Raw genomic sequence first — 72,089 nt, 5'->3', positions numbered from 1 at the left:
AATGGTCTGTTATAGCGCCACCATCTGGTCAATATGGCTAATTTTTTGTCTCTGAGTAGTGGGGCACATTTCCAACCTATGTGCAAAGTCTGGCTACTGTAGCCCTTACAGTTTTTGCCGTGCATACTGTTTTAGCGGAGAATATGAAAAATAATAATAAACGGAACAGATACAATAGGGATCCACGCACTTCGTGCTTGGACCCCTAATAATACAAATAAGTTTGAAATGTAAATACTGCGTTTTTTTCTTAACAAGGGTATTGGCACTTTGAGTTCCAATGATTGACCAGAGTGTCCAACATGGATCCATATGTCTATTGAATGACAATTAAGCTTCATGTGTCTCTCAAACTATGCCGTGTTGGGTCCTTTACTTTGAAGGAATTGGGCCTGGAAAGTCCTTGAAAAGTCCTTGAATGTGATGTTTAAGAAGGTGTGGGAACATTTCTCTGTCCGTGCTCCCAGACGGTCATCACGTGCATGGGGACCCTGAAGACAAGTCTCTGTGTGTGTGTGTGTGTATGTGTGTGTGTGTGTGTGTGTGTGTGAAGCCATGCCAGTGTGCAAGAGGACCGGCAGTCTGTCAGTCCAAGTTGTGATTGGTTGGAGGTGGCAGCAAAGAGGTGCAGTCACCATTGGTCATGGTCATGGCCTTGACCTCTTGACGGCGGCAAGCCTCAGCCGACAAGCCCCGGGGAAGGCCGGGCTTGTAGATGTCGAGGTGCCCGAATGTGCCTGATTTCCAGAGCGTGAGCAACCGCTGGTATCTCCTGTACTCTCTGGCCTCAGCCTCCTCCTGCCTTGCCTCGGCCCTGCTGAGGGTATGGTGATGATCCTTGGCGGGATGCGTCTCAGGCGTGACATTGTCCTTGTTGCTCCCTGCGTGGGCTGCCAGGGCTTTCACGGGCGTCTGGGGGGTGCAGGTGCGGATGGGGACCTCAACCGACGCTCTCTTCTCCTTCTCACTGTCCTCTGGGACAGCCTGCTGCTGCCTCGCCTCAGCCCTGCTGCTGCAAAGAGGCGGCAAAGAGGTGGAGTCACCATTGGTCATGGTCATGGCCTTGACCTCTTGACGGCGGCAAGCCTCAGCCGACAAGCCCCGGGGAAGGCCGGGCTTGTAGATGTCGAGGTGCCCAAATATGCCGGATTTCCAGAGCGTGAGCAACCGCTGGTATCTCCTGTAGTCTCTGGCCTCAGCCTCCTGCTGTCTTGCCTCAGCCCTGCTGAGGGTATGGTGATGATCCTTGGCGGGATGCGTCTCAGGCGTGACATCGTCCTTGTCGCTCCCTGCGTGGGCTGCCAGGGCTTTCACGGGCATCTGGGGGGTGCAGGTGCGGATGGGGACCTCACTCGGCGCTCCCTGCATCACTCCCTTGTCGATCGGACTCTCCTCCAGGACAGCATATTGGGCTTTAAGGCCCTGCGGCGTGCTGTCCAGCTGGCCCTGCACCTTGTCCCTCCCTTGCTTCTCCTTTTTCTTCAGTTTGTCTGAGATCTTCTTCTTGGTGCCTGCCCTCGCTGGTTTTTTGTCCAGCTGACTGGCCTCCTTCTTCCATGGTGTGCTGGTACATCCACCCATTTTCCACAAGCTAAGAAAAAAAACCTTCAAATGTTCAAATGAGCAACTTTGTAAAAAGTTCCAACTTGTTCCAACTGATGAGCTCTCTACTACTACTTGTTCTTCTTAGGACAGCTTAGGACAGAATGACATCTCAACTGGCACCATCTCTATTTATACTCTCATGCACTGTCACAGTGCATGAGATTGGTTCTGATTGGTCAGCCACAATTCGAAAGAAGAACGCACCAATCCGTGCTTAGTCTGCCGGAAATCAAACGAAGAAGAAGAAGAAACGGCCGTTAGCGCGGGGTCATCCCTATGTTCCCCGGGTCCTATGTTCCCCGTTTTTAACACTCTCCATTGGGGTGTCTATCCGCTATGCCGACCACCCGCAATGCCGACCTTAGGTTTAGGCGTGAGGGGTGGGAGAGGTTAGGTTTTGGGTTAGGGTCTGGGGAAGATGGTTAAAATGGTGTGCTTGTTGGGGTATCTACAACAGCGACTCGAGATATCCAGAACATAATCCTGGAGTATTTTTCATCCCATTTCCAAAACCCAGGGTAAAACAATATGAGAAATGGCTTCTTGGGGTTGGATTCATGTTCGCTACCTACAGACTGTTGCTAGCTCGCTATGCTAACCTGCAGGCCTGACCCGACCCTAGACTGTTTTTGACCATGGAACCGCCGTGGGTGAGTACGGTATTTTATTTTTTCCTGAAGCTGTGTGAAGTGTACGTGTCAGTGTAGACTAGAAGCAGTGTAGTGTAACGTTATGTATTGTGCTTGTGGCAGGCAGCGTTAGCGTTAGCTAACGTTCCCCTTCAAATAATAATAATAATAGCTTGGATTTATATAGCGCCTTTCAAGGAACCCAAGGCCGCTTCACAGAGCACAAAAGATGACGGACACACATAGATGACAACAAAGAACAGAAAGAGACTAGCTGCCGAAGGCTGTGTTGAACAGGTGAGTTTTGAGTAGAGTTTTTTTGAAGGTAGCCAGTGATGGGGCGTTGCGGATTTTGGCTGGGAGAGAGTTCCAAAGGGTGGGGGCCGCCACGCTGAATGTTGTGAAAAGAACGTTACATATTTGCGCTCAAATAGCATCAAATTAATTTTCCACGTCTTTATATCGGCGTCATGGTTGCATTAACCGCTAATGTTAATTGTGCCTGATTGCTTCCTAACATAGATACTAACGTTAAATAGCACTGCTGTAAACGGCTGTCACAAGATATGCTCACAAGTCATGTTTTCGCAAGTCCAACTCAACTCAAGTCTTTGAGCTAGAGTCCACAAGTCAAGTCCCAAGTCTTTGGTCATCTGCTGTCTGCCATCAGGTCTGCTTAGAACACTGCATAGCTAAAACGAAGGAATTCAAAGCATGTACTGTATCACTAGATCCTTTATAATACAGTATCAGCATTGATTAGTTGACATTATTATTATTAGACATTCCCTTAATGCACCAAATTAAAATAAATAAATAAAGATTGTTCCCAAGTCCCAAATCTCAAGTCCAAGTCAAGTCTCAAGTCTTTGAGGACAAGTCTCAAGTCAAATCTCAAATCAGTGAGTGCAAAGTGACTAAAGAAGTGTAGCTGCCTGCGTTCCGATCTGCTAGTAGTTCCCCTTCAAAGTGGACTGCAAAGGGTATTCATCCATGTTAAGTAATATGGCTGAATACCCTCCTGTGTAGTCCACTTCGCTGGGAACTACTAGCAGATCGGAAAATCTCAAGTCCAAGTCCTCATCTCTGGATGACACTGATATATGATATTATTTTTAATCTCAATAAACAAATAATGTTGGAATACCAGCAGTGTTAGCTTTACCCCGGCTAGCCATTGTTAGCAATAACAGTTGATAAGAATGCACACAGTATTTTGCGCATACAAAACACTGTAGCAACATGCCCACATATATATAAGTTAGATTAGATTTAATGAGATACAAATCAGGGTAGCCATTGCCTCAAAAAGCACAAGTCACTGGTCTGGACTCCTTGTTTGGGATAGGGTTCGAATCCCTGTGGTGACATTGCTTATTTTTGTGGCAACTATACAAATCCAAATCTCATATTATTTTCTCTTATCATAACACTGGCTGTGGTTTCAACATTTTAAATAAGGAAACATTTACTTATAATACCACGTGGCAGTGGCACCCGCTGAATATCGAACAAGATGTTTCTCTTCTTGTGAAATGCTTGCTCATGTGGAGAGAGAGACCCAGAAAGAGACAGACACACCATGACAGAGAGACACACACACACACACACACACCAGGAGACAGAGACTCACCAGGAGACAGAGACTCACCAGGAGAGAGAAAGACACACCAACAAGTGCGTGAGTTAGTGGGCACTGCATTTGCACATATGAACAACTAACTTGCTGGTAAGGTTAACGCCAGCTAATGTTGGTAATGGTACCATGAGTATATGGCATGCATAGGCTAGCTATTTTTGTAGTCTGTAACATTGCTGATGTAATGGAAGTCAGGTGCAAATAAATGAAACTTAAAAAACCTAAAACCTTTGAGAAAAATAAACACACTTGACAAAACGCACTTCGCTCTTCCTCTCTCTAGAGGACACTACATCCACGAGAAAAAGTTCAGCCCTCTTGAAATTTCTGATAACCGATATATTGGTTAGGGCTGCACGATAAATCGATTTTGAATCGTAATTCGAGTTAATTAGTTAGGACGATGTTAAAAAAATGAAAATCGTCAGATTGATTTTCACTTGAACTATGGTAATTATGGTATGGCGGCTCATGTACACGTGAGCTTCCTCGTCCCGTCTCCCCGCTGTAAAGTCTATCTGAAGCCTGTGACTAGTGGCTACTAAAGACAGCAGCACAACAAACTTATTTCAATACCTCCAAAAAAGCACAGGAATGTGAGCAGCGTGTTGCGGGCTGCACAAGATAACGAGAGCCACAACACACACGCACGCGCGCAGCGTCTGTCAGTCTGTCCTTACTATCAAATACTTTTGAACTTTACTTTATCTAGCTTACCAGGAGAGACACTCCCAATAGACAGAGACAGTCTTTGTCATAATAAACCACACATGCTGTGGAAATAACTTTACTTATATTGACATTCCTGAATCAAGTCTCTTTCTCTCTCTCTCTCTCTCTCTCTCTCTCTCTCTCTCTCTCTCTCTCTCTCTCTCTCTCTCTCTCTCTCTCCTTCTCTCTCTCTCTCTCTCTCTCTCTCTGGAAAGAACCTTTTAACAGTTTCCTGAATCAAATGCTTTTACAGCAAGGCAAGGCAAGTTGATATGTATAAGCACATTGCATACAAGCTTTACATAAAATAGACAAGACAGAATAGATAAAAGAAAGGAGCATACAGAGATAGAAAAAAAAAGATTAAGTGAAAAAGAGAAGGTTCATAAAACCTTTACATACAACATCTGTGCATTCATTGCAACATATCTTTAATGACCCTTTTTTCCATTTGCACTATTGTGAATTAATGCTGTAAGTGTGTTTTTACTTATTAAGTACTCTTTGTTTCCTAAATCGACATTCTCTTTCAATCTCTTGCAGCCTTGAATTTAGTTCAAGGCTGCAAGGAAGGAAGGAGAACTTCACACTATGGACCAATCACAATCTTGGACGGCTCACTAGAGTCACATGTTCATACCACATGGTTCACTTTGGCAGATTGCCCTCTTCACTTTCACTTTCATTCTCAACAGACGTGACGCAGATTATTCTCTCCATGAAAAGGTAATGCAAACTCACTTTTCTGACTATCGGCAGATCTCTTATCCGACTGTTAACTTAACAGTAGGTTACTAAACACAACTCAATGCACAATTTAGTCATAATAAGTCATTCAATGTGTGTGACCCGGATTAATTGTGAAACACTGCATGATAAATCTGCACACTATTAATCACTAAGCAAACATCAGGGATGTTTTGATTCACAATGTCTGAATAGACCCTTTTCATGGAGGCCATTTTGTGTCAAAAAGGCAGGGTAACCACAGGTGCAGGCAAAACACTAAGGCTACGTTCACACAGGGCACCCAAGCCTTGCCTACGCCTTGCCTTTACCCACGCTTTTAAATAGGTGTCCTTTTTAGTCAATGAGGCTGTGTGTACACAGGGCGCCTCAGCGTGAACCTTGCGTGTATCCACGCCTTGCCTGACCGGCGCCGATTTTATGGTTTAGGCGTGAGTTCTATTTTCAAGCCGACTAGGCGCGTGAAGGCACACTTCTTCTGTCAAGCCATGAAGGAAAAACGCGACAATATCCATGGGAAATGGCAAAGTCAACTGAATTTCAAAATAAAATGGTGTTACTACAACAATGTTGAGCAGAGAGAGAGAGAGAGAGAGAGTGATTGACGGGTGGCTATAACGTGGGGCTTTCTCCCCATCGGTAAACAAATCTTCAGGAGAGAATAGCGACCGAAGAAGCAAGATGGACAATGAAAAGTTAATCCACTTAGTACAACAGCATCCAGTTCTCTATGACAGCAGTCACCAAAGAAGGAGACCTGGTTATACATTATCCACCATCAATAGCACATTAAATATATCCGATTTATTTTACCTACCCATGATAATTCGGGACCACACGTGACCAAAAAAAACACTCTGGAGAGAGGAGAGGCGCTTGTGACTCGGCTCAGGTGAACGTGGAATAGGCGTGCAGTGTGATCACAAAAGCGTGTGATAGGTTCACGCGCAGCTCAAGGTCTGTAGGCGTAGGCGTGGGTTGAGGCAAGGCAAGGCGTAGGTGCCCTGTGTGTGAACGTAGCGTAATGAGGGTTTCCAACTTCTAATCATGGAAGTTGGAAACCCTCATTACTGTTTTGCTTGCAGTTGCACCTGTGGTTACCCTGCCTTTTCGACACAAAATGTTCTAAAGGGTCTATTGTCAGAAATAAATAGCAGTATTTAGCCTATAGAAAACACATGAAAGATAGAGGCACTTATTTAATCAACTTTACAGAAGTGAAATAAATACATACATACATACATACATACATACATAAATAGAAGTAGGCTAGTTCGTAGTGGTTAAAATAAGGTTTATCACATAAGTTCAAAATGTGTTATATTTCTTATTTCCATGCTGCTTTCATTGCAGCTTCAAGGCGGATTGCGTCAAGAAAGACGAAAGATAAAATAATACAGACGTTAAATAAAATACAATGTCGCATAAAATAAAGTGCAAGGTAAAACGATGTACTGACAAGACAGTAATTCATTTCATCTAAAATCTCAGTGTAGCAATCAAGCAGATTATAAGCAGTTTTGAAGTGAGGCAGAGTGGAGTGGCAGGTATGGGTCCTATGGGGGAGTGGAGGATCATGGGAAATTGAGTTCCTTAGGAGTAATCCTTTTCCACAATAATACTAGTTAATGTGTCTGTGTGTGCGTGTGTGTGTGTGTGTGTGTGTGTGTGTGTGTGGGGGGGGGGGGGGGGGCAATACAAATATATTATTCCCCTATACGTTTAGTTCACAGTATAGTGTATAGTTGGACGGTTTTGTTACTTTTATTAGTAGGCCTACTATCTATAATTTTGAGTCTTTCCAATATTTTATTTTACATTTTTCTGAACAGTACACAAACAAAACACACGAACAGGCTCGATAATTTTGAGAGTCTTAGTTAGGCCATGTTCACATTACAGGCAAATCCAATTTCCGATTTGGTTTCTGAAACATCAGTCGAAAGCACATTTGGAGCAGATTGGAAACTACTTCCATATGTGGTTTGGGACAAGTGACACAAATCAGACTTGAGCGTCCAGACTCATAAAACGAATCTCCATAAAGTCATTAATAGGTCACTAAAGTTCACAAATCGGATTTCGCCTCCTAGTCTAAACATGGCCTTAATGTAATCATTGTTTAAAGTCACATAGAAATCGAGTAAAGTTGGGGGCCCTCAGCAAGAATTCCAAGAAACTTTTCATTTTGTGTGATGTCAGACAGATTTTAGATCGACACTCATTCTCGCACTGTCATTGAATTTAACAGCGATATAAATGTTTGTTTCCTCCTCCATCAATACTCCATACCTCCATCTGTGTGTGCTGTGCTGGTCTGCTGTTTAGTTCAGATGATGTGGTTAATGTCTCCATCTAGTGGGCAGACAGCAGAACTAGCTTATATCACCTGATCTGTGGTTTATCTGCCTCAGACTGGTTTCTGCAGTGCTGACTGCTTTGGTGTCAGATGTTTCTAGACTTTGACAGTGAAGTTATGAGGAAGTGACAGCAGCAGCCTCAGATCAAATGAACCAGAGTCCCAGAACTGACAAAGGAGAATAAGCAGCATCTTGTGTTTCTTCCACAGATGAAGGCAGAAAGTCTCGGTGACTTGATCTGGATGTGAATTCACCGGGCAAACATCTTCCAAGGTTACAGTACTGTTTTGTGAATAGACTAGCTGACATTGTATGATGTGAATTTATCATCGATTTTGAGCAATATCTGAATATATATACATTATATGTATGCATGTATGTATGTTACACACATGTTTCATGAATACACTAGCTGACATTGTCTGATGTGACTTTATCTTTTGATTTTGAGCAATATATGAATGAAGACAATTATGACTGGAAAAAAATACAAATACACATACCATAGTATATGTGTGTGTAAATAAATATATATATATATAAATATAGGGCTGGGCGATAAAACGATAGCAATATATATCGCGATAGGCACGTGGTCAATATAATACAGAAATTGTGTGTGTATAACACACACACTTTCTGACAAACCATCAACAGGGTGACTATTGAAAGAGTGACATTTAAAACATTTTAAGCGCTTTTAAAGACCGTTTTGAATCTCATTTGTTTCTTGTATTTTTTCCCCCATTTCTGTAGTGCAAAAGTTTCTGTCACAAACATTGATTACCTTGCTATCACTCAGTGTATATTTGTCATCTTACAGTCAGGATTGATCACGGCAGCAGAAGTGGTTGATCCTGTAATGGAAACCTTGTTGTAATGAATCAGTGCAGCTAACAGCATGTTGGGTGTGTTTGTTGTAAAGGTGTTCGCTCTACAATGAGTCAGTCTGAGGAGAGAGAAGAGGGTCTCCCTCCCTCTAAAACCACTCTGTCTGGCGAACATGACAGCTGGACCACAGCTAAGAGGTAAGATGAGGATCTCTAACTGTCCATGACTGTTCTCCATCTCAGAGCTCAGAAGTGAAATGATTACATTATCCCCATTCAGAATAAAAGCGCTGTCTCTGTTGTGTTGAAGCCCAGTCCAGCAGGAGAGAGCAGACTCCCCTGAACCCAGCTGTGTGTCCATGAAGAGTGACCGGTCGATGAATAAACCTCCTGAATTTAAAAGACAGCGTTCTTCTGAAACACAGTAAGTCAACATAATCTTACTATAATGTTAGATTTAACAAAGCATTGCAAACAAAACGCCTCTGAAGTGTTAGATCAGTGATACTCAACTTGCGGCCCGGGGGCCAGATGCGGCCCGCAATAGGGTGCCAAGTGGCCCTCTGGCCGTTTTCTAATTCACAATGAAAACTATAAAGTTCCACTGAGCTCCAGCTAAATTCTCAAATATCGCCACCTGCTCACCGCCCAGGTACTTATATGTACTAACTAACTTACCTATCCTGTGTATACAAAATTGTCAGACTAAACTCCGGCTGACACCCCAAATACCTACAATCCGCTACAGAAAAATTAATATTATTAATGTTTGTTTATTAACTGGCCCCTGGCCTCCTGTCATTTTGCAAACGTGGCCTCCGGGCAAAGCAAGTTGAGTATCCCTGTGTTAGATGATGTCACCAATGATGACGACTGTTAGATGATGTCACGGATGATGATGGTGATGTCATCATTGATTATTTCACTGATGATATCACTGTTGAAGGTTACGACGTCACAGTGATGATGTCACTGTCGAAGGTTTTAATGATGTCATCATTGAAGATGATGTCAACAGTGATGATGTCATAATTGACGATAAGTTCATCATTGAATATTTACACCTGACATGTCACTGTTGAAATTTAGTGATTTCACGTCGGTTCAATCCCCGGGACCGGCAGGATAAATCTGGGTGGGGAAAGTGAGAAGGCAGCGCTTGCCCCTCCCTCAATACCACCACTGAGGTGCCCTTGAGCAAGGCCCTTAACCCCAACCGCTCCAGTGGAGCTGCTCAGTGGCCAACAGATCAGACTGTGGTTGTACTGGTCAGCTTCCAGGTATGAATGTGTGTGTGAATGTGAACAGGGCACCCCTGAAAAAGAGAGCATTGCTCTCAGTGAGACCCCTGTATAAATAAAAAATGTAATGTAAAAATCAATAATAACCTATTAATGACAAAATCTCCAAATGTCCCTGTTTCTTTTAGTGTGACGAATTACAGGTACATTTTAAGAACATGTTTTCACATAGAGTTATCTCGTCTACCATAAAACAAATGATCAAATCTACTGTCTGTAACTGTGCATTAAAATTGATGGCAAATGTGCAATTCTCTATTGTCAAGGGTACTGAAAATAGTTGACCATTTAGTGATTAATACAGAAAGCATGAATAAGCTACTTAATATTTAACTTGCTACTCCTGAAACTTGGTACCTCTTTAGGCTTCACAAGTGCATCACATTGAATTGGACTTCTCAGTGCAATTTTTACACTTTGCAAAGTCATCCTGTGGGCTGGATTGGACCCTTTGGCGGGTCGGTTCTGGCCCCCGGGCCGTATGTTTAACACCCCTGATTTAATCTTATGTTGCGGCACATTTTTCCTTTATCAAATACTTGCAGGCTCCTGAAATTTGAATATTGCACTTAGCCATATTGTGATTTCGATTTCGATTTGATTAATTGTGCAGCCCTACAATATACAATGTTACAAGCATTGTTGTGTGTCTAGAACTACTGATATGTATAAAACATTTGTGTTTCCAGAGGTCAATACCACAGGCAGAGAGCAGAGTCTCCAGTACCCAGCTGTCTGTCTATGAAGAGTGACAGGTCTAAAGGCATAGGCGAAGACTTCAGTACTGGACCTGGGCCCTCAGACACAAAGTAAGAGGACTGTCATGTTGAAATATGATTTGATAATCTACAGCAGGGATCTGCAACTTTGATGATAGACAGGGCCACAAAAAAAATGTCCTCGCTACCAGAGGGCCAGATTGTGACCGTGCACTTTCACCTGTAGCCTACTTTAACACCATCACTCCCAATTATAGCTACTAATTTGATGAAAAGGTAATCAAAGTTTATTATACCAACATTTACATTTTTCAAATTCAAATATAGTAATTCTTCCATTCAGATGACACCAGAAACTTTGCTCTAGCTTTAAAACAGCCCACTATAGCAATTTGATGGGGGTACAACACTCAAATATGTCATATTAATCAGATTAGTAATGTTGCATGTGCAATGTGCATCCTGGATATAGTTTGTTACAATAGCGTTAGCTCAAATGCTAACGTTAAACAGTATGTGGATGGACAATTAATGCTAACACCATTAGTACCATGTTCTGCGATGTACAGTAAAATAAAAACACAGATTTGGGCGGTCTAACCTAACCAAAAACGTCCGCCTTGTAAAAAAATAAAAAAATAAAAAAAAATGAAATTGACCCAGGGGCCACACTGACTGAGGTTGGGGGCTGCATGCGGCCCGAGCTCAGAAGTGAAATCATTACATCATCCTTATTCAGAATAAAAGCGCTGTCTCTGTTGTGTTGAAGCCCAGTCCAGCAGGAGAGAGCAGACTCCCCTGAACCCAGCTGTGTGTCCATGAAGAGTGACCGGTCGATGAATAAACCTCCTGAATTTAAAAGACAGCATTCTTCTGAAACACAGTAAGTCAACATAATGTTACTATATGTTAGATTTAACAAAGCATTGCAAACAAAAAACCTCTGAAGGGGAGGAAGATATTAACAACATTGCTCTTGTCTTTTTTACCCATTTTCATGTAGAGAAAGTTTGATAGGTACAATAGCAGCTGTTGAGGAAGAGGAGAATGTTTCTCATTCACTCTCTTACATACTTTCTATCTTGTTCTGGGATTTGAACTGGTGACCTTCTGGTCAAAATCCTGCTTCTCTTCAGGTTGATAAAACTGTCCTTTTGTCAATGCTGTTCCTATCAGGATCCAGCAGGAGGCAGCAGACTCCCCTGACAGCCGTGTATCCATGAAGAGTGAGCAGTCTATGCCTCCTGCGTTCAAAGATGGGCAGCAGCACTCTACTGAGCAAAGGTAACAATTTAAAACAGATGAGTTTGTTGTTATCCATGACTTCCTTAGAAGAGGTATGAAGTCATGAGATATAGAATTGGTCCAGCACTTCATACTCTTATGCTTTAGTTTCCTCTTTCATAACATCACATCCAGTATCAGAGGAGCCAGATTTGATTTGGCGCAGTGTGGTCTTGATCAGACTAACCAACGCACAATCTAGGCAGAAAGCCTTGAGTTGCCACGAGGATATGACAGGATATGTGGAAAATAAATATGAGGGGGAGAAAAAACAAACATTATAAGTAAGGATGCATGCGCTGTAAGAGGTGATCAGCAGCCAAAGGACAGAGGTGATCAATACAAACAAACATAACCAACTCTTCACCATGGGAAAAAAAAATCCAGATGGACAGAAAAAGTGACAATATACTAGGGCTGCATGATATGCCAAAAAAAATCATATTGCGATTGTACTGACAGATATTGTGATATTGCAATATGCGATAGGATTTTAATGGGAATGGCAATTTTTCAATTTCTTTTTCACACAAAAAATAAAATACAATTTTGATGTGATTTTTTACTGGGGTCTGTACCAAACAAGCCTGTTCCCTTACGTCTGGAGAATATGATTTGTAGGCCGGGACGTCTCTGTAGCACCACAATGCTTCATTTAATGTTATGTTGTGACACATTTTACCTTTATCAAATACTTGCAGGCTCCTGAAATTTGGATATTGCACTTAGCCATATTGCGATTTTGATTGTGATTTGATTAATTGTGCAGCCCTACAATATACAATTTTACAAGCATTGTTGTCTGTCTAGAACTAATGATATCTATAAAACATTTGTGCCTCCAGAGGTCCATACCACAGGCAGAGAGCAGAGTCTCCAGTACCCAGCTGTCTGTCTATGAAGAGTGACAGGTCTAAAGACATCTTCACACACTTCAGTACTGGACCCGGGCCCTCAGACACAAAGTAAGAGGACTGTCACAATGAAATATTTGATAATCTACCCCAGGTATGGGCAACTTTGATGATAGAGAGGGCCACAAAAAAAAATCCTCGCTACCAGAGGGCCAGATTGTGACCATGCACTTCCACCAGGCAGGCACTAGTAGCCTACTAACACCATCACTCCCAATTATAGCTACTAATTTGATGAAAAGGACTGGTAATCAAAGTTTATTATACCAACATTTATATTTTTCATATTCAAATGTAGTAATTCTTCCTTTCAGATGACACTAGAAACTTTGCTCTAGCTTTAAAACAGCCCGCTACAGCAATTTGATGCGGTACATCACTCAAATATGTCATATTAATCAGATTAGTAATGTTGCATGTGCAATGTGCATCCTGGATATAGTTTGTTACAATAGCATTAGCTCGGATGGACAATGCTAACGCCATTAGCGCAATGTCCTGGGATGTACAGTAAAATAAAAACACAGATTTGGGTGGTCTAACCTAACCAAAACGTCTGCCTTGTAAAACATAAAAATAAAAAAGGGGGGGGGGATTGACCCAGGGGCCACACTGAGTGAGGTTGGGGGCTGCATGCGGCCCGAGCTCAGAAGTGAAATCATTACATCATCCTTATTCAGAATAAAATCACTGTCTCTGTTGTGTTGAAGCCCAGTCCAGCAGGAGAGAGCAGACTCCCCTGAACCCAGCTGTGTGTCCATGAAGAGTGACCGGTCTATGGATAAACCTCCTGAATTTAAAAGACAGCATTCTTCTGAAACACAGTAAGTCAACATAATGTTACTACATAATGTTCGATTTAACAAAGCATTGCAAACCATTTTTGTATCCTGTTTGAATTATGCCAGGAAGTACACATATGATGTTTGCCAATTTAAAAGATAACTTTGCATATCAAGAAAGCAGCAGTTTGTCGTAAAACTGAAACGTAACGTTTAGTTTTGTTTACGAAACTGTTCAATCAACTACATCTCTCGTATTGCACAATATACGTCCAACACCAACATGGCTTGGCGTGAGAGATGTCAATTATGCGACTGGTTGTGTGTAGTCTTTCTGATTTATAACTTATAGTGCCACAGTTTTACAATACGACAAACTGCGACGTTCTTGACTTGCAAAGTTATCTTTTAAATTGACAAACATCTATGTGTACATCGTGGCACAATTCAAATGAGATCAAAAAGTATTGTCTCTCGCCTTTTACCACCATTCATTATCGATTAATCTGTTGATTGTATTAGACTAATCTATTAATCATTTGGTCTATAAAATCTCACCAAATGGTGAAAAATTGTGTGTGTGTGTGTGTGTGTGTGTGTGTGTGCATGCCCATGCCCGTATATCTGGAGACCTAATACTTAATGTATTCTCCACAGAGTTCAGCAGCAGATCAAAGAGGTTCCCAGTGGCCAGTCTGCCAAGGAGCATCAAACAGACCTGGACTCCATATTTATGGTGTGCAAATGTACAACAATACCTTTTACTTCAGCTACAAAGAAAATCCAAATCAACCATTCTGGTCATTATATTATAGTCAGTATGCTGCACTCTGTAGACCAGCGGGCTTTCTTCAAACCTTTGTTGTTCGCAAATGTATTGGAGATAGATGCAGATACAAATAGTGTCCAGAAGAAACACATATCTCCATGTTTCATATTTTCTAAACAGAATAAAACAAAACTGTCAAGACAACAGAAAAACATGATCCCCTCCCCCCCCCCCCCCACACACACACACACACACACACGCACGCCTTAGGTGTATCAGAAAAAATAATAAAACAATAATAAAATATAATAACATCAGTTTCATCTGTTCACTGTAGGTACAGATTGACATTGATTAAGTAAGCAAGAAGCAAGCCAGTCAAAGCCACCAGTATATTGTTGAATAGACAAATTCAGCATAAATCAGTTAAAATTAGGACAAATCCCTCATCACTATCCAGACTCTAGTCTGAAGGTAATACAGACATGTCTACAAAGTGGGAGAGGGAAGGCTGCCATTTTGAATGAGGTTAAGTATGATGTTATATGCTTTAACCACCCAAAGTGTGACAAGTTGTGTTTCCATTACCCTCAGAAATGCGCAAAATCTAAATATCGCAATAGAAATTGGGTAATGGAAACACGTGAATTTCGAAAAACCTCCCAAATATCGCAAAAAGTTTTTTCGCTCTCATGAGGTGGTTTTTCAGACGTGTCGATATAGAAGTTTATCGCAAAAGTGTAATGGAAACACATTTTTCGCATTTGCACGTCATGTGACCCATATTATCCCTTGGAAAAGGAGCGGAAAATAAGTTTGGTAAGTAAGGTTCGATAGCCGTGTCAAAACCTCCGCAGCAAGTGGAAAACTTTGAAGCAACGCTACCTAGCAGAAAGACGAGTGTTATGCAAAAGCGTAGCCGGGCAAATTAGATAATGTTTAATGGCAGAAATCGGTCCATGGTGACAGCAGGCTGCCTGTGTGCGCGCATTTGGCACAGCGGCGAGATGAGAGGATGAAAAGCACACACTGGTGCGGTGGTGCTGTCTGAAGTGAATACAGTGACTGTGAGTAGGCTAATACATTGCACACGTTTCAGGTGCAATTATAGAACCAAATCAGCCTTTTCCCCCCTCCATCTCTAAATCGGACCAGTTGTAGGCTATTAGGCTACCTTTTTTCCTCTGCCTGTCGCGCTGACTGCATTCACGCAGCCAGCAACATTTTGCGACTCATTTTCTTTTGAATTGATAATCAGGCTCGTTTATATGCATTGTAACTTCATGTTGGGATTTGCATTGACCATTGGTTGGATTTGAGCATGCAGGGGACGGGATATGGGGCAGATCCCCGTGCGTAATCACTGTGGCAGCTGCTGCAACGGGGAATCACTCAAACGCAACTTCAATGGAAACGCCTACAAGTCGCAATTGTACATTGTCGAAGTTGTAGAAATATCGCAATTCTTTTGCGAAAAACTGTAATGGAAACAGCTAGTGATGAGGGAGATTTCCTTGCTAAAAGAATCCTTCTCCGAGCCAACAGAGTTGTAAATGCAATAATATCACTTTTAGTGTTCAACGGTAACAACAAATCATTTGGTACTCCAAAGATGGCTGGACTTTCAAACCTTGCAAGATGGATTTGATGATGTGTTCCACGATTTTATGTAACTTTAATCTATGTAAAATTCTGTTCCAGCTTCTTGAGGACAACGTTGTCGCTTTTGTGAAACACGAGCTGAAGAGATTCCACAGAGTTCTGAGTGCAGATGACTCCGAATGCTTGGAGAGTCAGAGGGAGGATGAGGAGGTGGTGAACGGTGAGGAGGAAGAGCAGAAGAGGAGCAGCAGAGAGGCTTTTCTGAACATCACACTGCTCTTCCTGAGGAGAATGAAGCAGGAGGAGCTGGCTGATTCTCTGCAGAGCAGTAAGAGACTTTTAACAGCTTTAACATGATAGAAAGAGGAAATAGTGGAAAAATTTTACATTTCCAAACTCTGCTGTAAATATGCTGTACAGTGTACACATCTGCATCAGTTAAACTTCTTCTGGGTTGTCCACTACTGATGAGCTGAATATCATGTGTGGGAAAATATATACATCCATCCATTTGTTATCTATTCAGCTCATGGTTGAATTTGTTGCTTGTTCCTTCAGAAACTCTTGCTGCAGAGAGCCAACATCAACTCAAATCTGATCTAAGGGAGAAGTTTCAGTGTTTGTTTGAGGGGATTGCTAAAGCAGGAAACCCAACAATTCTGAACCAGATATACACAGAGCATTATCTCACAGAGGGAGGGAGTGGAGAGGTCAATGATGAACATGAGGTCAGACTGATTGAAACAGCATCCAGGAAACCAGTGAGACCAGAAAGGCCAATCAAATGTGAAAACATCTTTAAACCCTTACCTGGAAGAGACAAACCAACCAGAACATTGATGACAAAGGGAGTGGCTGGCATTGGGAAAACAGTCTTAACAAAGAAGTTCACATTGGACTGGGCTGAAGACAAAGCCAACCAGGATATACAGTTCACATTTCCATTCACCTTCCGAGAACTGAATCTGCTGAAAGGGAAACAGTACAGCTTGGTGGATCTTCTTCATCGCTTCTTTAGCAAGACCAGAGAAGCAGGGATCTGCAGGTTTGACAAGTTCCAGGTGTTGTTCATCTTTGACGGTCTGGATGAGTGTCGACTTCCTCTAGACTTCCAGAACAACGAGATCCTGACTGATATTACAGAGCCAGCCTCAGTGGATGTGCTGCTGACAAACCTCATCACAGGGAAACTGCTTCCCGCTGCTCGTATCTGGATAACCACACGACCTGCAGCAGCCAATCAGATCCCTCCTGAGTGTGTTGACGTGGTGACAGAGGTGAGAGGCTTCAATGTCCGTCAGAAGGAGGAGTACTTCCAGAAGAGATTCAGAGATGAGGAGCAGGCCAGCAGAATCATCTCCCACATCAAGACATCACGAACCATTCACATCATGTGCCACATCCCAGTCTTCTGCTGGATCACTGCTACAGTTCTGGAGCATGTGTGGAAAACCAGTGAGAGAGGAGACCTGCCCAAGACCCTGACTGAGATGTACATCCACTTCCTCGTGGTTCAGTCTAAACTGCAGAATGTCAAGTATCATGGGAGAGCTGAGACAGATCCACTCTGGACTACAGAGAGCAGGAAGATGATTCTCTCTCTGGGGAAACTGGCTTTTGAGCAGCTGAAGAATGGCAACCTGATCTTCTATGAAGCTGACCTGACAGAGTGTGGCATCGATATCAAAGCAGCCTCGGTGTACTCGGGTGTGTTCACACAGATCTTTAAAGAGGAGCGTGGGCTATACCAGGACCAGGTCTTCTGCTTTGTCCATCTGAGCATTCAGGAGTTTATGGCTGCTGTGTATGTCATTGTCTCGTTCATTGACTCTGGGGTCAATCTACTGTCAGAACCACAATCAACCTCCAGAGACAAATCTCAGGTAATTCACCTCTGCCAGAGTGCTGTGGACAAGGCCTTACAGAGTCCAAATGGACACCTGGACTTGTTCCTCCGCTTCCTCCTGGGTCTATCGCTGCAGACCAATCAGACTCTGCTACGAGGCCTGCTGACACAGACAGGAAGTAGCTCACAGACCAATCAGGAAACAGTCCAGTACATCAAGGAGAAGGTCAGGGAGAATCCATCTCCAGAGAGAAGCATCAATCTGTTCCATTGTCTGAATGAGCTGAATGACCGTTCTCTAGTGGAGGAGATCCAACTGTACCTGAGATCAGGAAGTCTCTCCAGGAAGAAACTCTCCCCTTCTCAGTGGTTGGCTCTGGTCTTCATCTTACTGTCATCCGAAGAAGACCTGGACGTTTTTGACCTGCAGAAGTACTCTGCGTCAGAGGAGGGTCTTCTGAGGCTGCTTCCAGTGGTCAAAGCCTCCAATAGATCTGTGTAAGTGCATAGAAAACTGAATAGATCCAATGTATTGTTACGACTTTCAACAGGGAGACGTTTTTAAGACGGACTTGTTTCCAAAACGCTAATCCAACTGGTTCACTTACTTGATGCGATGGCTTGATTGAAGGTCTGTAGGTAGGTCTTGGCAAGGTGTATGAGTGTGGAAGTGCATGCTACTAGCTACATTAACAAAAATAAGGCTCGATGCATGCATCTAAAACATGATGTGGATTTCTTAAACGTTCAACAAAAGGCGACTTTAGTTCCAAACAAAATACTAAAGCGTTTGCGTGCGGTTTACTTGCGAGTTACTTGGTACTTGCGGCTGACAAACATTATCTGTCTGGCGTCTCAAACCCAGCCAGCCGCAGGTGTGTCAAATCAAAATCAGTCTTGCTGTCCGACGCACAGTGATTGCGTCATCACGCGCCCCAAACTAGGCGCCTTGTAGTTCTTTTATAAAACAAGCAAAATGGCTCCTACATGTATTTTTTTATTTTTTTTATTTTACCTTTATTTATACAGGGAGAGTCCCTTGAGAGCAATCTCTCATTTACAAGGGAGCCCTGGTGGACAAAGAACATATACAGCATTTACAAAATTGCAGGTTAACAAGACAGACAATAAAAACAACAAGAGCATAATTAAATAATTTCAAAGAAAACATGAACACACCCTACGAGGAATGCTTTCTAAAAGTGCTTTAAAAGAAGCAAGCGGGATCAAGTGATCCATTTTTAAGTTTTCCTGGAGCACATTCCATTTGTTGGGGGCGAACCAAGAAAAAGCGGTCTTTCCTTGTTTGGTCCGCACCCGTGGGACAGACAGTCTGATATAGGACTGCGATCGTGTTTGATAACCTCCACTGTTACAAGAAAGGAGTGAGGATAGGTAAGATGGAAGTTTCCCAATTAATGCTTTATAAATAAATATGAGACAGTGCTGATCTCTACGCTCCAACAGGGAGGACCAACCCACATTTTCGTACAGAATACAATGATGTGTACTGAAAGCATCACCTGTAATAAAACGCAGAGCGCTATGATATACAGCATCAAGAGGCTTTAAGACGGAAGGAGAGGCATACATGTAAATCACATCACCATAATCAAAAACTGACATTATCAAAGATTATGATAGAGATAGAGTATTAAACAGAATATTCATACAGAGGGGCATGGATACATTTTCAAAGATCTTGTTTGTCTTTATTACAAATTCTTCTTCAGGCTGAGTGACTGTCAGCTGTCAGAGAGAAGCTGTGAAGCTCTGGCCTCAGTTCTCACCTCCCAGTCCTCTAGTCTGAGAGAGCTGGACTTGGGTAACAACAATGTGCAGGATTCAGGAGTGGAGCTGCTCTCTGCTGGACTGGGGAGTCCACATTGTAGACTGCAAACTCTCAGGTTAGATCAGGTTATGATGCCTTTGTGTTAACAATATATTATAACATCGTATATGGTATTAGGCCTGTATGGTAAATGTATTGTGTTGTATTCATATTATTTTATACTCTGTTCCTTTAATTGTATTCAAATTGTGTGTCAGAGTGTTTGAACTCTGAAACATGTTCCCTGTCAAAATGTCTTGGAGTAAGACACTAAACCCCTTCCTGCTCACAGAGAGTGAGTGGCTCTGGGAGGTAAAATGTTTCTATTAATTTTGTCAGGTTGAATCAAAACCAGCTCACAGAGAAATGCTGTCAGGAGCTGTCGTCAGTTCTCAGCTCCCAGTCCTCTAGTCTGAGAAAGTTGGACCTGAGTAACAATCAGCTGCAGGATTCAGGTGTGGAGCTGCTCTCTGCTGGACTGGGGAGTCCACACTGTAGACTGGAAACTCTCAGGTATGATACATTTACTGTCTTTTTTCTTTTCAATTGACTGCAAGTTTTACATCTGAAGAAGACTGAAGGTGAAAACACTTTTGCCATGAGCTTCCCTAGATTGTGGAATTTTAAAAGACTGTAAATCTGCTTCATGTAAAGCATGCTTTTTGTAAAGCATGACATTAGCATACAGTATCCCATTTGGTGGATGTATTTAACCAAATCAGTATACAGAAAAAAGATATGTTCTCAATGTTCTTTGTCTTCATCACTAATTCTACTTCAGACTGGGTGGCTGTAAGCTGTCAGAGAGAAGCTGTGAAGCTCTGGCCTCAGTTCTCAGCTCCCAGTCCTCTAGTCTGAGAGAGCTGGACCTGAGTAACAATGACTTGGAAGATTCAGGTGTGGATCTGCTCTCTGCTGGCCTGGGGAGTCCACATTGTAGACTGGAAACTCTCAGGTAAGATCTGCTCTGCTGGCCTGGGGAGTCCACATTGTAGACTGGAAACTCTCAGGCAAGATCCATTTACTGTTGTTTCCCCTCACCCCAATTGATTTGAGACTCTCAAAACAGTCTCTCAGGTCAGGACTCTTCAATCTGTTCAATTTATTTAAATCCTGATGCCGGTTAATGTCAGTAAAAATCTGACCTGTGTAGGATTTCTCTGCTTACATTATTGGTCCTTATATTAAAGCTGCATCACAGTTGCTGTGAAAATTCACTGACTACAACAGTATATCCAGACCATTTCTAGATTCGAAAAAAACTAAAATGTCAATGTAGAATTTGCAATCATGTAAATCTACCCCACCCATAACAACCTGATAATAACTTGACAATAACAGGCGGAGTCACGTTTGTGAATAAATGACCTTCCAGGGTCTTTGGGGAAATGATGAAAGGCATCTTGTTTACTGTCAGTTTCTGCAGTTAATTATTGAACATAAAACATTGCTTATTTTTCAACTTTAAATTCTCCTTCCCGGCCATGGTGTCCTCTCTGCCTGCATTGTGCTGCTGTTGTTGACGCAAGGGGGGCTGATTTTAGGGGGGAATATGGCGGCGGTGCTGCTTTGGCATGACCGCAGCGCCTCTCTGTTTCCAAAAATACATCAGAGTGTCGGCTATTTCCTTCCACGCTCTTTGGTATAGGTTTAATCTGTTTTATGTAAGTGTTAATCAATCAATTAAGTGTTGACAGGTGTTTTATGAAAAATGTTGGACGAGACTGAGGCTCAAACGACATGTCGGGAGAGATTGAGACATCTGCATTTCCACTGACTAATTATTCTGCACGATTATGGTAGGAAAAGTCTGAAGGGAAAGAGAAGATGGTCGTGGCCTCATGTCTGTTTCGTGTTCACTTGAAGGACTGCAGTAGCAGTGGCGGTGGTCTGGATGCTGCCTGTAACTTGCTGAGAGTGTATAGTGCTGCAGGTATTTTGGAGAGTGCAGTGTACGTAGTACTAGTATCTCAAGCTAAGTATGTGTGTGAAGTTTCTGAGAACTTCTTTGGTGGTCTGTGGGAGCCACTGGGAGGAAGCTCTAGCAAGGCTCCCCGCTATGTAAGTGCAAAAGTTCAGGTACACATGGGTAGCCTCCCAGCAAACATCGTCTTGACCGCGACATCACCAGACGATAGAATTGTGGTTTGGCATCTACCATCTAAGTCTGACGTTCTCTCCACATTCCTCCAAAGTAACGTTTAGACTGTCACTTCAAAACAAAAAATATTGACCTCATATTGCTTTGAAAACACCACATGTATGTGTCTTTTGTGTTTTTGTTGAATCAAATGACATTTGATTGACAATTTACCTGTTGTGTGATCAGATACTCACAGTGTGACATGCACTCCACCTGCAATGACGACTTTTATTGAACGCCCTTTTCTTTTTTTAATATGAAAACACGTTTATGTCATATAAGTGCAAGTGTCTCTTGCTATGGGCTTGTATTTATCACAAACTTCCTGAATCCTGTGGTAGGCTATATTGTCCCATTTCTCTTGCCGTAACTAAACGCAGTGTTGTGGGTTTTGGATGTGCTATGCTGTCTGCTAAAGTCACGTTGGTTACATTATCGTGAATGATATAAATATACCTGTCTCATCGCTGGTTGAAATCATGAAACAGAATTAGCGAGGCAGCTAGCCTATCAACGCAACTTCCAGTCGGGACCGTCAAAATGCAAAGTGCTCAATGTTAAGTATCTCTATATATGACCAAATCCGTAGCATTTGTAACTAATTCGGTGGCCTAATGGATAAGACACATGACTGCGAAGCCGGCGCCGCAGGATCGAATCCCGCATGAGGTGCAATCTTTTGTCTTTCAAAAATCGTTGAATCTGGACACGTTGTGGGGAAGTAGAGGAATTACGTCGCTAAGATTTCCATTCAGAATATATAATTAGACCCTGACTAGATGTAGTGGTTTGACGTGCAGCAGACGGTCGTTATACGTGAAAATGTTTGCTGGGCTACGCCAGAGGTTCTCAAATGTTTTTCAGCCAAGGACCCCTTACAAGATAGAAAATATACTGGGGACCCCCTCATTCTGATTTGTGATTTTTGCTAAGCTTAATTGTTTCCACAGTAACGTGCTTGACTTTTAAATTGATAGGTTTGTTAGATTAGAATGTAATCCATGAACCATTTAGATTTAAAGCATAAAATATTTTCGTTGAACTATGAAGCTTTTGCAAAAAAAGAAAAGTCTTTATTTTTATTTTCCTGAAAACTTTTCGCGGACCCCCTTGCAAAGTGCCACTGACCCCTGGGGGTCCCCGGACCCCCATTTGAGAACCAATGGGCTACGCATCCAGCCTGTGAAATTTTGTATCAACTGAGTGTCAACAAGATTGGTTTCAACAGGCTTCTCCTTTTTTTAACAAATGTTCAACAAACGATGCAATTTATAAGTTGATTGTCAAGTTAACCTGACGCTGCCAAATGTTTTTGTTTTCACAAGTGCATCTCACGTGAATCCAGCTGCCTTACAAGGTTCAGTTTATTATGCACATAAAATAAATTGTTTAGGGCAGGGGTTGATTGCCTAACTTTTTCAGCTTGGGATGCAAAAGATAAATTTGTTGTTGGGACCCAATATTCTCAGAATATACATGAATTGCCATGACAATGACATCTTAATTAGTAAACTACCAATAAATCCAAACAACACACAGAACCATGAATTGAAATATATGGAAATGCATTTAATTAATTACATGTTCACATCCACAGCAACATGTATTTTTTTAGCCTATTTAAATTTTTATTTTCACCCTCTCCTTCCTGCGTGCATGTGCAGGATGCCAGGCTGTCTGCTCACAGAGGAAGGCTGTGCTTCTCTGGCTTCAGCTCTGAGCTCCAACCCCTCCCATCTGAGAGAGCTGGACCTGAGCTACAATCATCCAGGCACCTCACGAGTGAAGCTACTCTCTGCTGGACTGGAGGATCCAAACTGGAGACTGGACTCTCTCAGGTATGGAGAGGCAAAATCTGGTAGAAGGCTGAGAGTCGCACACATTTTCTCCGTGAGACTGGCTGCATCCGCACTGCAGCTAGATTGTGTCGGAACCACTGACATAAATAATATGGACCATACACTATTTTTTGGACTGACGTTTTACAGCAAAGTGTTGACTGTCGCCATCTTGGGGTCTTTGCGCAGCTCACGTGAGATGGGGGTTTCCCAGAGCCGCAGCTCCGCCTGCTGTTGTTCCGTGATTGGCAAGCTGCACGATCACTGGACAGGTGACCTGTCAATCACCCCCTTTTATATCGTCCATTTTAGTCCACGCGGGAAAATTATATAACAAATGACCCCCCTACAGTTGTTATGGAAAGGTGAAGTTAGCTCTATAGACCAAAACCATGTTTCGGTCCAGGCTGTAAAGATACTTAATCACTGAGTTGGGTAAAGTTGGAAAAATATTGACAGATTCGCGCTTCCCGGATCAATAGCTCATAAACGAAGCATTTGTACTGCACACACAAGGCCTCTTTCCCATCTTAGTAAGGTAGACAACGAGCTACAACCTCATTTTCACCTAAATGAGCGATCCTCCGAGCTCGACAAATAACATTGGTGTCTATGTGCTGCGGGCGGCGAGGCGAGTGCTTAGGGACCGTCCACAAAGTGCAACACAGATTACAAAAATATTCAATAAATTCACACTCATACTGTGTAGTGTCACCAAAACCATGTCACACATCAATGGGCTCCTGCTGGTTATACTACAGCAATAATTTTGGAAAAATATGATTTTTATTAATTTTGGTGAATTTGTATGGGAGAAATCATTCAATAACTTCACTCTTATACTGTGTAGTGTCACCAAAACCATGTCACACATCAATGGGCTCCTGCTGGTTATACTACAGCAATAATTTTGGAAAAATATGATTTTTAATAATTTTAGTGAATCTTTATTGGAGAAATCATTAAATAACTTCACTCTTATACTGTGTAGTGTCACCAAAACCATGTCACACATCAATGGGCTCCTGCTGGTTATACTACAGCAATAATTTTGGAAAAATATGATTTTTAATAATTCTGGTGAATCTTTATTGGAGAAATCATTCAATAACGTCACTCTCATACAATGTAGTCTCACCAAAACCATGTCACACATCAATGGGCTCCTGCTGGTTATACTACAGCAATAATTTTAGAAAAATATGATTTTTAATAATTTTGGTGAATTTGTATTGGAGAAATCATTCAATAACGTCACTCTTATACTGTGTAGTGTCACCAAAACCATGTCACACATCAATGGGCTCCTGCTGGTTATACTACAGCAATAATTTTGGAAAAATATGATTTTTATTAATTTTGGTGAATTTGTATGGGAGAAATCATTCAATAACTTCACTCTTATACTGTGTAGTGTCACCAAAACCATGTCACACATCAATGGGCTCCTGCTGGTTATACTACAGCAATAATTTTGGAAAAATATGATTTTTAATAATTTTGGTGAATCTTTATTGGAGAAATCATTCAATAACGTCACTCTCATACAATGTAGTGTCACCAAAACCATGTCACACATCAATGGGCTCCTGCTGGTTATACTACAGCAATAAGTTTGGAAAAATCTGATTTTGAATAATTTTGGTGAATTTGTATGGGAGAAATCATTCAATAACTTCACTCTTATACTGTGTAGTGTCACCAAAACCATGTCACACATCAATGGGCTCCTGCTGGTTATACTACAGCAATAATTTTGGAAAAATATGATTTTTAATAATTCTGGTGAATCTTTATTGGAGAAATCATTCAATAACGTCACTCTCATACAATGTAGTCTCACCAAAACCATGTCACACATCAATGGGCTCCTGCTGGTTATACTACAGCAATAATTTTAGAAAAATATGATTTTTTATAATTTTGGTGAATTTGTATTGGAGAAATCATTCAATAACGTCACTCTTATACTGTGTAGTGTCACCAAAACCATGTCACACATCAATGGGCTCCTGCTGGTTATACTACAGCAATAAGTTTGGAAAAATCTGATTTTGAATAATTTTGGTGAATTTGTATGGGAGAAATCATTCAATAACTTCACTCTTATACTGTGTAGTGTCACCAAAACCATGTCACACATCAATGGGCTCCTGCTGGTTATACTACAGCAATAATTTTGGAAAAATATGATTTTTAATAATTCTGGTGAATCTTTATTGGAGAAATCATTCAATAACGTCACTCATACAATGTAGTGTCACCAAAACCATGTCACACATCAATGGGCTCCTGCTGGTTATACTACAGCAATAAGTTTGGAAAAATCTGATTTTGAATAATTTTGGTGAATTTGTATGGGAGAAATCATTCAATAACTTCACTCTTATACTGTGTAGTGTCACCAAAACCATGTCACACATCAATGGGCTCCTGCTGGTTATACTACAGCAATAATTTTGGAAAAATATGATTTTTAATAATTCTGGTGAATCTTTATTGGAGAAATCATTCAATAACGTCACTCATACAATGTAGTCTCACCAAAACCATGTCACACATCAATGGGCTCCTGCTGGTTATACTACAGCAATAATTTTAGAAAAATATGATTTTGAATAATTTTGGTGAATTTGTATTGGAGAAATCATTCAATAACGTCACTCTTATACTGTGTAGTGTCACCAAAACCATGTCACACATCAATGGGCTCCTGCTGGTTATACTACAGCAATAATTTTGGAAAAATATGATTTTTATTAATTTTGGTGAATTTGTATGGGAGAAATCATTCAATAACTTCACTCTTATACTGTGTAGTGTCACCAAAACCATGTCACACATCAATGGGCTCCTGCTGGTTATACTACAGCAATAATTTTAGAAAAATATGATTTTGAATAATTTTGGTGAATTTGTATTGGAGAAATCATTCAATAACTTCACTCTCATACTGTGTAGTGTCACCAACATCATGTCACACATCAATAGCCTCCAGCTGGTTATACTACAGCAATAATTTTGGAAAAATATGATTTTTATTAATTTTGGTGAATTTGTATTGGAGAAATCATTCAATAACTTCACTCTCATACTGTGTAGTGTCACCAACATCATGTCACACATCAATAGCCTCCAGCTGGTTATACTACAGCAATAATTTTGGAAAAATATGATTTTGAATAATTTTAGTGAATTTGTATTGGAGAAATCATTCAATAACTTCACTCTCATACTGTGTAGTGTCACCAACATCATGTCACACATCAATGGGCTCCTGCTGGTTATACTACAGCAATAATTTTGAAAAAATATGATTTTGAATAATTTTGGTAAATTTGTATTGGAGAAATCTTTCAATAACTTCACTCTCATACTGTGTAGTGTCACCAACATCATGTCACACATCAATGGGCTCCTGCTGGTTATACTACAGCAATAATTTTGAAAGAATATGATTTTGAATAATTTTGGTGAATCTTTATTGGAGAAATCATTCAATAACGTCACTCTTATACAATGTAGTCTCACCAAAACCCTGTCACACATCAATGGGCTCCTGCTGGTTATACTACAGCAATAATTTCGGAAAAATATGATTTTGAATCATTTTGGTGAATTTGTATTGGAGAAATCATTCAATAACTTCACTCTCATACTGTGTAGTGTCACCAACATCATGTCACACATAAATGGGCTCCTGCTGGTTATACTACAGCAATCATTTTGAAAAAATATGATTTGGAATAATTTTGGTGAATTTGTATTGGAGAAATCTTTCAATAACTTCACTCTCATACTGTGTAGTGTCACCAACATCATGTCACACATCAATGGGCTCCTGCTGGTTATACTACAGCAATAATTTTGAAAAAATATGATTTTGAATAATTTTGGTGAATTTGTATTGGAGAAATCATTCAATAACTTCACTATCATACTGTGTAGTGTCACCAACATCATGTCACACATCAATAGCCTCCAGCTGGTTATACTACAGCAATCATTTTGGAAAAATATGATTTTGAATAATTTTGGTGAATTTGTATTGGAGAAATCATTCAATAACTTCACTCTCATACTGTGTAGTGTCACCAACATCATGTCACACATCAATAGCCTCCAGCTGGTTATACTACAGCAATAATTTTGGAAAAATATGATTTTGAATAATTTTGGTGAATTTGTATTGGAGAAATCATTCAATAACTTCACTCTCATACTGTGTAGTGTCACCAACATCATGTCACACATCAATGGGCTCCTGCTGGTTATACTACAGCAATAATTTTGAAAAAATATGATTTTGAATAATTTTGGTAAATTTGTATTGGAGAAATCTTTCAATAACTTCACTCTCATACTGTGTAGTGTCACCAACATCATGTCACACATCAATGGGCTCCTGCTGGTTATACTACAGCAATAATTTTGAAAGAATATGATTTTGAATAATTTTGGTGAATCTTTATTGGAGAAATCATTCAATAACGTCACTCTTATACAATGTAGTCTCACCAAAACCATGTCACACATCAATGGGCTCCTGCTGGTTATACTACAGCAATAATTTTGGAAAAATATGATTTTGAATCATTTTGGTGAATTTGTATTGGAGAAATCATTCAATAACTTCACTCTCATACTGTGTAGTGTCACCAACATCATGTCACACATCAATGGGCTCCTGCTGGTTATACTACAGCAATCATTTTGAAAAAATATGATTTGGAATAATTTTGGTGAATTTGTATTGGAGAAATCTTTCAATAACTTCACTCTCATACTGTGTAGTGTCACCAACATCATGTCACACATCAATGGGCTCCTGCTGGTTATACTACAGCAATAATTTTGAAAAAATATGATTTTGAATAATTTTGGTGAATTTGTATTGGAGAAATCATTCAATAACTTCACTATCATACTGTGTAGTGTCACCAACATCATGTCACACATCAATAGCCTCCAGCTGGTTATACTACAGCAATCATTTTGGAAAAATATGATTTTGAATAATTTTGGTGAATTTGTATTGGAGAAATCATTCAATAACTTCACTCTCATACTGTGTAGTGTCACCAACATCATGTCACACATCAATAGCCTCCAGCTGGTTATACTACAGCAATAATTTTGGAAAAATATGATTTTGAATAATTTTGGTGAATTTGTATTGGAGAAATCATTCAATAACTTCACTCTCATACTGTGTAGTGTCACCAACATCATGTCACACATCAATGGGCTCCTGCTGGTTATACTACAGCAATAATTTTGAAAAAATATGATTTTGAATAATTTTGGTGAATTTGTATTGGAGAAATCATTCAATAACTTCACTATCATACTGTGTAGTGTCACCAACATCATGTCACACATCAATAGCCTCCAGCTGGTTATACTACAGCAATCATTTTGGAAAAATATGATTTTGAATAATTTTGGTGAATTTGTATTGGAGAAATCATTCAATAACGTCACTCTTATACTGTGTAGTGTCACCAAAACCATGTCACACATCAATGGGCTCCTGCTGGTTATACTACAGCAATCATTTTGGAAAAATATGATTTTGAATAATTTTGGTGAATTTGTATTGGAGAAATCATTCAATAACGTCACTCTTATACTGTGTAGTGTCACCAAAACCATGTCACACATCAATGGGCTCCTGCTGGTTATACTACAGCAATAAGTTTGGAAAAATATGATTTTGAATAATTTTGGTGAATCTTTATTGGAGAAATCATTCAATAACGTCACTCTTATACAATGTAGTCTCACCAAAACCATGTCACACATCAATGGGCTCCTGCTGGTTATACTACAGCAATACGTTTAGAAAAATATGATTTTGAATAATTTGGGTGAATTTCTATTGGAGAAATCATTCAATAACTTCACTCTCATACTGTGTAGTGTCACCAAAATCATGTCACACGTCAATGGGCTCCTGCTGGTTATACTACAGCAATAAGCTTGGAAAAATATGATTTTGCATAATTTTGGTAAATTTTTATTTGGAAAGATATTCACTTGTCACCCTTAAGAGTGTATTACTATCAGTTCAACCACCAGGGGTCTCCTGCCGTTTATTATAAATGTGCCTTTGCCTAATCATGGGGAATTCAAATATAACTTTTATACTTACTGTACTTACTTACTGCTCGTTGGTCCACCGAAAACAGAATTATCTAGGAATATGGGCACTGCTTGTTGATTCACAGAAAACATAATTATCTAGTAATACGGGCACTAAGATAGTGCCCAGTAAAGAAGGAAATATCATTTGAAGCCAGTGGTAATCCTTAACAAGGGAATGTGTATTGGACAATAATGTCATGTATATTGGACAAAATTGGACAGAGAATTGTTTCGTATGCTTTGTAATGGAAACTGCAATCTTATATAAAACCCAATAACACAACCGTGGATCATTATTTTTTATTTTTCTTCTTCAAAACAATTTTGAGAGTTCCACAGATCCTAAAGGGTAAGAGGAACTATTTTGTGGTAGCCTTTCTTCCTCCGCTATTGGTGTAGAAAGTCAGATTAGTCCGGGATAGGTCAAACCTCCCTTAGCCAGAAGGGAAGATAAGGTCTCCGGGCCACTTATCTCAGTAGTTTGCCTACCCGGGGTCCGGGGAGGGGGGGGGGGGGGGGGGCGATCCGAATGAATAGAGCTTAGAGGAATATAAAAGGAAGTTATCCATAGAGAAGCTAAAATGTGGCTTTTCTCACTTTTCTTGGTGGATGAGTGGTGGTAGGGAGGCTGGCCTGGGTGTCTGGTGGCAGGGAGAGAGGCACCTGGGCTGGGTAGTGGATGGGTGGTGGTAGGGGGGCTGGCCTGGGTGTCTGGTGGCAGGGAGAGAGGCACCTGGGCTGGGTAGTGGATGGGTGGTGGTAGGGGGGCTGGCCTGGGTGTCGGGTGGCAGGGAGAGAGGCACCTGGGCTGGGTAGTGGTTGGGTGGTGGTAGGGGGGCTGTTCTGGGTGTCTGGTGGCAGGGAGAGAGGCGCCTGGGCTGGGTAGTGGATGGGTGGTGGTAGGGGGGCTGGCCTGGGTGTCTGGTGGCAGGGAGAGATGCACCTGGGCTGGGTAGTGGTTGGGTGGTGGTAGGGGGGCTGGCCTGGGTGTCTGGTGGCAGGGAGAGAGGCACCTGGGCTGGGTAGTGGTTGGGTGGTGGTAGGGGGGCTGGGCTGGGTGTCTGGTGGCAGGGAGAGAGGCACCTGGGCTGGGTAGTGGTTGGGTGGTGGTAGGGGGGCTGGCCTGGGTGTCTGGTGGCCTGGAGAGAGGCACCTGGGCTGGGTATTGGTTGGGTGGTGGTAGGGGGGCTGGGCTGGGTGTCTGGTGGCAGGGAGAGAGGCACCTGGGCTGGGTAGTGGTTGGGTGGTGGTAGGGGGGCTGGCCTGGGTGTCTGGTGGCAGGGAGAGAGGCACCTGGGCTGGGTAGTGGTTGAGTGGTGGTAGGGGGGCTGGGCTGGGTGTCTGGTGGCAGGGAGAGAGGCACCTGGGCTGGGTAGTGGTTGGGTGGTGGTAGGGGGGCTGGGCTGGGTGTCTGGTGGCAGGGAGAGAGGCACCTGGGCTGGGTAGTGGTTGGGTGGTGGTAGGGGGGCTGGGCTGGGTGTCTGGTGGCAGGGAGAGAGGCACCTGGGCTGGGTAGTGGTTGGGTGGTGGTAGGGGGGCTGGCCTGGGTGTCTGGTGGCCTGGAGAGAGGCACCTGGGCTGGGTATTGGTTGGGTGGTGGTAGGGGGGCTGGGCTGGGTGTCTGGTGGCAGGGAGAGAGGCACCTGGGCTGGGTAGTGGTTGGGTGGTGGTAGGGGGGCTGGGCTGGGTGTCTGGTGGCAGGGAGAGAGGCACCTGGGCTGGGTAGTGGTTGGGTGGTGGTAGGGGGGCTGGCCTGGGTGTCTGGTGGCCTGGACAGAGGCACCTGGGCTGGGTATTGGTTGGGTGGTGGTAGGGGGGCTGGGCTGGGTGTCTGGTGGCAGGGAGAGAGGCACCTGGGCTGGGTAGTGGTTGGGTGGTGGTAGGGGGGCTGGGCTGGGTGTCTGGTGGCAGGGAGAGAGGCACCTGGGCTGGGTAGTGGTTGGGTGGTGGTAGGGGGGCTGGCCTGGGTGTCTGGTGGCCTGGAGAGAGGCACCTGGGCTGGGTATTGGTTGGGTGGTGGTAGGGGGGCTGGCCTGGGTGTCTGGTGGCCTGGAGAGAGGCACCTGGGCTGGGTATTGGTTGGGTGGTGGTAGGGGGGCTGGGCTGGGTGTCTGGTGGCAGGGAGAGAGGCACCTGGGCTGGGTAGTGGTTGGGTGGTGGTAGGGGGGCTGGGCTGGGTGTCTGGTGGCAGGGAGAGAGGCACCTGGGCTGGGTAGTGGTTGGGTGGTGGTAGGGGGGCTGGCCTGGGTGTCTGGTGGCCTGGACAGAGGCACCTGGGCTGGGTATTGGTTGGGTGGTGGTAGGGGGGCTGGGCTGGGTGTCTGGTGGCAGGGAGAGAGGCACCTGGGCTGGGTAGTGGTTGGGTGGTGGTAGGGGGGCTGGGCTGGGTGTCTGGTGGCAGGGAGAGAGGCACCTGGGCTGGGTAGTGGTTGGGTGGTGGTAGGGGGGCTGGCCTGGGTGTCTGGTGGCCTGGAGAGAGGCACCTGGGCTGGGTATTGGTTGGGTGGTGGTAGGGGGGCTGGGCTGGGTGTCTGGTGGCAGGGAGAGAGGCACCTGGGCTGGGTAGTGGTTGGGTGGTGGTAGGGGGGCTGGGCTGGGTGTCTGGTGGCAGGGAGAGAGGCACCTGGGCTGCGTAGTGGTTGGGTGGTGGTAGGGGGGCTGGGCTGGGTGTCTGGTGGCAGGGAGAGAGGCACCTGGGCTGGGTAGTGGTTGGGTGGTGGTAGGGGGGCTGGCCTGGGTGTCTGGTGGCAGGGAGAGATGCACCTGGGCTGGGTGGTGGTAGGGGGGCTGGCCTGGGTGTCTGGTGGCAGGGAGAGAGGCACCTGGGCTGGGTAGTGGTTGGGTGGTGGTAGGGGGGCTGGCCTGGGTGTCTGGTGGCAGGGAGAGAGGCACCTGGGCTGGGTAGTGGTTGAGTGGTGGTAGGGGGGCTGGGCTGGGTGTCTGGTGGCAGGGAGAGAGGCACCTGGGCTGGGTAGTGGTTGGGTGGTGGTAGGGGGGCTGGGCTGGGTGTCTGGTGGCAGGGAGAGAGGCACCTGGGCTGGGTAGTGGTTGGGTGGTGGTAGGGGGGCTGGCCTGGGTGTCTGGTGGCAGGGAGAGATGCACCTGGGCTGGGTGGTGGTAGGGGGGCTGGCCTGGGTGTCTGGTGGCAGGGAGAGAGGCACCTGGGCTGGGTAGTGGTTGGGTGGTGGTAGGGGGGCTGGGATGGGTGTCTGGTGGCAGGGAGAGAGGCACCTGGGCTGGGTAGTGGTTGGGTGGTGGTAGGGGGGCTGGCCTGGGTGTCTGGTGGCCTGGACAGAGGCACCTGGGCTGGGTATTGGTTGGGTGGTGGTAGGGGGGCTGGGCTGGGTGTCTGGTGGCAGGGAGAGAGGCACCTGGGCTGGGTATTGGTTGGGTGGTGGTAGGGGGGCTGGCCTGGGTGTCGGGTGGCAGGGAGAGAGGCACTTGGGCTGGGTAGTGGTTGGGTGGTGGTAGGGGGGCTGGCCTGGGTGTCTGGTGGCCGGGAGAGAGGCACCTGGGCTGGGTAGTGGCAGCCTGGAGGTTGGGGTGGCTGTCCTGGGTGTCTGTGGCCAGCCATGGAGCTCACAGGGTGGGTGGAACGGAGAGAAAGCCCCCCTGCAGCCTGCAACTCACCTGCAGCCTCTTTAGGCTATACTGCACAACACACAATTCCAAGGGGTCTCTTTGTTTGGCATTTGTGCTGCTGTCATGCCAATGCATTGTGTGTGAAACCATCTTGCACAAGTTTCACACTGAATCTACATTGGATAAATAAACATATTAAGACAATATTTACTTAGGGAATGTAAATGAATATAAGATGCCATTTACACCTGGCATTAACATGTGTTTTCTGCCATCAGATTGTAATCAGATTGTACTTGACCACATTAGCCTGATTCTATTTACATCTTGCATTAACAGATTGCAATCTGATGGCAGAAGAAAGGCTGTCCTTTCAATCCGCATAAAGTTGCTGTATCCAGATTGAGAGGACACATTGCATTTACACTTGTGTTCAATGTTTATTGTTAATTGAAAGGATCCCCATTAGCTGACGCCATGGCGACAGCTAATCTTCCTGGGGTCCACAATGTGTACACAATGCACACAATGTGTACACAATGCATCCCTGACCACCTCCGGAGGTGGTTTGGCCGATCAGATTGCAATCCTTCTTCAATGCGTTTTGGCATGCGTGTTTACACCTGTACTTTCAAGTGATAAAACACAATCTGATTGCAATCTGATGGCCGAAAACACATGTTAATGCCAGGTGTAAATGGCCTCTAAGTAGAGAATATTTGATTACTTTAATGTTTTACCAGGAATTTCACTCCAGATTAACTATTGATGTTTTAAAACCGTTAAACCGTAAAAGTCTCACCCAAACAGCAACATCAGCAGTGCTAGGCAGGGCCTTATCTCCACAGAAGGAACAGTACTCATCCTTTGTAGCTGGAAAAAAGTAATAATAGATAATAGTAATAAAATCCAAGTATATTACTGTTACGTTTGTAGGGAGTCTTCAGCATATTAATGCAATATTTCAGACAATACCTGATCCTTTGAGAATTGCTTCAGCCATGTCTCTTCTTACTTTTGTAAGAAATTTTTGGGATGAGCCAATGTTAAACCTCTGCGGTATCGTTGGAAATTCCATCACCGTCATCTTGGCCATCTGTACAGATGGCAAAAGAACCATATGTGTATGATCTGCACAGTAAAAGATCATCTTGTTTTATTTACAAGAAAAACAACATGTTGCATATAATCACCTGCATGACAAAGATCCCACAACTGGTGACATCCTTCTGGAAGGTGTGGTTTATCTTGCCAGGCTGCCACTTGATGCCAACCCAGTCCTCCTTTCCCAGTCTATTCCGGCGCATTTTGAAGTACTCTCTACAGGATTAAATGGAAATCAATTTAGGTTTACATTTGCACTTACTCTATGGCTTTACTAAATGTGTGTGCAACATATTGATTTGCCATAATCTATTTAATATTACCCAAATCTCTCGCCAGCCTTTCTAGAGGCCTCAACTTCATCTTTCCCTTGCAGAGGATCAACCACAAAGATGTGGTTTGAAAGAGCATGAAGATACTGTTTGGAAAAAGCATATCATTAAACCATACCATCTTCAAATCAGCAACAACAGCACCAATAATAAAATAAGCTTTATATATGTAAAACTTAAAAACCATAGATGACAGTTTGACAAGTGTGAGTAAAGAAAATAATTAACAAGCCTTTTTAAATTGGTATTTTTTATTTATTTATTTATTTAACCTTTATTTACCCAGGCAAGCAAGTAAGAACAATTTCTTACGGCCGGTTCACACACACGCCTTGAGCGACGCCTTAAGCAACGCTTTAAGCTACGCCTACGCATATCGGCATTGCTTCATGCACGCCTGGCGCCTATTTTCGTTCACACAGGACGCCACGCTCTGCGCTACGCTGAACACATGAGCAGCGGTTTTTTTACACTTTTCAGATCTGATTTATAGCATGGGTGAGTCCTCTTTTTTATTGTAATGTGCAAGTGAGGATGTCTGTCTATTTCCTGGCCCGCTGTAATTGTTATTTTCCCTCGGGTAATCATGTGACTATGAGTCATCAACACCATGAGTGATACATGCATTGAGACAGGGGGGGTATATATACATCTGACAGAAAATATGTTAATAGAGGAACACATGAAGGACAGCTCTCCTACTATGCACTCGTTAATTCGCGCTCCACCCTCCCTTTTGGGCAAACTCGGTAGAAAATATGGCCCAAGTCCATCAGAAACAACAGCCAGCTTGACAGTTCAGCGCGCCTAGACGCTGAAAAATAGAACAGACGCCTAAACGATAAATGCAGCGCAGCGTAGGCACAGCGCGAGCGTGGCTTCAGCACAGCGTGGCAGCGGTATGTGTGAACGCTCTCGTCTGTTAACAAGGACGCCTAAATTTTAGGCGTTGCTTAAAGCGTCGCTCTAGGCGTGTGTGTGAACGTGGCGTTATATACAAAAGCAGCCTGACAAAAAGCAAGGGCCTTTTGGGGGAAGGGGGTGGGAGGCTGAAATAAAAAACAAGGTTATATAAATACAAGTAAAACATTTCAGTAGTAATAGGAGCATACTATATACAAACACAGGCTACAATAACAATATGAGAGAGAGAGAGAGAGAGAGAGAGAGAGAGAGAGAGAGAGAGAGAGAGAGAGAGAGAGAGAGAGAGAGAGAGAGAGAGAGGAAGAGAGAGAAAGAGGAGGGGTGAGGGAGGGAGGGAGGGGGTGAAGGGGCAGGGAAGGGAGAAGAGGAGGGACTGGGGGTATGTGTGTGGTTGGGAGGAGGTCAACAGGTACAACAGTCAATTAGGATCTGTTGCAGGTTTTGCTTAAAAGCAGTGAGCGATGAGAGGACCGTGAGTTTGAGGGTGTTTTGTAGAGTGTTCCAGTCGTAAGCTGACGCAAAGCGGGCGCTCTGGGATGCCATTCTGTAGATGGTGTCGCCGTAATCAAAGATGGGCAGGATGGTCATCTTGACAAGCGTGTGTTTGGCAGAACGGGTGAAAGAAGCTTTATTGCGGTACAAGAAGGTATCTTTTAACATATTCCATTAAAGTATTGCGAGAATAGACAGCTGCCGGATCAGTTAGAAGTGAGTTTCACAATTTGGGTTATAGTGAATGAAAGAAGACTTCACTATAGGCCTATATATACACAATATATGTATATATATATATATATATATATATATATATATATATACATTGGGGGAAAGAGAGAGAAAGAAGACAGAAAGTGAAAGTCAGGGAGGTGCCAGGGAAGCGTCAAGTTGAAAAGCGAAGCCCAGTCGGGGTCAAGTTGGGAGGCGCCAAGTTGGGAAGCGCCGAGTAAAGTTGTTAATGTACCAAGGTCAAAGGCCAGGCCGAGTTGGGAAGCGCTAGCCGCAAATTGCTGTAAGTCGCGAAAGGTTGAAGGCCAGAAAAGTACAGTCAGATTATTGGTGCCTGCAGGTGAAAAGCCAGGCCAAACTGGGAAGCTCCAGCAGCGAGTTGTTGCTGTAAGACGCCTATTTGAAGGCCAGATCTTACCATAAAATTATTCCTTAGCGCCTAGTCAAAGTAAGGCAAAGTGATGGACCCGTTTGGGGGAATCCCCTATCCTAGCCTATGCAGATGCCCTCCTCTCGCCTCAAGAGGAGTGCCACCGTCCAAGAGAGTCATACGCCAAAGTATTTGCCATTCATGCCGATTGCTAAATAAAGTTTGTTAAATCCTACCAACTGGCCTCTCATGATTGAAATATATCTATATATATATATATATATATATATAGGTATTTAAGACTGCTAACTTGATTTCTAGGGCCTGGAATAGAAGGCAAGCACAGCCCTTTAGTAGGTTCAGGTGGTGGTTTTCATGCTGTACAAATTTACTGTATGTTTTTTGGGTGTTTCTGTTGGTTTTATGTTTTGATCATTGTTTGTTTAAATGATGAACAGTAAAAGTGTCCTGTAAGCCCATGTGGGCTGGGCTTCATTTGAAGCATGACACTTGATGATAAAGAAAATCAATCAATCAAAAATCAAATAGATATATATTTCTATATATATATAGTAATGTACTGTATATTTAGTTGTATTTACTTGATTATTAATGCACAAACAATGAGCCATACATCAATTCCGTAAAGGCACATATTACATATACTCACCACAAACTGCCAGTGCACATTTCCTTCATTGACAAAACCAATGGCACCATCATAGTCATCAAACTTAACCTGACAAAATGTAAATGAAATAAGAACATTTTTTTTTAATTAATTGAACAATTTTGAACCATTCAGTCTCCTATCGAAGCCTACTGACACCCCTATACAGACTACAATACCAAAGTGATAAAAAAATAATAAACGATTATAGTTATACATAGTATATATATAGTTATACTCACATCTTTTAACCCTTGCCTGGCCATCTGCTGTCTTGTGCCATGTAGAATTGCACCCATGGTGTAGTGATTTATTTGGTAGAGTTGTCGGCCAGCACCACCTGCAGTATCCTTTGAATTGAGGATGGCTCTAATGTAACATTCCATTACCTTTTGGAGAAATTGACGGGAAAATTAATCACTAAAAAATTGCAGGTAATGTAGAGAGTAAAGTTAAGTCATGTAGAAAAAGGGTTCTCTGCGCATCAGCCAGCAAAATGCAGCTGAATCAGGTGCTTCTCAGCTTGAGGACAGCAAACCTCCAGGAAACAAAGGGGGGACTGGAGCACACTGACAGATTTCCAGGTTTTAATTGCAGCTTTTAACATCATCATTGATAAGTAGCAAATAGGGCTAGACTTTAAAAAATGTGAACTATCCCTTTAACATTTCTGAACCACGGGTCCTCTTCTCTCAGGTGCTGATGCTTGTTTTGACATTTAAATCTTACCATTTACCATTTACTTTGGCTGTCTGTTACAGAGTGTCAGAGCGCTATCCGTGGTTCCGATGGTTTGCTCTGACTATGACCTCTCTATTTTCCTCCTAAGTAAGTCATTGGTAACACTTTACTTGAGGGTGCAGTATCACGACTGACATGACACTGTCATAGCCATGACATGACACCTGACAAGAACATGAAGGAGGTTATGAATGTTTATGACTGTTGTCATTAAAGGAGAATTTCGTAGGATTTTCCTAGGATAGGAAAGTATCGCGGGACTTGACGAGACTTGGTGACCGAGATCACGAATGAGGTAATTTGATCCCTGGGAGACTCCAGGGAACAGCCCGGGGGGAAATATCAGTCTGATGGTTGTTGAGGGATGAGATTATGACGATATGTGACGAAAACGGGAATAAAACTGGCTATTTAGATGCAGGAAAGACAGGCTGCCACTTGGCCCCCTCGGAGCTCCATTTTACGACTGGCTTGGACGCTATTGATCTCAAAACAACGCTAGGATGGCCAGAAACGCTGCGGAGATCACTGGGTGAGTCGTCAGATCATAATTAATGTGAGGAGAGGGGTCCAGGTTCAAGAAAACCGAAATTCTCCTTTAAGTGCAACAATTATTTCTTAAAAAGCAATAAATGAACTAACTAACTAACTAAATTGTCATTCTTTATGCAATGTTGACAATGTTTGAGATGTCTTGGTTATGACAACACCAGCTCAGTGGCCTTGTGGTCTGAGTGTTCGACCTGAGACTGGGAGGTCGTGAGTTCGATCCCCGGCCGAGTCATACAAAAGACTATAAAAATGGGACCCATTTGCCTCCCTGCTTGGCACTCAGCATCAAAGGGTTGGAATTGGGGGGTTAAATCACCATGTGATTCCCGAGCGCGGCGCACGCTGCTGCTCACCGCTCCCCCAGGGCATGGGTTAAATGCGGAGAACAAATTTCACACATTGTATGACAATCAGTGGGACTTTACCTTTACTTTACTTGACATTAATTAACCAAGACAACATGACATGTCAATCTCTTCCTTATGACAACCTGACATAACCAAGACAGCCTGTCATGACCCTACGCCACTGAGAATGTATCATTTATACTTTGGCTTAGACTGGCTTGTCTGAAGTCACAATCCAGACCTTCGGGACTGAAAATCTAAATTATATTATTTTATGCATCACAACTCATGCCATTTTCACATAAATGTTTTAAAGGCTTGATGCATCAACAGATGGATGAGAAACCTGCCTCGCCGATGAGAAGTTCATTAGGCCTCAAACTCTGAAGTTCTCTGTGTCTCAGGGGAAAATCCAGCTTCTGTCCATCGTGTTTCAGGACAGCCACAACAACTTCAGTTGGTGCGCGTGTCCAAAGGTCATCAAGCTACAAGGATATGAACAATAAAACTGTAATTACTTCATATTGCATTTGCAAAGTCATTACATTTTATATGGAGGGGGGCCGGCAAGGGAAAGGGGGCTGTAGCTCGGGATAGTTAAGGTGGTGGAGTGTCAGCATTCGAGGGGTGGGTAGGTGCAGTGGTTAATTAGGGTGGTATGGGTGGTGTGAGGGGGCATGGAAGGGGGGGCAAGCGAAATGGGGTTGTAGAGGGAGTGACTATAGAAGTGGATAATGCTGAATGATCACACCACTGCACCGTGCGCTTGAAGGATAGACCCTTTTCACGGTGGCCATTTTGTGTCGAAAAGGCAGGGTAAACACAATTGCAAGCAGAACACTAATAAAGGTTTCCAACTTCCAATTATGGAAGTTGGAAACCCTCATTAGCCTTCTCCTTGCACCTGTGTTGGTCCTGCCTTTTCAACACAAAATGGCCACTGTGAAAAGGGTATACAGTATTGTGCTTGTTATAGCTCTGGACAATGATTAGTGGTTTTGGGCTCTACAAATTACAATGATTAGCTAATCAATTTAGAGCTGACATTTCATTTTAGTGATAGCAAAAATTTACCTCTGTTGCACACTCAGGCCGTTTATTTGTGTGGTCATTTCTGCTCTTCGGATCTTTGCTTTTCTGACAATCTTGACCAGTGTTCAGAGTCTTCCGAGTTGACTTTGCTGCTCTCTTTGGAATGGGGACAGTGGTTGGAGCAGTGTAATATTTGGAGCTGTCACTGTTGGGCTTGGCTCCGTCTCTCTTTGCCCAACCCTCCCGAGATTGAGAGATGTCTTTTGGGAGCATGGGTTTAAGGAGTAACTGCTCTGAGAGGTTATGAGCCATAATGTGCTCTCTGTATCTCCCCTGTAGAGATGCATACATTTTTCTGACAAAGGTCCCTGGCCTCAGTCGCCTCTGCTTGTTCAGAATGGAGTGTTTGACAATTCCAAACCATCTCTCCACATGGCAGTTTGTGTCCCTTGTTTTATTTGGGCCAAAGGTGTCATCTTCTTTGTCAGAAGCGTACCTTTTCAAATTCCCCAAGAGCAGACCACTCCAAAGGGGGAAAATACCCAGGTAGTTCTCAAAAAGGATATCAATAATCCCTGGGCAGAAGTATGGGTTTTCCTCATGTGGGATCTCTGCATGATTTTTTCCAATCTCTCCCTGTACCTCCTCCAAGACCTTCTTGAATTCGTATGTGAAAGGAGATCTGCCAACAATTGTGTGGGCATTTCGTCTTTCTTCATCGTCTTCCTCCTGTGCTAAGGGGCTGTCTTGTACTGTTTCTGTCTCTTCTATGTCGGGAATCTTACATTCTTTTATTATGCGCTGCATGGCCTTCAAATGCATCTGGACAGTATTGGTGTTGTGTTTGCCAATTAATACTGTGCACAGTGAGCGGAAGATTTTGAGTGCTGTGGTCATCGATGTAGTGTTTTGCAACCTGGCAAATGCAAATGTTGCAAAAGCCTTCAAACCTTTGTCTTCCGTTTTTCGCCCAATTGACTGAGTGACAGCTTTGAGCACATGTGCAGAGCATATGTGTAGCACTGTAAAGTTTCCAATGTCCTTCCATGTCTTCAGCTTTGCACAAATATCAAAAGCCCTGTCCAAGTAGCTGACGATGTTCTCTCTGTTGAATGACAGAAGAACACTTTGGAGTAGTGCCCAGCTGTAGTCCGTTTCAACCTGATGCACTCTTATTTTTGTGTACTGTGACAGTTTTCGGAGGAACTGCATTAGCCAGAATGTGATTGGTGGTATAGAGTGTTCATTTGTCAGCATTTCACAGACTGGGAGGGGAGGTGCATTCTGACCACCTCCAGGAAGAGTGAGACAGTAGTAAAGAAGTCTTTTGGTCTGACCGGGAACTTTGGCTGCAACATTACCTGTAGCATCTAGGTATAAGGTCAGTGGGGTCTTCTTTCTCAGGTGTTGGACAACTATGCTTATTCCTGTTTCAGTGTACATGTGTACTCCAAAGGGGTCAACTTGAAAGAGCTGTATGTAGCCTGGCATCTTCTGAAAGTTTGAGTCACATTCCTTCATTATCGATTGAGTGAGGTGCATCTCCATAAAAACATCATCATGAATTCTTTCCCTTTTGGTAACCTCTGAACGAATTACTTTAAGAACATTTCTGTTCAGACTTCGTGTTATATTGCCCGAAATCAGTTCAGCAACAGGTGTTTTTTTAAGTCTATCATAGTAAAATTGACTCACTCCCTTATGTAGGGCTCTTGCTATGCGCCCTCTTCTTGTATATGCTGCTCGTCTGAATTTTCGTTCACTTTTTTGGTGTTTGATTTTCCCTCTTTGTAGTACAGATATTTTACTGTCTCCCACTGGTTTCCGATTCATTTTAAAAATGTATGTTGCACTGCAGGAAGGGAATGTACAAACTGCACTGATGTTTAAATATGGGCTATTTATTTTTCGACTGTGAGGAGTTTTGATGTGCTGGCTCTTGAAGGCAAGGGTACAACATGGATTTTTCTTGCGGAAACTGTTGTACAGGACGTTGGTCCATGGTTGCTTTAGTTTTGTTGAACCAGGCCGTGGAACAATTGTTTGCCATTGCTTTCTATTCACTGTAATTGTGAACCTCTTTGATACTACTGGCAACTTTCTCCATTGTTTTCTGTTCCATGTCTTTTTATGTTCTTGTTGGGCTTCTCTTTGCAATGACATCTTCTGCTGTACGTCTGCCTCACTCTCGTCCTGATTTGATACTTGTTCCTCTACTACAACTCTTCTCCTCAACGACTTATTCTGTTGCTTGTCTTCTGTCTCATTCGTTTCTCTATCCTCATCTGATACTTGTGGAACTCCTCCCTGCAATGACATCTTCTGTTGTGCATTTTCTTCTTCATTCTTGTGTGAGTCTTCATCTGTGACTGATTCGTCTACTTGAACTCCACTCTGCGAAGACATCATCTGTTGCACGTCTTCGGCATCATTCTCTTCCGTGCCCTCTTCTGATATTGATACTTCAATATTGTGACTCGTGCTCAGAGGCAGGTCCTCTGTCCCACTGGCTAGAGTACATGCCTCTCCAACATGTATCTCTTCTCCTTTCTTTTGTGCCTTTGTCTTGCATACTGATGGCTCCTTAGTCTCACCATTTGGATTTATTTTCACGATTACCTGGGCTTTGTTAATCTGTAATGAGTTTTCCTGTTGTTGAATAATCAAATCCCTCACTCCATTTCGATTTCTGGTCCATATGACCCACAGCCAATGACGGTTTTTGTTATCATCATGACCAAATAGGGTTATAGAGAGTTCAGACCAGATTTGTGAGGAATAACTTGTATCTCTCTTGGTAATGTTAACACTCTTCATTGTTCTGACCAAAGCATCAATTCCACCAACCACTGCCCATAAGTCTTTTCTCTGGGCTGTGTTTCCTTTTTTGAGTCTTCCCATTGTCTTTAAATTGTCTCTAACCTTTAGGGAAGGGGGTAAAAGCAAAGAACATTAGTGCTGGGCGATATGGGGGGGGGGGTTATATCTCTGTATGTTTAGGCTGAATGGCGATACACAATATATATCTCTATCTTCTATGAAGTGGGCTAAATGTTCACTTCTAAGGCAAAGCCACAGGTGAGATTTCACAAGCACAAGACTGATCAAAATAAAATGCAGTGTTTGCTTCCCTGACTATTGCTGACTAGTGCTATCACATATTTACAAAATGAGATTTTTGATAAATAATCATCAGTAATGATAATAATAATATGACTATTGGGTAAACAGGTAAATAGAATAGTTACAACAGTCTGATTACTTCAGAAAATGATATCACTTTTCCAGTAATGCAGCCTTTAAAACCCGAAAAATACAACACTTTTGCATATCACGATATTACAATATCCAAAATCTATGGGCGATGTCTTACGTCCAGTGCAAGGGCAAAATCTTTGCTAGTTTATAGAACTCAAAATCTCCTCGTTTCTCTTTTATTATTATAATATATATATATATATATATATTTTTTTTTTAAATAAATCCAATCAAAAATAAACCCTAATATAGCTGCAAGCAGCAATGGCAGGGGTTCAAGCCTTGCGCAAACTGTACACCTAACAGTCCTTGAGGCAAATTTGTAGAGCACATTCAGGTGAATGTGTGGAAAAAAGTTGTTTGAAAATTGGAGAAACAGCCTGGGAGTTACAAATGGGTGTGAAGTTACAGCATATTTTATGTTAGGCCACGCCCACTAGTTATGTCTGCGGCGCCCCCTTTTGGTCAAATCGCGAAATAGCATGTCAGAAATGCCATTCCAGATGAGGCTGAGAAGTTTGCAACCGATCAGGCGAATGGACTTGATTTACCGCTATTACATGCTTACACCATAGACTCCGCCCACTTTCACAAATGATGAGAAAACTTCTGATTGTGACTAGGACATCCTCCTTGATATATCTGCCAAGTTTCACGATCATTGGACAAACAGGTGCGGAGTTATGGCCTTTTTTGTGTTAGGCCACGCCCATTTCTGGCGTTTATGGCACCCCATTTTGGTCGAATTGCACAAGATTTGACAGACATGGTCTGTGATGATCTCCAAAGACCTCCAGCAAGTTTCGTGAGGATTCGTTAATCGGTCATGAAGTTATGACAATTTAGCTGAGAGGCCACGCCCTCTCACAAATTTAACGATTAATATCTCCGAAACGAAAGTAGATTTCAAAAATCCAAAATTCAGGATTGTAGAGCTTGGTCCATAGATGCTTCATGGGGATTTTGGTGGAAATTGGTCAAACGGTCTAGGATATGTCAAAAATGTGTTTTCCAAACATTTCAAAATATCTCAAAGATTTTCCAGACGGACCTTAAGGGTCCTTAAGGCAAATTTGTAGAGCAGGTTCACCTGAACATCTGGAAAAAAAAAAGTTTGAAAATCGGACAAACGGCGTGGAAGTTATGGCCTTTAACGTAAAACCTTTGATTATAGCGCCACCTTCAGGCCGATCGAAAACTGTTTCTTGAGCAGAAACTAGCACCTAATATCTGTCATTGGGCCAAATTTCAGGTCTCTACCATTTACCAACTCATGGGAATTTGCGTTGAGGCAGATGGAAAACAACAAGAATAAACCGGCACAAAAACAATAGGGTTTCAGCCCCTTCGGGGCTTGAACCCCTAATTATTTACCACTGGGCAGTAGAAACTAGCCCTTGCACTTTGCACTGGGCGCAAGATATGGCCATAACATCTGGAGTCTCATATCATGATAGATATAATTTGCAGAGCCCTAGTCAAGATAAAGTGAGTTTGTGCAGTAATTAACACAATTAACATTTCCAGTTTTCTCTAAAACGTAGCTTTGGCACAGCATGTGTCTTTCTCTTTGGATGCCATTTATTTTAGATCATCTATTAAAAAAACATTTGTTTGGAGTTTAATTTCAGTAACATTGCAAGATCTCAACAAGTATACATGCATAGCTGAACTAATTATAATATTATAACAAAACTATTACTTACATATAACTATAGAACAGGACTGAGGCAAAGATTGAAGGGAATCCAAACGCATCCTCTCTCCATCGCGGTGGTTTTGCAGTAGAGTGAAATCGCTGATCTGATCACTAGAGCTTAATTGAAAGTTGCTCCTGATTGGCTAGTGACTTAGTCACCCTCTGCATCCTTCATTTGATTGGTTTAAAGACAGTGGCCATGAAGCAGCTCCACATGTGATCATTGCAGGTAGAGCTTAATTGCAAGCTCCTGATTGGCTACAGTGACTTAGTCACCCTCTGTATCCTTCATTTGATTGGTTTAAAGGCAGTGGCCATGCAGTGGCCATGCAAAAGCAAATAGGACTCCAAACCCCCTCATTCCCAAAATAGCAGTTTTTTCCCCCCAACTACATGTTGTACTTTGACCAATAGGATACCATTTTTGTGATGAGATTTTGCTCACTGTATAAAAGGGACATTATTGAATATTTTAATATTGAATAATGAATATATAATTTTGTTTTTAATGCCCCAAAATTATGCAGTAGCATATTTTTTCCAAACTAAGTGTTAACCAGCAACTGTCTGTGAGTCACGTATCAGAAAACGCCCCCCCCCCCCCCCCCACCGCACCCCACCCCACCCCCCCCCACACACACACACAGCCTCGCGTAGCACCACCTACTGGCAAACACAAAAAGCGGTTTATCTCAAGAACCCTTTGTCCAATCGACTTCAAACTTGGGGAGTGCGCCTAGGGGACATGATGGAGTGCAGTGCCGAATTGCGTGCAATTTGGCATAGCGCCACCTACTGGCAAACACTTAAAGCAGTTTATCTTGAGAACCGTTTGTCCGATCGACTTCAAACTTGGGGAGTGCACTTTGGGGGACCTGATGGATTGCAAGGCCAAACTTCATGCAATTCGGCATAGCGCCACCTACTGGGAACACAATAAGTGGTTTATCTCGAGAACCATTCGTCGGATCGACTTCAACCTCAAGGAGTGCCCTTAGGGCAGGGGTGGGCAATTTTTTTCCCTTAGAGGGCATACTACTGACTTACATAGAGTAACAAAAGGCCACACATTGGACATCATAGTGCCAACACTCCTGATTTTCATGGGAGTCTCTATTTTTAACCCTTGCTCCCGCTGTGATTGGTAATTTCTCCTGTTAATCTCCTGATATCTAGTGATACAAATCAAATGGCTGTAGCAAATGAGATTTATTAACATAATGCAGTCTTTTATTGACTTTTTGGGGGTTGTTTTGTTTTCCTTCGAGGACATTGGGGGCCGGATTGAGATGGTCCATGGGCCGGGGGCGGCCCTGGGGCTGCATTTTGCCCATGTGTGCCTTAGGGGGACCTCACAGAGTTCAGTGTCAAATGTCGTGCTATTCGGCATCGCGCCACCCACCGATACCTCACACACACAATACCGGGCCGGAGTCCCAGCAAACTAGATTTCTAGTTGAATATAATTCCCAATAAAATTTCACCAGAATTACGCAAAAGGATATTTTTCCAAACTAAGTGTTGGAGTAGAACAAGCAGGAGACCCCTGGTGGTTGATATGATTGTGATGGTACTACACTATATTAGAGTGAAGTTATTGAATATTCTTCCAAATAGAAATACCTAAAAATGGCAAAAGTACATTTTCCAAACTAACTGTTGTAGTATACAGCCACTGGAGTCCTTTGATGTGTGACATGTTGGTGACACAACAGTGTATTATAGTGGAGTTATTGAATAATATTTTACATAATCCAAACTAAGTATTGTAGTTTGACCAGCAAGGAAAGGCAAGGCAAGGCAAGCTGAGGCAAGGCAATTTTATTTATGGCACAATTCATACCCACAGGCAATTCAAAGTGCTTTCCAAATGGACAGATACAAACACAAAAGAAGAACAGATAAAAAGTAATCAATCAAAAAAGTGCAATAAACAATGAAATAGGATAATGTCGTTTATTTGCTTAATATTGCATTTACTACTGTTTATTTTATGCTATGTGTGTTCTGTGAGCGAGCTACTGTAACTTGTCCCAATTTCCCCCCGGGGATCATTAAAGTCTTTCTGATTCTGATTCTGATTCTGAAAACAAATAAAAAAATACCCCATGATTAGGCAAAGGCACATTTATAATAAACAGCAGGAGACCCCTGGTGGTTGAACTGATAGTAATACACTCTTAAGGGTGACAAGTGAATATCTGTCCAAATACAAATTCACCAGAATTATGTAAAATCATATTTTTCCAAACGTGTTGGTGTAGTATAACCAGCTGGAGGCTATTGATGTGAATGATTTCTCCAATACAAATTCACCAAAATTATTCAAAATCAGATTTTTCCAAACTTATTGCTGTAGTATAACCAGCAGGAGCCCATTGATGTGTGACATGGTTTTGGTGACACTACATTGTATGAGAGTGACGTTATTGAATGATTTCTCCAATAAAGATTCACCAAAATTATTAAAAATCATATTTTTCAAAAATTATTGCTGTAGTATAACCAGCAGGAGCCCATTGATGTGTGACATGGTTTTGGTGACACTACACAGTATAAGAGTGAAGTTATTGAATGATTTCTCCCATACAAATTCACCAAAATTAATAAAAATCATATTTTTCCAAAATTATTGCTGTAGTATAACCAGCAGGAGCCCATTGATGTGTGACATGGTTTTGGTGAGACTACATTGTATAAGAGTGACGTTATTGAATGATTTCTCCAATAAAGATTCACCAAAATTATTCAAAATCATATTCTTTCAAAATTATTGCTGTAGTATAACCAGCAGGAGCCCATTGATGTGTGACATGATGTTGGTGACACTACACAGTATGAGAGTGAAGTTATTGAATGATTTCTCCAATACAAATTCACCAAAATTATTCAAAATCATATTTTTCTAAAATTATTGCTGTAGTATATCCAGCAGGAGCCCATTGATGTGTGACATGGTTTTGGTGAGACTACATTGTATGAGAGTGACGTTATTGAATGATTTCTCCAATAAAGATTCACCAGAATTATTAAAAATCATATTTTTCCAAAATTATTGCTGTAGTATAACCAGCAGGAGCCCATTGATGTGTGACATGGTTTTGGTGACACTACACAGTATAAGAGTGAAGTTATTGAATGATTTCTCCCATACAAATTCACCAAAATTATTCAAAATCAGATTTTTCCAAACTTATTGCTGTAGTATAACCAGCAGGAGCCCATTGATGTGTGACATGGTTTTGGTGACACTACATTGTATGAGAGTGACGTTATTGAATGATTTCTCCAATAAAGATTCACCAAAATTATTAAAAATCATATTTTTCCAAAAGTATTGCTGTAGTATAACCAGCAGGAGCCCATTGATGTGTGACATGGTTTTGGTGACACTACACAGTATAAGAGTGAAGTTATTGAATGATTTCTCCCATACAAATTCACCAAAATTAATAAAAATCATATTTTTCCAAAATTATTGCTGTAGTATAACCAGCAGGAGCCCATTGATGTGTGACATGGTTTTGGTGACACTACACAGTATAAGAGTGACGTTATTGAATGATTTCTCCAATACAAATTCACCAAAATTATTAAAAATCATATTTTTCTAAAATTATTGCTGTAGTATAACCAGCAGGAGCCCATTGATGTGTGACATGGTTTTGGTGAGACTACATTGTATGAGAGTGACGTTATTGAATGATTTCTCCAATAAAGATTCACCAGAATTATTAAAAATCATATTTTTCAAAAATTATTGCTGTAGTATAACCAGCAGGAGCCCATTGATGTGTGACATGGTTTTGGTGACACTACACAGTATAAGAGTGAAGTTATTTAATGATTTCTCCAATAAAGATTCCCTAAAATTATTAAAAATCATATTTTTCCAAAATTATTGCTGTAGTATAACCAGCAGGAGCCCATTGATGTGTGACATGGTTTTGGTGACACTACACAGTATAAGAGTGAAGTTATTGAATGATTTCTCCCATACAAATTCACCAAAATTAATAAAAATCATATTTTTCCAAAATTATTGCTGTAGTATAACCAGCAGGAGCCCATTGATGTGTGACATGGTTTTGGTGACACTACACAGTATAAGAGTGACGTTATTGAATGATTTCTCCAATACAAATTCACCAAAATTATTAAAAATCATATTTTTCTAAAATTATTGCTGTAGTATAACCAGCAGGAGCCCATTGATGTGTGACATGGTTTTGGTGAGACTACATTGTATGAGAGTGACGTTATTGAATGATTTCTCCAATAAAGATTCACCAGAATTATTAAAAATCATATTTTTCCAAAATTATTGCTGTAGTATAACCAGCAGGAGCCCATTGATGTGTGACATGGTTTTGGTGACACTACACAGTATAAGAGTGACGTTATTGAATGATTTCTCCAATACAAATTCACCAAAATTATTCAAAATCATATTTTTCCAAAATGATTGCTGTAGTATAACCAGCTGGAGGCTATTGATGTGTGACATGATGTTGGTGACACTACACAGTATGAGAGTGAAGTTATTGAAAGATTTCTCCAATACAAATTTACCAAAATTATTCAAAATCATATTTTTTCAAAATTATTGCTGTAGTATAACCAGCAGGAGCCCATTGATGTGTGACATGATGTTGGTGACACTACACAGTATGAGAGTGAAGTTATTGAAAGATTTCTCCAATACAAATTTACCAAAATTATTCAAAATCATATTTTTTCAAAATTATTGCTGTAGTATAACCAGCAGGAGCCCATTGATGTGTGACATGATGTTGGTGACACTACACAGTATGAGAGTGAAGTTATTGAATGATTTCTCCAATACAAATTCACCAAAATTATTCAAAATCATATTTTTCCAAAATGATTGCTGTAGTATAACCAGCTGGAGGCTATTGATGTGTGACATGATGTTGGTGACACTACACAGTATGATAGTGAAGTTATTGAATGATTTCTCCAATACAAATTCACCAAAATTATTCAAAATCATATTTTTTCAAAAATTATTGCTGTAGTATAACCAGCAGGAGCCCATTGATGTGTGACATGATGTTGGTGACACTACACAGTATGAGAGTGAAGTTATTGAAAGATTTCTCCAATACAAATTCACCAAAATTATTCAAAATCATATTTTTTCAAAATGATTGCTGTAGTATAACCAGCAGGAGCCCATTGATGTGTGACATGATGTTGGTGACACTACACAGTATGATAGTGAAGTTATTGAATGATTTCTCCAATACAAATTCACCAAAATGATTCAAAATCATATTTTTCCAAAATTATTGCTGTAGTATAACCAGCAGGAGCCCATTGATGTGTGACATGGTTTTGGTGAGACTACATTGTATAAGAGTGAAGTTATTGAATGATTTCTCCAATAGAAATTCACCCAAATTATTCAAAATCATATTTTTCTAAACGTATTGCTGTAGTATAACCAGCAGGAGCCCATTGATGTGTGACATGGTTTTGGTGAGACTACATTGTATAAGAGTGACGTTATTGAATGATTTCTCCAATAAAGATTCACCAAAATTATTCAAAATCATATTTTTCCAAACTTATTGCTGTAGTATAACCAGCAGGAGCCCATTGATGTGTGACATGGTTTTGGTGACACTACACAGTATAAGAGTGACGTTATTGAATGATTTCTCCAATACAAATTCACCAAAATTATTCAAAATCATATTTTTCCAAAATGATTGCTGTAGTATAACCAGCAGGAGCCCATTGATGTGTGACATGGTTTTGGTGACACTACACAGTATAAGAGTGACGTTATTGAATGATTTCTCCAATACAAATTCACCAAAATTATTCAAAATCATATTTTTCCAAAATGATTGCTGTAGTATAACCAGCTGGAGGCTATTGATGTGTGACATGATGTTGGTGACACTACACAGTATGATAGTGAAGTTATTGAATGATTTCTCCAATACAAATTCACCAAAATGATTCAAAATCATATTTTTCCAAAATTATTGCTGTAGTATAACCAGCAGGAGCCCATTGATGTGTGACATGGTTTTGGTGAGACTACATTGTATAAGAGTGACGTTATTGAATGATTTCTCCAATAAAGATTCACCAAAATTATTCAAAATCATATTCTTTCAAAATTATTGCTGTAGTATAACCAGCAGGAGCCCATTGATGTGTGACATGATGTTGGTGACACTACACAGTATGAGAGTGAAGTTATTGAAAGATTTCTCCAATACAAATTTACCAAAATTATTCAAAATCATATTTTTTCAAAATTATTGCTGTAGTATAACCAGCAGGAGCCCATTGATGTGTGACATGGTTTTGGTGAGACTACATTGTATAAGAGTGACGTTATTGAATGATTTCTCCAATAAAGATTCACCAAAATTATTCAAAATCATATTCTTTCAAAATTATTGCTGTAGTATAACCAGCAGGAGCCCATTGATGTGTGACATGATGTTGGTGACACTACACAGTATGAGAGTGAAGTTATTGAATGATTTCTCCAATACAAATTCACCAAAATTATTCAAAATCATATTTTTCTAAAATTATTGCTGTAGTATATCCAGCAGGAGCCCATTGATGTGTGACATGGTTTTGGTGAGACTACATTGTATGAGAGTGACGTTATTGAATGATTTCTCCAATAAAGATTCACCAGAATTATTAAAAATCATATTTTTCCAAAATTATTGCTGTAGTATAACCAGCAGGAGCCCATTGATGTGTGACATGGTTTTGGTGACACTACACAGTATAAGAGTGAAGTTATTGAATGATTTCTCCCATACAAATTCACCAAAATTATTCAAAATCAGATTTTTCCAAACTTATTGCTGTAGTATAACCAGCAGGAGCCCATTGATGTGTGACATGGTTTTGGTGACACTACATTGTATGAGAGTGACGTTATTGAATGATTTCTCCAATAAAGATTCACCAAAATTATTAAAAATCATATTTTTCCAAAATTATTGCTGTAGTATAACCAGCAGGAGCCCATTGATGTGTGACATGGTTTTGGTGACACTACACAGTATAAGAGTGAAGTTATTGAATGATTTCTCCCATACAAATTCACCAAAATTAATAAAAATCATATTTTTCCAAAATTATTGCTGTAGTATAACCAGCAGGAGCCCATTGATGTGTGACATGGTTTTGGTGACACTACACAGTATAAGAGTGACGTTATTGAATGATTTCTCCAATACAAATTCACCAAAATTATTAAAAATCATATTTTTCTAAAATTATTGCTGTAGTATAACCAGCAGGAGCCCATTGATGTGTGACATGGTTTTGGTGAGACTACATTGTATGAGAGTGACGTTATTGAATGATTTCTCCAATATTCACCAGAATTATTAAAAATCATATTTTTCCAAAATTATTGCTGTAGTATAACCAGCAGGAGCCCATTGATGTGTGACATGGTTTTGGTGACACTACACCGTATAAGAGTGAAGTTATTTAATGATTTCTCCAATAAAGATTCACTAAAATTATTAAAAATCATATTTTTCCAAAATTATTGCTGTAGTATAACCAGCAGGAGCCCATTGATGTGTGACATGGTTTTGGTGACACTACACAGTATGAGTGTGAATTTATTGAATATTTTTGTAATCTGTGTTGCACTTTGTGGACGGTCCCTAAGCACTCGCCTCGCCGCCCGCAGCACATAGACACCAATGTTATTTGTCGAGCTCGGAGGATCGCTCATTTAGGTGAAAATGAGGTTGTAGCTCGTTGTCTACCTTACTAAGATGGGAAAGAGGCCTTGTGTGTGCAGTACAAATGCTTCGTTTATGAGCTATTGATCCGGGAAGTGCGAATCTGTCAATATTTTTCCAACTTCACTGTTACAAAGTGGGGCACTTTCGACCATAGTGGTGCTGTTGAGTGCTGTGACGGCTGGGCTCTACCCCGGAAAAAATAATATCACCAGCACAGACTTCGGATGAAAAGAGGCATTTATGAGCAGCGTCGAGCTTTCTAACCCGACGTCGAGAAGCTATGAACCCTTCTTCTCGTGGCTTTGAAATGTTTCTGTGGCACTTGTAAATACGTCCGTATCGCTGATTTAGACAGCTTGGGAGTGAAAGTCGCATGCAAGTCTATGTAGGGAGACGGAACGCTTTCTAGGGTAGCATAGCCGAAAGAGTTCCAACGGAGGTAGGTTGTACCAGTACCAGCATATGCAACGCCATCTGGAAAATCACTCGTGCAGAAGGTTATGAAGGTTATTTGTTCATTACTAAAAAGGTTATGCTGTCTGACTTTACCCCCCCTTCCCACCAGTGTGGACCATGGTGGAGTGCAGAGGTTGAAACCAGGTCTGAGGAAGTGTAAGTGTGTATTTAGCTTGATTCATTAAAACAAAGAAAACATTCCATTTCTATTTAAATATGTCATCATGAAACTATATGAATAAATGAGCAATCAATCTGCTAATAAGTGGACTAATAATAAACACAGCAGGTGTTTTAGATAAGAAGCCGCTGCTGTATTGAGTCTTGTTCTCTCCATCAGATGCCTGTGAACTCACACTGGACCCAAACACAGCACACAGAAACCTCTTCCTCTCTGAAGACAACAGAAAGGTGACAGCAGTGAAAGAGGAGCAGCCATATCCTGATCAACCAGAGAGATTTGACTGCTGTTATCAGCTGCTGTGTAGAAATGGTCTGACTGGTCGCTGTTACTGGGAGGTTGAGAGGGAAGGAGAGGTTTATATAGGAGTGACTTACAGAGGAATCAGTAGGAGTGGCGAGGGTGACGGTTGCAGGATTGGAGCGAATGAAAAGTCCTGGGGTCTGCTCTGTTCTGATGATAGTTACTTTGCCTATCACAATAACAGAGAAACAGACATACGTTCCCCCGTCTCCTCTGGCTCTGACAGAGTAGCAGTGTATCTGGACTGGCCTGCTGGCTCTCTGTCCTTCTACAGAGTTTCCTCTGGCACACTGATCCATATCCACACCTTCCACTCCACATTCACCGAGCCACTTTATCCTGTGATTGGATTTAGGTTCTGGTTTGGGTCTGGTTCCTCTGTGTCTCTGTGTCAAATAGAGGAGGGATAGAGAAACACAGCTGATGAAAGACAGCTGCTGAAATGATGGTTCACTCTGGACAAGATCACAAACTCACACACACATCTGAATGTGAAACAGTATTGTTTGTAATCTTACTGTCTATTAGTCACTGTGAACTTTAGGCTATACCAAAAATAAGTGGACAGAAATACACTCTTACAGGCTACTAGCCTCCATCCTACTTCTCTTAAAAAGTCTTTACCTATAAGTCTATAGAGTACTGCAGGGATGACATATTTTTGTAGGCTTACCCAGAAGTCCTTGCACTTCCTGGTTCCTACAGTATGTGTAAAAGTCAATGGGATTTTTGTATGGGAATTTTGGTTAAATGCATGAATAAGGTCTGTGGTTAACACATTTTATGAAACTTCAGGACCACTTTATGACTTTTTTAAAGCTTTTTCTGAAAATCGTGTTTAAAAAACACATTTGTGAAGATTATCTTGCTGAATACAAAGTTTGCTGTTTCATAAACTTTTGTTAACCACAGACCTTATTTCAAGCATTTAACAAACAAAAATCTCTATACAAAAATCCAATGTGCCTGTTTTCACAGTGGCCATTTTATGTCAAAAAGGCAGAGTAAACACAGGTGCAAGCAAAACATTAATGAGGGTTTCCAACTTCCACTCATGGAATGGTGTTTATAATAATGTTTTGAAGAATGTTTTGCTTGCACCTGTGTTTACCCTGCCTTTTCGACACAAAACGGCCGCTGTGAAAAAGGCCTATTTACTTTTAGATGTAGGAAACAGAAGCGCTAACACCCAGGTCTTCCGGACTCCTTCCTGTGGGACTCTATTCTATAGATTGAGAAGAGTATGTTCCTCCGCTGATGATTTTATTGAGAAATTTGTAGAGATGAAGTCTGCAGGTTTGCACGAAGAGAGTACTAGTCTGATTGTATTGAGGAGGCTTTTACTTTGGCTTTAAACCCGTTCTGATTTACGGAAAAAGAGCAACAGGAGAGAGAGAAATCAGTAACCACAACATTGACACATCCTAAGTTTGGATCCGGAGTTCTGTTATAAAGTTCACTATTAAAAGTGTGATCCCTTGTAGACTACTATATCTCGAGTCTGAGTCGAGTCTCCGTTACCTGAGTCCAAGTCCGGAGTTACTGAGTCCGCAGTTCATTTGAATTGCTTTAACCATAATATTTCTACATTTCGTTTCACTGGTATAGAAAAGGTTTGCCTGCCCAAGAGAGGGGGTGTTAGGGGTGTTAATGATTAACTATGAATTAGACTACTCAATGTGATCTTATAATGTAGGCCTATATGATGGCTCTTCCCTGATGTTGCCCTTTGTTCTTATTGTCTCCACTCAAGCACTGTATTCAGTCGATCCTTATGACTTTGATGTAATGTCATGAATTGAAATTTATGTAATATAGTTATATTTTTTTCTATATTTCTCTGTTTATTAGTGTTTATTGATAATAATGATTGACTGAGTTTGCTATTGAGCTAATATGTGATTTTTAGATTTTCAAGATGTATTATACATATATATCTGATTGAGGTCAAAGGATGTCTTGTTACCAATTGTAGGTGGAGTTCACTCTGAGCCACGAGGTGTGTAGCCACTAATGAAATGTTTGTGATGATTGGTCAGTGAGCCATGAGGTGTGGAGCCACTAATGACATGTTTGTGATGATTGGTCACTGTGAGCCCTGTCTTTTGTATACAGATATGTTTATTCCATTTGTCAGCATATACTTGGTCTTTGACCATTTGTATAAATGATAATTTGTATAAATGATCTTTACTCAGCAAGTGAAGACAGTGTGCCAGTGTCCCTTCTTCCTCAAAGTATCTACTCCACCAAGGCACCTGTCATAAAGACTATTGTGCAAGAGACTTGATGACAAATACTACTACTAATCATAATAATAATATAAATAACAATGCGAAGTGTCTGTGTGCGAGCAGAATTGTGTTTGGCCACAGCGATGCCATTTTACATGCGGCTGAATCTTTGAAGTGTAAAGACCCTGCGGGTGACCTAATGGAGCCAGATTTCTTAATTGGGTAGGTATGCCCTAATTACCCAATGATTGCTCTAATTACCTAATGATGTGATGTAACTCAAGCGATGATGACATCATCTGGTGACATCATCGCTAATGACTGCTCGAGTGATATCGCTCACTGATGACATCATCATTGAGTGCTCAAGTGACTGGTGACATATCAGTGACATGGGGGGGCATCTGGGTAGTGTAGAGGCAAAAGCACTCGCCTACCACCAGACTCAATTCCCGGCAGCAGCACCCCCGGCTTGGTCAGACGCCCCCACAGACACAATTGGCCGTGTCTGTGGGTGGGAAGCTGGTGGGGTAATGGGAGGCGGCAATACAACATAAAGGATGCCAACTGCCGTAAAACACCACAGAAGAAGAATCTGTGATTTATGATGAATTTGAGTGTGTCCCGGAGGCCCTGGAGACCGTTGTGCTCCAGACCCGGCGGGGTCTAACTCCCAGGGGGGTCCAACTCCCACGGATCCACTAGTAATAATATAATAGTAAAGGCCAAGTAGGTAAAGGTAGAGGAAAGTAGAGCACACACATCTACTCACAGAGGCAGAAAAGAGAGAGAAATAGAGTCCGCACACTGGATTAGCTGGCTCCCGGTCAGTTTATTAACGTTTTGATTAAAGGGTCTTCATCAGAATGAAGCAGGAAGTAGGAGGACCACTCCTATACATCACACAACTCAATCCAGGTGAAAACACTGATGCCAATCAAGAATCATACAGACCAATATTACAAACATGAGTCTATATAAGTGCAGAGTGGAAAGGCTTCGCTGCAGAGAGCTGACCACCAACAAAATTAAACAAATGCATTCCCAAGAACAATAGATAGACCATTCAAATGTATACTAGAATAGATCAGTGTAGGAAATAAAGAATACATTTAACACGTAGCTTATTTAGATGTATTGTGTGTGTGTGTGTGTGTGTGTGTGTGTGTGTATGTGTGTGTGTGTGTGTCTGTGTATATATATATATATATATATATATATATATATATATATATATATATATATATATATATATATATATAGTGTGTGTGTGTGTGTGTGTGTGTGTGTGTGTGTGTGTGTGTGTGTGTGTGTACACTGGAGTAGGGTAGGGTAGGGCATCTTCTATTCTATCTCCATCATTCCCATTCTCTGTATCCTCAGGCTGCCCTGTGAGTTTTAGGAAACCCCTTCACAGCTTCATTCCTCGCTGCAATATCCCTCCGCTGCTGTATATAGTACTCAGTATCGCATGCGGATTGCGGATGCTCTGGTGCCTCATGGATAAAACTGGTTGCATAAAGTGACACGTTTTATCATCATAATAACAGATGTTTTGTTGCAGTGGTGGTGGTATGTTTCCCCACCTTCCCACATTCACTCAACGGAAGCAGTAGATCCGGCTGCCTGTGCTGAGACGCATGCGCAGTATGCGTTCCTTTTCAATCGAGGTGTGAAGCTTCGGTCGGATCATGTCAGGCGATACTGCGGACTACAATAGGTAAAAACACCCCCGCTTCGCAGTCAAACAGCAGTGCTGCGGTGTTATTTAGTTACAGTGAGCTCTGGGCTCTGAGCGGCCTATAATTTATAGCTGTCAGTTTGCCTGACGTTTAACGGAGCAGACAGAGTCCTGGCTAGCTTAGCTATGCTAACGTTACGTTATGCGTGTGTGATTTTTGGGTGGGTTTTGTAACGTTATTCTCAAATCTGCCAGTCTGTGCATACCACGACTCAGGCGATCTGGCCAGGTTCTCAGAGAAAAACAAATCTCTTGTGTTGACACATGTTTTACATTATGGCTGTCAAAAAGGGTCAGAGCAGTTAACGTTATGTCTAGCTAGCCAGTAGCAGTTTAGCTTTATGGCCACTAAAACGTCTCGTCTGTTGTTGATACAAGAGGCAAGACGTCACACCAACTCAATAACGTCATTTACTATGACAAACGCATTAGTTCTCTAGTCATTACCAAATGTAGCTGTAAACGTTACATATTGACTGTCCTAACGTTACTTGATATTTTGAGAGGTAGCGTTAGCCACCCTGTGCTCAAATCAGTTGGAAAAACCTGCTCTGTGCTGGTTTGCGTTAATTTCTTCAAGCCTTGTTCTACCTGTCTTTTCTTGATCAGCTCTAGAGAAACCGACCATGGAGGCCATGGAGACGGCCCTGATGGGATGGAGCCTGATGGTGTCATTGAGGCGAGTCAACACGCACACACACTTCAATATCTTTATTTGTGTTCACATTTAGACATGAAATCCTTGAACACAAACAATAATAGATGCATAAACAATGGACAATTTCAGAATAATGATATCTAGTCTGAGTCTATGGATAAAGGAAACGGCACCTCCTCCAAATGTGGCCAGTGCCTTGCCTGTTTCCTGGTCTGGGCAGTCCTGCCCTCTGCCCGTGCACGCACGCACGCACGCACGCACGCACGCACACACACACACACACACACACACACACACACACACACACACACACACACACACACACACACACACACACACACACACAGTTTACTGTACATAAGAAATGGCTGGTGTAAGTTGGGGGGAATGGAGCCCTGAGGTGCAAACCTGTATAGTCTGTTACTGGTAACCCTGCCATAGGCCCTTTTCACAGTGGCCATTAGGTGTTGAAAAAGCAGGTGCAAGCAAAACAGCTTGCACAGTAATGAGCGTTTCCAACTTCCATGATTGGAAGTTGGAAACCCTCATTACTGTTTTGCTTGCACCTGTGTTTATCCTGCCTTTTCGACACAAAATGGCCACTGTGAAAAGGGTCCATTAGGAGACCCCAGTGCCCGTAGGCTGACTAGTCAAACATGCTTGTAAGAGTCCTTACACATCAAAAGCGATGCGAATTTACGGCACGAAATTGGGATGAGAGTTTTGACCCACCTGTCAATTACAGCCACAGATGTGTACACGTCGGAAGCGAATTTCTGAAAAATCGACCGTGGTTCGAAAAAATAAACGCCGCAATAACGCTCAGCGAAACTTCGCCGTTGGTATGCACGGTTGCATTGACTGATATACAGTAGGTTCGGAAAATATTATTGACGTGCGAATTAATCGCACGAAAAAAATGCTCCCGATGTGTAAGGACCTTGACTGTTAGGCCTACAATTACCCCCAGGCTCAATTCTCAAGAGAATGGATCCCTCTTTCCTTATGACCATAAAACCTGTGGAAATCTGTATCAGGCATTAAACTCTCCTTATTTCTGCATTCTGAAGGTTTCAGTAGGGTCAGATGGAACAACCTGAACATATGAGAATCCTAGTAGCTTCTCAAGGTCAGTGGTTATTGTTTTAAACGACAAAGCTTGACGAGTATCGGCTAGTTGTCTGGGACACGATGCCTGACGCATGCACACTGGCATCATTTGGTGATCCTGCTGGAAAAGCGAATTAATTTAGAGGTCCTGGGCATGTTAAAAGTTTCCGCTGATTCTACCCTTGTGGGCCTTTTTGTTGAGCAATGTGTTACATCTGGCATCTTTCGGACTATCTTTGCTGTTCGGGTGCTGTGGCTACTGTCTGTAGAAGACGAAATGATGCCAGTGTGCATGCGTCGGGTGTCAGGTCCCAGACAACTAGCCGATTCTCCTCAAACGTTGTCTCCTAAAACAATAACCGCTCACTTTTTGATGCAAACTAGGATTCCGACATGTTAAGGTTGTTCCATCTGAACCTACCGAAACCTTCAGAATGTGGAAATAAGGTGAGTTTAATAATGCCTAAATGATCTCCACAAGTTTTGAGACTTGAGCCTTGAGCCACTGATATATTCAATCTAATTTAGTCATTTAGGTGAACATCTCAACAGTGATCCATGGTACTGTAATGTTAGTCTGTTATTTTACCTTGTAAATTACAAGCAGAACAAGTCCCTCTGATGTGTATATTTGCTTGGTATGTACAGTACAAGAAAGCAGATATACGAGGCAATGGAGTCGTGGCTGTAAAGGCGGGGATGGGACTGGGAGTGGATCCTTAAGGCAGTGGCTCTGCTTCTGTACATAACATGACAACCAGGCTTTTTAGAACGAACTGTTCCCTTACTAGTAGAGGATACATAATAACATACAAGTGGCTTGACAGGTTATGAACCCCCCCCCACCCTTTTAAGTCTTCCCAAAAGTCCAAATAAAATGAAAAATGTCTTTTGTCTTTTTGTTGTTGTTGACCTTGTTAGCTGATTCTCATAACGTACTACAGCTATTTAACAATCAATTGAAAAAGCACTAACGTTTCTTCTTGTGTTTTTAGATCAAATTCCCATTAGTTGTAACTTCCTGGAAAAGACTGTATTTGTAGTGGTTAGCTCACAGTGCACCAGTGCACGCGCACACAAATTCCACCCGATAATACCATGACACAGACTATTGATCGATCACCTTAACACAGGATTGAAGCTCTTTGTGTATTTCTGTGCTGTTCAGAGCAACTGGACCGAGATCACAGAGAACTTTGACGACATGGACCTGAGAGAGACTCTTCTCAGAGGAATCTATGCCTACGGTTTTGAGAAGCCATCCGCCATCCAGCAAAGGGCGATCATTCCATGCATTAAAGGTTAGAGTAACATGTGTTGCTGCACTGTTTCTCATTAATTACTAGGGATGGGCATTTCTAGCAAAAACACTATTCGAAATTCGCTGGCCAAAGTCGACTTTTAATCGAAATTCGATTTTCTTTTTTCTTTTTTTTTATTATTTTTTCTTTTTTTAGTGAAATGTTGCATTGTCTCCCCTGATTCTAAGTATAGTCGAATCGCTTGGTTTGAGCAAGTAAAACATTTTTTATAAGCATTTTAAGCAAGGTTTATGGAAAAATGAATGGCAGATGAAATCCCATGAAGAGGGAGAGGTTGCTTATAAAAATAATTTTACTTGCTCAAACCAAGCGATTCGACTATACTTAGAATCAGGGGAGACACAATGCAACATTTCACTCACAATTTTTTTTTTTTTTTTCAATAAACGAATTTCGACTTTCAATAATAAAAGTCGATCTTGATAATAACAACGATTATTCGAAATTCGATGCCCATCCCTATTAATTACCTAACTATGGTGGGCCGCCATAGTCTTAATTTGTCTCATTATAATCTCTAATTTGTAAATAATTTTCGCTCTCAAAGTGCACCAGATTGATGCATTTAACTTTAAACTGTACAAAATGTTCTTCCGGGTCCGGGGTCCGGGCCACCCACCACAATCTCAACTAAATCCTGTGGGAAACGTTGTACTGTAGGGATGTATAAATGAGCTTGTATTGGGATGGAAAGCAGAGGAATTTAAGCATGTTTCAGAAGTAATAGATCAAGAATAACAGGGCATTAAACGTCAACAACTGGCTCCACTAGAGCATTATAATGTTTTATCTGCTTTACAAGAATAGCACGTTTTAGGAATATCAGAGCAGTGTTTTTGTTTTTAACTTGCAACGTATAGGACTTTTGCTAAATGCTAAGGTGAGAAAGTTGGCGAGAGTACTGCCGTTTGAGCAGCTGTTCACACATCGATGGTTGTTGTCATCATTGTCACACCTATCTTTTCCTGACCTCTTCTCCTGACCCCGCCCCCAGGCCTCGATGTCATCGCCCAGGCCCAATCAGGAACGGGGAAGACGGCAACCTTTGCCATCTCCATCCTGCAGCAGCTGGAGATCAGTGATTCCAAGGATAAAGAGAAGGAATCCAGCACTCAGGCCCTGGTCCTCGCTCCTACCAGGGAGCTCGCACAGCAGGTAGGCCAGAGAGAGCTCGCACAGCAGGTAGGCCAGAGAGAGCTCACACAGCAGGTAGGCCAGAGAGCTCACACAGCAGGTAGGCCACAGAGAGCTCACACAGCAGGTAGGCCACAGAGAGAGCTCACACAGCAGGTAGGCAACAGAGAGAGCTCACACAGCAGGTAGGCCACAGAGAGAGCTCACACAGCAGGTAGGCCACAGAGAGCTCACACAGCAGGTAGGCCACAGAGAGCTCACACAGCAGGTAGGCCACAGACAGAGCTCACACAGCAGGTAGGCCACAGAGAGAGCTCACACAGCAGGTAGGCCACAGAGAGCTCACACAGCAGGTAGGCCACAGAGAGCTCACACAGCAGGTAGGCCAGAGAGAGAGCTCGCACAGCAGGTAGGCCACAGAGAGCTCACACAGCAGGTAGGTCACAGAGAGCTCACACAGCAGGTAGGCCACAGAGAGCTCACACAGCAGGTAGGCCACAGAGAGCTCACACAGCAGGTAGGCCCCAGAGGGCTCACACAGCAGGTAGGCCACAGAGAGCTCACACAGCAGGTAGGCCACAGAGAGCTCACACAGCAGGTAGGCCCCAGAGAGCTCACACAGCAGGTAGGCCACAGAGAGAGCTCACACAGCAGGTAGGCCACAGAGAGAGCTCACACAGCAGGTAGGCCACAGAGAGCTCACACAGCAGGTAGGCCACAGAGAGCTCACACAGCAGGTAGGTCACAGAGAGCTCACACAGCAGGTAGGCCACAGAGAGAGCTCACACAGCAGGTAGGCCAGAGAGAGCTCACACAGCAGGTAGGCCACAGAGAGAGCTCACACAGCAGGTAGGTCACAGAGAGCTCACACAGCAGGTAGGCCACAGAGAGCTCACACAGCAGGTAGGCCACAGAGAGAGCTCACACAGCAGGTAGGTCACAGAGAGAGCTCACACAGCAGGTAGGCCACAGAGAGCTCACACAGCAGGTAGGCCCCAGAGAGCTCACACAGCAGGTAGGTCACAGAGAGCTCACACAGCAAGTAGGTCACAGAGAGCTCACACAGCAGGTAGGCCACAGAGAGCTCACACAGCAGGTAGGCCACAGGGAGCTCACACAGCAGGTAGGCCACAGAGAGAGCTCACACAGCAGGTAGGTCACAGAGAGAGCTCACACAGCAGGTAGGCCCCAGAGAGCTCACACAGCAGGTAGGTCACAGAGAGCTCACACAGCAGGTAGGTCACAGAGAGCTCACACAGCAGGTAGGCCACAGAGAGCTCACACAGCAGGTAGGCCCCAGAGAGCTCACACAGCAGGTAGGCCACAGAGAGCTCACACAGCAGGTAGGCCACAGAGAGCTCACACAGCAGGTAGGCCACAGAGAGAGCTCACACAGCAGGTAGGCCACAGAGAGCTCACACAGCAGGTAGGCCACAGAGAGCTCACACAGCAGGTAGGCCCCAGAGAGCTCACACAGCAGGTAGGCCACAGAGAGAGCTCACACAGCAGGTAGGCCACAGAGAGCTCACACAGCAGGTAGGCCACAGAGAGCTCACACAGCAGGTAGGCCACAGAGAGCTCACACAGCAGGTAGGCCACAGAGAGCTCACACAGCAGGTAGGCCACAGAGAGCTCACACAGCAGGTAGGTCACAGAGAGCTCACACAGCAGGTAGGCCACAGAGAGAGCTCACACAGCAGGTAGGTCACAGAGAGAGCTCACACAGCAGGTAGGCCACAGAGAGAGCTCACACAGCAGGTAGGCCACAGAGAGCTCACACAGCAGCAGGTAGGCCACAGAGAGCTCACACAGCAGGTAGGCCACAGAGAGCTCACACAGCAGGTAGGTCACAGAGAGCTCACACAGCAGGCAGGCCACAGAGAGCTCACACAGCAGGTAGGTCACAGAGAGAGCTCACACAGCAGGTAGGTCACAGAGAGCTCACCCAGCAGGTAGGCCACAGAGAGCTCACACAGCAGGTAGGCCACAGAGAGCTCACACAGCAGGTAGGCCACAGAGAGCTCACACAGCAGGTAGGTCACATAGAGCTCACACAGCAGGTAGGCCACAGAGAGCTCACACAGCAGGTAGGCCACAGAGAGCTCACACAGCAGGTAGGCCAGAGAGAGCTCACACAGCAGGTAGGCCACAGAGAGAGCTCACACAGCAGGTAGGTCACAGAGAGCTCACACAGCAGGTAGGCCACAGAGAGCTCACACAGCAGGTAGGTCACAGAGAGCTCACACAGCAGGTAGGCCAGAGAGAGAGCTCACACAGCAGGTAGGCCCCAGAGAGCTCACACAGCAGGTAGGCCACAGAGAGAGCTCACACAGCAGGTAGGTCACAGAGAGCTCACACAGCAGGTAGGTCACAGAGAGCTCACACAGCAGGTAGGCCACAGAGAGCTCACACAGCAGGTAGGTCACAGAGAGCTCACACAGCAGGTAGGCCAGAGAGAGAGCTCACACAGCAGGTAGGCCCCAGAGAGCTCACACAGCAGGTAGGCCACAGAGAGAGCTCACACAGCAGGTAGGTCACAGAGAGCTCACACAGCAGGTAGGCCACAGAGAGCTCACACAGCAGGTAGGTCACAGAGAGCTCACACAGCAGGTAGGCCACAGAGAGCTCATACAGCAGGTAGGCCCCAGAGAGCTCACACAGCAGGTAGGTCACAGAGAGCTCACACAGCAGGTAGGCCAGAGAGAGAGCTCACACAGCAGGTAGGCCAGAGAGAGAGCTCGCACAGCAGGTAGGCCACAGAGAGCTCACACAGCAGGTAGGTCACAGAGAGCTCACACAGCAGGTAGGCCACAGAGAGCTCACACAGCAGGTAGGTCACAGAGAGCTCACACAGCAGGTAGGCCACAGAGAGCTCACACAGCAGGTAGGTCACAGAGAGCTCATACAGCAGGTAGGTCACAGAGAGCTCATACAGCAGGTAGGCCAGAGAGAGAGCTCATACAGCAGGTAGGCCCCAGAGAGCTCATACAGCAGGTAGGTCACAGAGAGCTCGCACAGCAGGTAGGCCACAGAGAGCTCACACAGCAGGTAGGTCACAGAGAGCCCACACAGCAGGTAGGCCACAAAGTCCTGCTTCCATCAGTGCCATCCACAATGGAGGGATTTCAAATATTTCCTTTGAAGTCAATGGAATGGAGTTCATGTTGCGTCCGATGCACGTCTCCAAGCTCAAGAGTCACAGAGCGTCAATTTTCAGCATGAAAATGTGTTCGTCCTGACAGTATAGCAATCGGCTATGATGCTTTCATTAAAAAAAAAGTGACACACATACTTTCAAAAGCAGGTAATTATAACCTACCGTACTATAATAATTGTCTGCCTAGTTTGTGTCTATGGTTTGTACCAGCTCAGCATTCTTTTTGTGCGCAGTAAAAACATAAATCATCATCATCATCAATAACTAAAAGGGAGCAAGTGGGCTCTGCGATTCTTGTCCCGGAAGTGATGTCACTCATCAGTGATGTCATAAGTGCATATTTATTTATTGGTGGAGCCTGCAGTGGGGTGTATCTATTAACTCTGCTTCCGCATATCGATTCATCTAGTAGACTCTTTCCCCTTCTGCCCCTTTCAAAATAAAAGGTATTTTGTGTGGATCAGCTAGAAAGATGACTTGACACAACACTGATGGGAACAGGTTGAAATGAGTTGGTCATTTAACTAGCCTGCAAGCCAGTTTGTGCAACACACCAAACACACACACACTCACACTCCTGCTGCGAGGCATTCATTTGACTAAGATTTTCAGTGTTTGCGATACTTGTGTGTTGAAGATATACTCTTTCCGCTTTTTCTGCCGTTGATTCCTGCCTCTGTGTCTGTGATCTTACGGGGGAAAGTCAATGTTTTTTTTTTAATGGGCATTTCACTTAAATGCATAAAATAAGATGCTTAACAAAAGTTTATGGCTGTGGTCATTTGGGTTCAGCAGGATAATCTTTGTGAACGTGAATCACTTTTATGCCCTTTGAAGTGTTTTCTAAAAATCGTGTTAAAAATGCATTTATGTTCCAAAAGTCATAAAAGTGATTCACATTTGTGAATATTATCCTTGCTGAACCCAAATTACTCCTCCCATAAACTTTTGTTAACCACAGACCTTATTTTATGCATTTAAGCAAAATCCCCATTCCGCCTTCCAACTACAAAAATACGTCATCCCTGTGGTTACTCTATTGTCCTGTCTGTGTCTGGTAGATTCAGAAGGTGGTCCTGGCCCTGGGCGATTACATGGGAGCCACCTGCCACGCCTGCATCGGAGGCACCAACGTCCGCAACGAGATGCAGAAGCTCCACGCCGAGGCGCCGCACATCATCGTGGGCACTCCTGGAAGGGTCTACGATATGCTCAACAGGGGTTATATCTGTGAGTAGGGAACCACTGAAACGGCATCGCACACTAGCACACGTTAAAAATGTATCGCAGGTGTTACCCTCTTCCTGTACTGGTTGTTTGGCTGTTCTGCCAAAAGTCATATATATTTGCCTCTGACATTGAAGGTCATGGAAATTGACATGTGGTACATGAGTCTGCTGCATGCATACATAGACAATATAATCAGATTTTGAAGATTGATTTTATTTATTTATTTTTTCCAGTCATTACAAACTAGGGCTGTGCAATTAATCACATTTTAATCTCAATTTCAATATTGGCTTCCCACAATTATGAAAACAAGATAATTGAGATAAAAAAATTATAGTATTCATTTTAGTTAGGCTATTTATTTATATATTTTTTCCTTTGCTTTTCAGTTCAATTGTGTTTAAATTTAAAAGAGATTTTGCATTAAAACTGTTGGTAAAAATGGGCGATGACATCAGACATTATAATGGTGTGACGAGTTACCTATGATAGATAATACAATATTTACAGTAAATGCCCTCTGCCGTTAGCTAGCTGTTAGTCATTAGCTACGTTTGCTAACTAAATCTTCAGCAGGCTCAAAACGCCACGATAGTAACTTTTAACCAGTTCGAGTCGCGCTCTTTCCATAAAGCCCATCAGCTTTGATATCTGTTGGTCGATTTGTTGACAAGAAGCGATATTTTGGCTTCTAAAATGTTCACAGAGATATGACCGGAAACAGTATGGCCGCCACTTCCATTTTATCGCAGACAAAAGGGTTTACTGAAGACAAGTCACTGAAAGCCTAAATGCAATAATACTATTTGCATCTTGGTAAAACATTATTTTGTCTAAACATCGACTTTGTCTATGCATTATGAAAGTGCTGTTGCATCAAGGTTGATGTGTGTGTCGACTGTTTGTAATTGAGGTGTCGGTGAGGAGATCTGAGTCAAGCTGGTGACCTCTCATTCTGTTCCTCAGCCCCTAAGCGCATCAAGATGTTTGTCTTGGATGAAGCCGATGAGATGTTGAGTCGAGGATTCAAGGATCAGATCTATGAGATCTTTCAAAAATTAACATCCAACATCCAAGTGAGTTTGAGCTTCACTCAAGCTGCTGCTGTGTGTGTGTGTGTGTGTGTGTGTGTGTGTGTGTGTCTTCCTTCCTCCTTTAGTTGCATTGGACAGTAGAACAGGTGTTTGTTTGGTTAGTGGGTGCATGAGAGAAGTTGGGGATTGCATACAGTGCATTTCCATCTGAAAAAATTGCCCTTAATCCCAGCTACCTGCTTGCCTTTTTAGCTTCTCCACATTCGGTCAGGACAGGGGAGATCTGGAATAGTCATAGAATACAAAATCAGAAGAGAATTGGGAAATTGTCTACAAGTCAATTAAGTTACATTATGAAAGAGCAGTAACCAAAAAAGTCATCAGTGACAATAGCCAAAATGAATTTTTAACAACGTGTCATATTTGAGGAAACGTGAGGGTATTTTAATTGGCACACAATGTCTCAGGACCTGCCTGGTTTGGTGCTGTTGTATTTTTGATGCCAACAGCAGAGAGTTGGCACACTTCCCGGCCCTCTGCCATCTGTGCTTGTGTTTATTGTTCATGGATTAATAACTAAAGGTTGGTGGGCGTCCGGGTAGTGTAGCGGTAGATTCCCTGCCTACTAACACGAGGGTCGCAGGTTCGCCCCCCCGTGTTACCTCCGGCTTGGTCGGCCACCCATACAGGCACGATTGGCTGTGTCTGTGGGTGGGAAGCCGGATTAGGGGTATGTGCCCTGGTCGCTGCACTAGCGCCTCCTCTGGTCGGTCGGGGCGCCTGTTCGGGGTGCAAGGGCACTGTTGGGAATAGCGTGATCCTCCCACGTGCTACATCCTGCCGGTGAAGCTCCCCGTTGTCGGGTGAAGAGAAGCGGCTGGCAACTGCGCATGTGTCGGAGGAAGCATGGTGCTAGTCTACGACTCTCCCCTGATGGGGAGAAAATGGTGGGGAAATCAGAAAAAAACAAGGTTGGCGTATGAGAGCACACCCCAGGCTTGTGGGTTTGTAGGGTTACTCTTTTGTTACTATCTTGCTTAAGGGACCATACTGGTGTTTTTGCATGTTTCAGTTGGCTAAAAATTCACATCTGGTTTAATTTACTACCGACCATTTTCCAAGACATAACGTTTTTAGATGCTTGGAATCTCCATGTTCTCCGTTGTTTGTGTGAGTTGCCCCCAGGTGCTGCAGTTTCCTCCCACAGTAGAAAGGATGATATATTATGTATATGATAATGATATGCATGTAAAGGCTCTTTGAGACATGCTTGCGTTGTGATATAGATACACTCGCTTGACTTGAATACATTTCCAATCATTTTAGTACAGTACAAAAATCAACTTGCTTTCCATGCAGAGAACACCCACACAGAATGTATGTCTTTGCCAGAAAATAGTCCCCCAAAGAAAAGATTGTTTTACAAACTATAACTTCAAAGGTTCACTCCATGGCTTCTTAACCTTGGGCTAGCTGGAGCAGCAGAACAATTTGAAGGTAGATTTATCACCTGAACATAACAGAATTAAATCAAGTAAAAAAAAAAAAGAGTAAATATTCCAAAATCTAAAAATGTATGGCATGCTTTGGAAAATGGTCGGTAGTAATGTAAAGTACGTGTGCAGTGTAGTAAATGGACTAAAACCCCGGTATATGATCCTTAAGAAAATACAATACTTCTCATCTGAATTATATTACTATGGTCCACTTGTATGTTCTTCCCCAAGGCTCAAACTGGCAAGGAATCCTCCCCCCCCCTCTCCCCCAATTTCTGGCTGTGGCAGTTTTTGGCCAGCACATGCGGGCCCTATATCTGGCTTTGTCCAGTCCAATTTGCGTGCCGTTTTGGGTTCCACTTCTGTTGAGGGATGTCTGCTGCACTGTTTGCACTTTGCATCACTGATGCTGTCATACATATTGTGACATCATTGTGATGTCATCAGTGAATGTAACTAAAAATCACAATTGCACAAGTGACATCACTGATGTCACAATGCCTATTGCACAAGTGACATCACTGATGTCACAATGCCTATGGCATCATCAGTGCGCACAATTGCCCAACTTTGCATCACTGATGACATCACCCACTGATGACATCACAATGATGTCACAATGCCTATGATATCATCAGTGTCTATGACATCATCAGTGATGTCATAAGATGATTTTGGTCAATAATTGTCCACAGATCTTGCTACCGATTTATTTCCTGAGGCACACAAATGTAGAGTGTTGTTGACGTTAGACACCCGCTAGTCATTTGTCAATCCTAGTAAAGACCGTCTGTCCACTAGGTGGTGCTGCTGTCGGCCACCATGCCTGCCGAGGTGCTGGAGGTGACCGTGAAGTTCATGAGAAGGCCGATTCAGATCCTGGTCAAGAAGGAAGAACTGACCTTGGAGGGAATCAAGCAGTTCTACATCAGCGTTGAACGAGAGGTGAGAGAGCGAGGATGGATGGATGGAGGGATGACAGATGGTACAAGAGGGAGTGGAGGATGGGTTGTTAAGAGAAAACCAATGCCTGGAGGGAGTCACGCAGTCCTACTGTTAACTCACACAAAGATGAGACGGAGGTGTTAAATCACATAGTCCTACTGTTAACTCACACAAAGATGAGACAGAGGTGTTAAATCACATAGTCCTACTGTTAACTCACACAAAGATGAGACAGAGGTGTTAAATCACATAGTCCTACTGTTAACTCACACAAAGATGAGACGGAGGTGTTAAATCACATAGTCCTACTGTTAACTCACACAAAGATGAGACGGAGGTGTTAAATCACGTAGTCCTACTGTTAACTCACACAAAGATGAGACAGAGGTGTTGAATCACGTAGTCCTACTGTTAACTCACACAAAGATGAGACAGAGGTGTTAAATCACATAGTCCTACTGTTAACTCACACAAAGATGAGACAGAGGTGTTGAATCACGTAGTCCTACTGTTAACTCACACAAAGATGAGACGGATGTCAGTGTTTCCCACAGGATTTTGAGTATTTGTGGTGGGGGACCGCAGACCCCCTAGGGGGGTGTGGGGGCATGCCCCCCCGCAAGATTTTCTTTAAACATTTTAAAGTAAAATGCATGAATTTGGTGTACTTTGAGAAAGCATAAGAGGAAAATTAAAAGGCTAGATCTATGAAGAACATGTCATCATTACTGTGCTGTGGGTTTACAATGACAAACAAAATTTCTCCCTATAGGTCAGGGATACTCAACTTGCTTTGCCACTTTCGTGACATGATAGAAGGCGAGGGGCCAGTTAATAAACAAACAATATACATTTTTCTGTAGCGGATTGTAGGTTTTTGGGGTGTCAGCCGGAGTTTAGGCTGACAATGTTGTGTACACCGGATAGTTAGTTAGGTTAAGTTAGTTAGGTTAAGTACATACATAAGTGCCTGGGTAGCGAGCAGATGGCGGTATTTGACAATTTAGCAGCTAAATCATAGATTATTGAAAGATATTCCATATTCCAGACTGAAATGCTATAACAGAAGTATTGGCCAGAATCATCTTCTTGTGGCGGTCAAAATCCTTTTGTGGCGGCCCGCCACAAATTCCTTTATGTATGGGAAACACTGGAGGTGTTGAATCACGTAGTCCTACTGTTAACTCACACAAAGATGAGACGGAGGTGTTGCAATACAGTGATGATGATTTCCGCAAAATGGAAAAAACAGACAGAATCATGGAATTTGTTAATAAAAATTGAATCAACTGTAGAACATGAGATATTGTAGAATTTTCTATAATTTGTCTGAAATTGATAAAAGTAGGCCTAATTATCAAAATCAAAAGTAGACTTCATTATTGTAGTAACCTAAATGATTTAATGATTGTAAAATTGGTTTTGACTTTGAGAAACATGTCGAAGAGGCTGTCTGAGAGAGCCAAGTCATCAAAACAACAACAAAATATCAATCCTAACCCCTAAACTAAAATTAAAATGAAAAAAGGGCGGGGAAAAAAGAATAAATTGGGAAAAACTAAAAAGGCTTTCATATGGCCCTAAAAGAATGGCATATATCAATTTAGAAAAGAAACGTAGCCATGCTCTTCTCTCGACTGTTTGATATCAATTGACCAGTGTTTCAGCACAAGGCCTTCGTCAGGGGGTAGAGGGGCTGGCTATGCTATACACTTCCATATATAGAGTGATGCACTCTGGGGGAAATGAATAACCACCTACCCCGCGGAGGATTTCTGTTTGTCCCAAATACATAATTTATCATCCCCGGGACGAGGGGACGTTGTGAGTCTCGAGCCCTGCTGGAAAGCTGCCAGCTACCATCGTCTCATTGCTAAAAGGTATGTTGCCTTCCATTTTGGCAGTGATGGCCTAAAGGTTAGAAAAGCGAGCTTGTGACCAGAAGAAGGTCATTGGTTCAATCCCTGGAAACGGCAGGATAAATCTGGGTGGTGAAAGTGAAAAAGCAGCTCTTTTGTAAGCGCTCAAGGGCCGTTAAAAACCCCAACCGCTCCAGTAGAACTGCTCAGTGGCCAGGAAATCAGACTGGTTGTACTAGTCAGCTTCCAGGTGTGAATGTTTGTGCGTGTTTGTTTGTCTTTTGCCTGATGAAGACCTACTGTCTGGGTTGAAACGTGGCAAGTGTAGTCAGTAAATATTGGGAGCTGCTCCATATCCACTCTTTTTACCTTCAGAGTGTATTTTTCCTGCTTGGTTCACCCATTCGTTCATCAAGAACAGTAGCA

At 42.6% G+C, this 72,089-nt stretch overlaps 2 protein-coding genes across 2 annotated transcripts in view; both read left to right on the top strand.

The window, feature by feature from the left end:
- Window positions 1–13,467: 13,467 nt before the first annotated feature.
- On the top strand, window positions 13,468–54,720 carry LOC310785928 (protein NLRC3-like). The gene is made up of 10 exons (XM_083647108.1): window positions 13,468–13,563; window positions 14,179–14,257; window positions 15,992–16,220; window positions 16,451–18,236; window positions 19,472–19,645; window positions 19,909–20,082; window positions 20,351–20,524; window positions 23,377–23,550; window positions 53,369–53,415; window positions 53,600–54,720. The coding sequence occupies exons 1-10, from the start codon at window positions 13,499–13,501 to the stop codon at window positions 54,151–54,153; spliced, it is 3,456 nt and encodes a 1,151-aa protein (XP_083503234.1). The 5' UTR covers window positions 13,468–13,498; the 3' UTR covers window positions 54,154–54,720.
- A 2,875-nt stretch (window positions 54,721–57,595) lies between these two features.
- The window catches only part of LOC310786606 (eukaryotic initiation factor 4A-II-like), a 17,610-nt gene continuing 3,116 nt past the window's right edge, over window positions 57,596–72,089 (top strand). The window contains exons 1-7 of the mRNA XM_083647835.1: window positions 57,596–57,697; window positions 58,328–58,397; window positions 60,655–60,787; window positions 61,803–61,963; window positions 66,161–66,329; window positions 67,296–67,405; window positions 69,661–69,804. Coding sequence (XP_083503961.1) covers window positions 57,669–57,697; window positions 58,328–58,397; window positions 60,655–60,787; window positions 61,803–61,963; window positions 66,161–66,329; window positions 67,296–67,405; window positions 69,661–69,804 — 816 coding nt within the window. The 5' untranslated portion in view covers window positions 57,596–57,668. The remainder of the gene's footprint in view (window positions 57,698–58,327; window positions 58,398–60,654; window positions 60,788–61,802; window positions 61,964–66,160; window positions 66,330–67,295; window positions 67,406–69,660; window positions 69,805–72,089) is intronic.

The sequence above is a fragment of the Poromitra crassiceps genome (assembly GCF_964638095.1).
Source record: "Poromitra crassiceps genome assembly, chromosome: 12".
Lineage (NCBI taxonomy): Eukaryota > Metazoa > Chordata > Actinopteri > Beryciformes > Melamphaidae > Poromitra > Poromitra crassiceps.
The sequence above is the reverse complement of the archived record's forward strand: the minus strand, read 5'-3'. Positions and strand labels throughout refer to the sequence as shown.

What these genes read in the sequence shown, in the direction of transcription:
- LOC310785928 (XM_083647108.1), top strand. Translation starts at nt 13,499, where the DNA reads ATGAAGAGTGACCGGTCTATGGATAAACCTCCTGAATTTAAAAGACAG. An exon ending in GGCTGATTCTCTGCAGAGCA is followed by an intron (nt 16,221 to 16,450) that starts GTAAGAGACTTT and finishes TTGTTCCTTCAG; the next exon opens with AAACTCTTGCTGCAGAGAGC. An exon ending in TGTAGACTGCAAACTCTCAG is followed by an intron (nt 19,646 to 19,908) that starts GTTAGATCAGGT and finishes TAATTTTGTCAG; the next exon opens with GTTGAATCAAAACCAGCTCA.